Source organism: Carlito syrichta, unplaced genomic scaffold (assembly GCF_000164805.1).
Source record: "Carlito syrichta isolate Samal-C Ts95f unplaced genomic scaffold, Tarsius_syrichta-2.0.1 Scaffold315561, whole genome shotgun sequence".
NCBI lineage: Eukaryota > Metazoa > Chordata > Mammalia > Primates > Tarsiidae > Carlito > Carlito syrichta.
In genome coordinates, this window is record NW_007259657.1 from 1,676,543 (window position 1) to 1,748,631 (window position 72,089).

Here is a 72,089-nt window from a genome sequence, read left to right on the forward strand (position 1 = left end):
AGTAACTTCTGTTTATAGTCAGTAAAAAGTTTCTGATAAATTGATACTTAGGGCCTGGATAGTGCATGAGTTAATCACACAAGCCTATCTTTCATGTCTTCTGGGTGATTTGGTAATTTCTCCTGCCTTCATTTCCATCTTAGTTTGTGTTCCTCTGATAGCAGAACTTGAGGTAAGGATCTGGATGCATATTTAGGAGGTGATCTCTGGAAACTGTGACTCTCTAGGGACATTCACTTCACTCCTAGGTGCATTTACTGGCCCCCACTCCTCAACTGTCTAGTAAGTTAGAGGGAGCATGTGGGTTCAAGATCATGTGGGTTCTTGAGGTAGAAAATCAGAGATGCTCTTATTATTTTGAATAAAAAGAAAGAACAGTGATGAAGGGAAAAAGATAGCCACTGAGAAGCACTATGCTGGTATTTTCTTCCATGTTACTTGCCAGATCAAAATGCATGAAGTTGAGACAGTATGACTTTGCAACATTTGCTCTTTTCTCTTGTTTACATTTCTGCCTCTTTATCAACTGCTTGGGATGGATGCTGAGTAACTCAACAGAATCTTCTCTGCATTCTCTAACTCACTCCAAACTCCTGTCAACTCATAGTAAATCAATAAGTTGGCAGTCGCATGTGGAAATCAGCCCCTAGTGAGTCTGGCTGATGTGCACTTATTTGGCAGAACCTGTTCACTCCTGATCACATTTCTACTCACCATTTCTGGACTGGTCTCTCCTCCTAGGTGTTGCCATCCCAGGAGGCCCTGTGGAAGCACCCAGCCTACACCTATCACATTCTTTTTACATCCTAGAATTGTTAGGTGCTATGGGGACTAAAAAAGAGGTCCACATGACAATGATTGTCTTCCAGGAGTTTAGATGCATGCTTGGGAATTACCCTATGCATGGGGCAGGTTCAAATCAGCAACTCAAACTCTGGGAGCAATTGAGAGAGGAGAGCATGTGTGAACTGGAATGTTTTGGAGAAGCCCCATGAGAAGGCTAGGTCTGAACAGTGCCTGAAGAATGGGTAGAGTTTGAATTGGGAGAGTTGATAAGTGCCCCCGAGGACACATTCTTTTTGGGCCCTGAGACTTTCAAGCAAATGCCATTTTAAAATGTGATGTTACTCCTTTTGAGTAACTAAACTGTCTAGTAAGTTAGAGGGAGCCTGTGGGTCCCAGTGTTGTGTTTGCCTAGTAAGAGGGTGACTGTCATTTAGCAGTGTCCTTGGAGAGGCTTGGTGGGATACTGGGGTGTGGGGACCTCAATTTCAAAATGTTTAGCAGCTCTGGATAAGAGTCCTGGACACAGGGTGATTTGCAAAGGAGAAAACCAGGCGGCTAACTCCTGGGGAAGCTGATGTACCACAGTTCGTGCACTCTGGGCCAAGCCATCATGTCACATGTGCTGGGACTTGCTTAGAGAATTGCTATGCTTGCCCTGTTTGATGAGGCTGACCAGCTCTTGGGTGGACCTATGCCCAGTAGAGCCATATCCCCCTCTTCATCACCAGGAGAGAGCTGTAACCATTTGTTTTTCCTTGGGCTGTGGTGAATGGAGGTGGGAGTCCAAAGGTGACTGGGAGGGCTGTTAAACCTTTATTTTGTTTACTCATCCCTTGTGAGTCTATGTTGTCTGTAATCTCCCACTTGTCAGAGAGAAAACGGTTTGCTTTCATGCCATTTAAAAATGTGATCCTATTCCTCTTTGGTAGCCAAACCATCCAGTAAGTTAGTCAAAGCCTGTAGGTCTCAATGCTATGTTTGCCTAGTAAGAGGATGGCAGACATTCAGCGGTGTCTTTGGAGATGCTTGGTGGGTTACATGGGCATGGGCAGCTGATTCAGAGGCTTTGAATGACTTCTGGTCACTTTTGGAAGGTACTATGCCTGGGTCTAAGACCTGGGTTCAAATTCTAGTGCCGCCACTGGGTGAAACCACAGGTGATTCTTTTAGACTCTTTGATTCTCAGTTTTCTTCTTTATAACTGGTGGTTAATTATATCCATCTCAAGTTGTTGGGAGAGTAAATAAAATCATGATGTAAGCAGCTGGCAGGCAGTTTCAAAAATGTCAATATTTTTCTAATATAACTTAGTATGTCAGTTGTAATACCTGATGCTAAAGTCTTAAAAATTCAATTTAAATTTAACAGAAAAATAAGTTATTTATGCACTCTTTTAATAAAGAGGCACTATGAGAAAACAAATTGTTAGATTTAGCTGAGGAATTTTGAAAGTGGAATTATAGTCTTATTTCCTAAGTGCAGTTGTTTTCAGTGACTATTTTATTCACTTTATATAGAAAAAAGTATGTCATAGAAATAGCCTTGGTATAAAAGCATCTGATGAAATGCAGCTAATTAAACACATAATTTGGTACAGACCGTGTACCCAACATATTTTGGCACATAAAATATTTACTCCGATAGACTGAAGCTGTTACTGTGAACTGGGTCTGAGTTGTTATTGAGACTGAGTGTTTTTAATCTAGCAAACGATAATGACTTCATCACTTCTGACTTTTTGTTTCTGGCTCAGCCCAGAATGAGATTTTATTGCTGTGCTTTCAGTTTTTGGTAAGAGTGCTTGATGGACTATTGCTGCTAAGATCCTGTTTTTGAAAAGAACGTTAAATACTTGTTAATTTATATTTAAAACTCTAAATTCATGCTAACCATAAGTGAGTCTCCTAATTATGAATTTTTCTCACATTTTAAAGTTTTATGTGAAAGCCACAAACTTGAACAGCACAGAAAGTAGATCAGCTCAAAGTTTCTTTTAACAATGTGTTAATGTTTTTGTCTGTCTCTCTCTGCTTCTTGATGCATTTGTTTAGAACAAAGGTATAGTTTTAGTTGTGTTTTAAGCAGGTATAATTTAAAGGAAAAAATAAAAACAACCCTGTGCTTTCCAATCATCAGGTTTGCTTCCATTCCATTTCCTTAGTGTATATAAGTCAATTTCTTGGTCCGAGATCAGTTGATATTTTCAGACATGAGCTCTACTTTAGTTTAGTTTTCTTCACTAAGTCTCTATGTGGCTTTTAGAGGTTCTGGGCTTTAGATTTGTGACCTCTCAAACAGGGGCATGGAATGGGAGTTTGCTAATGTTCTCTATAGCTCTAGATTATAAGTCGAATTTCCAACTGTAAAAGTCTCAGGTGATGTAGCATAGTGATTCAGCAGGGATTCTGCTTCAATTAGTCTGGGGTGGGTATGGTGCTGAGATCTCCATTTCTTAGCAGGGTCCCAAGTGATGCTGAGCTTGTTGGTTTGAGGACCGCACTTTGAATACGAGTCTACACATTTTAAAACGTGACTGCCTGTGTTTGATTTCTGTGCTACCATTTATTAACTGTGTGCCCTTGAGTAAGACATTTAACAGTTCTGTGCCTTCATATTGGCAGCTGTCACAAAGGGAGTGATCAAAATGGCTTTTAGCTCTTAGGAATCATTTAAAGAATAATTGATATAATTTGTGTAACATGTTTAACACATGATAGCAAAGTAACAGCTACGAATAAATGTTAGTATATATTTTATCTGATGAAAATAGATTCTAGAAAATTGGAAGGAGAGGAGTCTTGGTATTTATTTATTTTTGTTGGAAAAACATTTCACTGCAACTTGGTGACCAACCATCTCAGTTTCCCCAGGACTGTCTTAGTGTAGCACTGAAAGTCTTCCATCTTGGGAAACCTTTCACTTCTGAGCGAATAGGGGTAATTGACCAACCATATGTTTTATGTACTTTTAAAATTTTTGAGTCAGAGTCTTACTCTATTGCTCAGGCTAGAGTGCAGTGGCATAATCCCAGCTCACTGCAGCCTCGACCTCCTGGGTTCAGGCTATCCTTCCACTTCAGCCTCCCAAGTAGCTGAAACTACAGGTGTGTGCCACCACACCTGGTTAAATTTTAGATTTTTTTTTTTGTAGAGACAAGGCCTCACTATGTTGTCCAGGCTGGTCTCTAACTCCTGGGCTCAAGTGATCCTCCCACTTTGGCCTCCCAAAATGCTGGAATTATAGGCATGAGCCACCATGCTTAGCTACATACTTCTTTTATAATCTTTATAATAGTTTTTAGGCATAGGTTCCATTACCTGAATTTCAGAGATGGGTTGACAGGTCATGGCTAGTAAGTGGTTAAGCCTGTATTCAAACCTGTCTTTGAGTGACTTCAATGTGCTTGTATGCTCAATTCCATCTGTTGTATATTCAAAGGTTGTTTCTGTATTCTTATTTAGTCTTTCAAAATTTATATCAGAAACATATTTAGAATAAGATAAAGGAATAAAAGATCTTTAACCTTCATAAAATTATTTTTATTAAAAATAAATATGCAAATAGGAAATTTACATATCATGAGAGTGCACTGATCCAACGTCTGAGGAAAGGCGACTCATCTCAAAGACTTGCTCTCTATAGACCGGATGAAATGAACAGTTGGGTGGAAACAAGGCTTCGAAGACGACTAGATAATCCTGGGGGTGGGGGTGGAGGTATGGGGAGGTGATGAGGGACAATCAGATGATACTACTTTTTTCTTCTTGATTCTTTTCTTTCTAATCCTCTGCTGAAACAACTAGAATCTTGTTCCCCATCTTTTCTTTATTTCTCTGTCTTTGTAAAAGAATCGTTGGAGCAGACACAACGGATCCTTGTCAAGTGGCACCATCAGGAGAAACCTGCGCATAAGGAAGTTCTCAGATTCTCTCATGTCCCTGTCTGGATGACAGCCAGAGAATCACATCAGCTGGAATCTTCCCTTACTCTTTGTGAAACAAACGCTGTTAACTCCAGAAATACTTCTGTAAATATTTCTAGCAGAATTTGCCTAGCTTTGCTATTAAGAAAGCTACTGCTCACTGCCAGAGAAGACTTTAAAATGAATTTCGAATCAAAGTTTTCTCAGCTGGATATAGTCATAGTGAACCCAGGTCTGGGCAGAAGTCATACTATGTTCCCAAAATGAATTCTGATATGACATTTAACATAAAAAATTAAAAAAAAATTTTTTTTTTTTTGAGTTGGAGTCTCACTCAGTCACCCAGACTGGAGTGCAGTGGCCGCTCCCAGCCACCGCAGCCTCGCCTGCCGGGCTCCGGTGATCCTTTCGCCTCAGCCTTCCAAGTAGCTGGAATTACAGGCATGCGCTACCACACCCAGCTGATTTTTTGATTTATTGTAGAGATGAGGTTTTGCTGCCCAGGCAGGTCTCGAACCCGCGGGCTCAGGCAATTCACTCACCTCAGTCTCCCAAAGGCGCGGGATTACAGGCTGAGCCACCGAGCCCGGCCAAAAATTAAAACATTTTAAGACTCAATAAATTAATGCATAAAACACAAAATATAAATAATAAATAATGCCAATCATCTTAAAAATCTGTAGGAATAAAAACTTTCAAAGCAGAGATCCTTTATGATAATTCATTGTTTATGTATATTTCTAAATTATTTTAATGTGCAATATATATGAAGATCTAAATTTGGGTTCAAAGACCTGGTTTTGTCCCGCCGCTTCCGCCTTCCGGGCACACCACTTCCGCCTTCTCGGCCTGACTACGTGTGGCACGCCCCTTGTGGCAGAAGTAGGGGTAGGGCGGTTGAGCTGGAGACCTGGGGCGCGGTGCAGTGTGGGAGGCAGGGCGCTGGAGTTAGAGGCCAGAGCGGAACCTTTGGGCACCGGTAGCCGGCGTATGAGGGGGACTGGCTTCTCCCGCTCTCTGCTTGCTCCCCACAACCCTCTGCTGCTTGCTCACTGCCTGGCTACCACCGCTAGGGACATCACGGCCTCACCAGTGCACCCCGTGGATGCCACTACCGGAGGTGGTTGCGGCAGCCTCGGAGTGCCTGAGGGGTGCGGAGGTTCCAGTCTGGGACCTGGGGCTCCATTTCCTTGCCCTCTTCTACCGTCCCTGGTGTGGCTGCAGCTGACTGTAGAGACTCTGTAGCCGCCACCCTGAACGCAGTGTCGGTGGAAGATGAAGTGCATAATCTTCCCATACCTGAGAGCCAGCCTTGTGAAGAAGGAGCAGACAAAGTCCTGGGCCCTACGTCATTGTACTTGGAGCATGACCTGCACGCCAGAACAGCTGCAGCCTAAGCATTTCCCATAACTCCTGGCAGACCAGCTGATTGCCATCATCAAAACAGTTAAATTATGCATGGCACCTGAAGCCTTCCTGCATAAAACCTTCTTGGTGCAGCCTTTCCTAAAACCTCTCCTGAAGCTAGCTGGCCTGAAGCACCTTCGCCTGAAGCCACCTCACCTGAAGTCACCTCACCTGAAGCCACCTTGCCTGAAACCACCTCACCTGAAGCTATGTCTGCAGAATTCACCTCGCCTGTAATCCTCTCTGTTATAACTCACTGAGTTCTTCTCCAATAGGGAAGTGATATTTTCTCCAAAAGTTGATAGTTTTCAAAAAGCAACTGTACAAGAGAAACCTATAACACAAAAGGACAAAAATGGGGTGTTCTTTTTACAGTTGGCATGGTTATAAATCATATTTCATATGAGTCTTGGAACTAAAAGAAGTATGACATTCATGATTCTGAGAAAAATTCAGAGTTGCTATGTAAATATACAAATAATTTTTGTAAGAAACAACCACAATACTTTCAAGAGTATTTGTAACATCAATATTAAAATACTTATTAGATTAAAGTTATAATTTGTAGCCCAGTTTAATAACTACAGTTTTTTTTAATATCAATGGCTACATCTTTTAAAATGGTATAGTTTTCACATAACCCACATAGGATGATTGAGATTAATACATGTATCCTCTAATTAAAATGTATAAAGCATCCAATAGGCAAAAACGTGTGAAATTCACTTCTTAAGTGAAGTATTTTTAAATTTAGGAAGTAGAGAATCTCTGTGGATCTTGTGAAGAAAAGGTAGCTGCAAAGAAAATGTCTGCTGCTTTAACCTCAGTAAAGCCCTATGCCTTACGGAGAGCCTGGACTCAGGAAGGCTCTCCGGATGAGTTTGGGAAAATGCTGTGATTGTCCTAGGGATACTATAGCTCCGGTAGACTATTGTGGAGTCTTTTACTAGACTTACTTAAGTAGTAGAGATGAATAGTGGCAAGCATTTCTTGGAATGCCAATTTTGCCTACAATTGACAGAGAAAGGCAATCTGTGTGGTGTATGGGTCTTCATATGATCCCAACCACCTGGGAAGTGTCAGTTATGACCAAGGAGATGGACATGATTACCACTGCCACTGTTAAGCTGAGGAAACTGTGGCTTGGAATCTTTGTCCACCGTTACACATCCCTCAATGAGGAGATTGAAAGTTGAATTTGGTTTCTACAGCTCCAAAGTCCAGATTCTTTTCTAATATGGTTTAGACAATCTAGTATGTTAAGTCCTAAATGGGAAAGAAGAGACTCACTGCTCCCAATTTCCAGCTTAACAACCTTCCTTCCCATTACCAACCGCCACTTCCAGAATAGAATAAATGTCTCTGACACTCCAGAGAAGGGCAATTGATGTGTGCTCCTTAAAAAATGGTTTCTCGGGGTTAACATTCTGATTTTCATGTTGAAAGTGGGGATTCTGCTCCCCAGGGCATAAAAAAATTAGAGATCTCATCACCTGTTTTGTGAGTTCATTTTCTATTTCAGAGCTGCAGGAGGTAAGTGGTCCAAGAATGCTTGGGGCAAAACAAACTGCCAAGTTGTAAGGCATCATCAGATTGTATAAGGAATTCTGTTCAATGGTGTATAATACTCCAAACAGGTATCTCAATAGAACAGCATTTGTTTTTGGAATCTGGTCTAAAAGGCTATACAGTAAAATGCACTTTTAAAGCAAGTAATTTTTCTTAGCAAGTTGCAAATAGAATGGAAACAACAAAGTACTTTTTATGTATATCATTTATACAACACAATAAATATACAAAGCAATGGAGAAATGTCTTAAAATATTTCCCTGAAACCACTGCAATGTGTTTTAACCCAGGAAAATATTATTAATATCAAATAGAATATTAAAAATCCATGTAGCTTTTTAGAATGTGTTCAATATGAAAGCTTATTGCTGAAATTAAACAATTACTTTTAAAGGGCTCACTTCATTTTTAATGTAGCAACACATGAATGCTGTCCCTTGACAGAGTGGAAATCATACCAATAGATTGGTCCTCCATTATTTTTCTCGTACCAATGGGTTTCATCTCCTATTAATGTCATATATTCAGAATGTGTACAATGGTCAAGGATTCCATATTAATAAAGTGAAGAGAAAAAATATAACTCAATGACAGTAAAAAATTTTTAAAAAAGACCTGGTTTTGTTTCTTATCAACATTTTTGTAGAAGATAGGAATTGAGGTAAGTTTGTCTATAATTCAAATTGACAATAAAACCTGAGTAAATTATTTTTTGCCAGTTAACAGCACAGTTCAATAAAGATCATGAAAACTTTGAAAAAATAAATATTTACTGAAGAAATAGGAGGAAAAGTTGGAATTCTTCTGCATTAGTGGTTCTCAAAGTTTCTGGACCAGAAACATCAGCATTACCTGAGAACTTGTTACAAATGGAGATTTTTGTGCCCCGCCTTTGACTTACTCTATCAGAAACTTTGGGGGTAGGGCCTAACAATCTGTGCCTTAATAAGCCACCTGGACAATTTCAATGAACAATCAAGTGTGATAATCCCTGCTCTAGACCATTCGGAAGAATGTCTGATGGGCCATTATGATGATGTATCTTTAGCTTGGCTTGAGAATTAGAATTTAAATCTATGGCTCATAAATTAGATAATTTCTCTCTCTGCCTTCTAGAGAAGTAACAACCGTTGGACAGTGTGGTGTAATGGAAATAATTCAAATTTTGGGAAGATCTAGTTTTCAATTTTGTGTATGCAACTTTGTATATGCCAGTCACTATATCACAACAAATAGGAGACATAGTTCCTAGTATATAAAATGGAGATAACAATAATTTCTTCCCAACTCAGTCTCATAGACTTGTTACCAGATGCAGACATGCATGTGAAGGCAATTTTTAAATTATCCAGTGCTATGCAAATGTTACTTTTCATACGCTCATTACTGCCAGTGTGATTGCAATTTTGAAAACTTGCCCTTCTCACCTCCCCCCTTGCCTCGTTAACATTTAATTTTCTCTTCAAACTTAAGTTTTGCAAAGCAATTTTTTTAAAGGAAACTGGAGACTTTTTAAATAAGGAAAAAACCCCAGAGTTCTTGCAAATTATTTTATATATGAAATAGCACATATGGATTTTTTCTTTGTTTCATGAATAGTCTTTTAAGCTTTTAATCCACAAGGTAAAATGAATCAATAGCACACTTCAGTGATACCATGGCAATAATAATGCATTTGGAATGTTAAGTGTCAAATTTCCCTCACATATTTCAAAAATTGTTTTACATTTTTCTGGTTTAACCTCTCTTGACATGAGTGAACTTCAGGCTTATAATTGAAGGATAAATGAGCAAAAAAAGCAGTTCAAGTGATAATATATCCATTTCAATTCCTATTTTCTGGACGAAGACCTTTTATGCTAAGTTCAAGTGAGAGTAAATTTTTATGACAAAATTATAACTCTCAGATAGATATTACTCAGGCAGGCTGAGATCTGTCCTGGTATAATGGATTTTGTGACAATGAAATGCAAGAGAGTCTCCCAAAAGCTTTGACTAAGAAAATTCTGACAGTAGCCTATATACTGCCGAAATTTTCAAGATGCTATTATGACTCATTATAGAAAAATGGCTTGATATTTTAATCATGAAATACAGTTGTGTAAAAGAGGAGAAAGAAGTATAAAGGCATCATCTTTGAAATATTGCCTTGTATTCATACTAGCCTATTTAGAAAATATAGCTCTAAATGTGATTTTACGCAATAAAGCCTTCTAGTTTCAATAAAACCTTCTCATGCATTTGTTTCCCCTAATTTGAGTTCTCATAATTTTCTGTATATCACCTACTAAACGAAAAGGAGGCATCTTCTGCAACCAGAGGCAATCCGAACTTCCTATCAGTCCCTGTAAGTTTGTTCTTCTCTAAGAGGTAGAAAAGAATATATTTCTTTTTTTCCATTTCAATGGGATAATTTTTTTTTGAAGGAAATACATAAAGGTGCCTCAAAATAGTGTAGCATGCACAGTTAAAAATATCATGTCAGTTACAAAAACCACTATATTGCAACAAATATGTTGGCAGAATTTAATCATTTTAGAAAATTTTCAAGTGCTTAATTTTCCTGTTTTTGATCACTGGAACTGTTTTATATTTTCCAGTCATCTAATGGACATTTTATTTTTTTGAAGATCATTAAAAAACAAAGAGGAAATAAGTAGAAACAATGACAAAAAAGGAAGTAAATTACTATATAGACAAAATTTCAACTCTCCAGAGTTGAAATTAAGTTTTACTTCCATGTGTGAAAATATTATTTCAAATTATGTTCGGTTTTGTATTCAGTTGTAATTAAATTTTTGGGGGCCAATAAGTCCCATATTGTAAGACTCTGGTGAAAATTCTGCACACAGGAAATTGTATACATACACACGCACACATCACTTTGCACACCATCATGGCAGAGGCCAGTGAAGAACTACACTTGAGAGTAGCAATTTCACCGATTGTTTTGGTATCACCCAACATTCTCAAGTAGGAAACACCTGAGCCAACTCCCTTCTTGACAAGTATACCTTGTCCCAAATAAAGACAAAATGGAAATTAGTGAATTAATTTGATGAGCATCTATTATCTCAATTTTAAACAAAAATCTCAGAGATAAGCAGGGAAGCAAAGGGTGATAGTGCCTTGCTAGATATCATTCAGTGGTAAATTCCAGATTTCTCCCCACATCTCCTGATTTCTAGTTCCACGATTTTTCATAACACCTCATCATCCTCCAAGGACTTCCATCCAGGACACATCTGGAGATGGCCCGTTGCATCAGTCAGAATTAAATTTGATTGGAAAGAAGAATGTCAAATCAAAAGCTGCTTGACTCAGTAGGACTCCCATTTCTTTTTCACGTTTAAGTCCTACGGTGAGTGGTCCACACCTTGATTAGCTTCTCTGCTTGGCAAAGTTCGATAGGGTCCAGGCTCCTGCTTTTGATTCTCAAGCTCATCTGTAGTCCAAGATGACCGCTCAGCATCAGGCATCACAACTGTATGCAGCCAAAAGGAAAGAGGAGATGAAGAAGAACCAAAGTATTCCTGAGTTTTTGAAATTAGCTTCCTAGACTTTGCTGCATGATGCTTCCTCTTACAACTCTTAGGCCAGACAGTCCAGTTGTTGAATGTCATTCTGTGTCCATACATTTAGTTTACACATCTTTTTACTTAGGCTATGCAATTCATTGTTTCTTTTCTTAATCAGAAAAGAAAATTATTCTAGTGACTAAAAATAAAAAATCTTAACAAGACCATGCCTTATCCTAATCGAGTAGCTTTTGAAAATGGCATCCCAGGGTGTTTTGCTTCTTTGATTTCACATGAGTTATGACAATAAATATGTGAAGACAGAGATCTACGTTAAAGTTAAAAAAACTAAGACTTCAGCCGGGCGCAGTGGCTCAACCTGTGATCCCAGCACTTTGGGAGGCTGAGGTGAGAGGACTGCCTGAGCCCGGGGGTTCAAGACCAGTCTGGGCAACTTGGTGAGACCTCGTCTCTATAATAGATCATAAAAACTAGCCAAGCGTGGTGGTGTGCACCTGTTGTTCTGGCTTCTTGAAAGGCTAAGGTGGAAGGACTGCCTGAGCCCTGCTGGTTGAGGCTGCGGTGGCTGTGACCGTGCCACTGCACTATAGCCTGGGCACAAACCTGTAGTCTCAGCTACATTGGAGGCTGAGACGAGAGGATTACTTGAGACCAGGAGGTCGAGGCTGCAGGGAGCCATGATCATGTCACTGCACTCCAGCATGGGCAACAGAGTGCGACTCTAACTCATAAACAAATAAATACATAAATATTACATATTTCATTGTAGATTTTGGGGACCGATGCATGTTCTCTTTTAGAAAACTCCCATTTCCATTATCTATATTAAAGGGAAAATGTTAGATTGTAGTGCTGGGAACCACGTGGTGGGATCAAGAATTCTCTGTCCTTGACCTTTTTCCATGTCTAGGAAAGTCCAGCATCTGAACATTTGGAATGGTCAAAATAACTTAAATATGTGTGTGTGTGTGTGTGTGTGTGTGTGTGTGTGTGTGTATGTGTGTGTGTGTGTATAAGGAAGCTAGCAGAGAACATGAGAACTTGTGTGTTTGCAGTGACATGTTCCAAGTTTCTCTGGGGATTACTTCTTTATTCGTATATCTAAAAAAAATCAGGCATAGATCTTTGTGTTAAATGAGAAACAGAAACTTTCATCAATAAGCCTAATGAACACTTCTGTGGTCAAATGTACCCAATGTGTCAGATGTGGGGAGGGTATCTCTGACAGTTTGGAGTCACAATGTTTACTGAAAAATTATTTCTTTGCATTAGTAAATATAATTCATAAGGTGTTTCTTTTTATGTAATAGAGATGTATATCTGAGATACTGAAACACTGCTATAAAATAACACATTTTCAAAATATGAAAAAATGCCTCTTGAGTAAATTTGATAGTAAGGAAATTGGAAAAGAAACGGTAATTTAGAAGGCTTTTTTGGGTAGGACATACTGACAAGAATATTGTTAAGTAATAGCATAACTTGCAACTTGAATACAAAACCCTTTTATTGGTAAATGAGAAATGGGAAGAACTGCAGCACTGACTACTCAAACTTTCTCATAAATAAAATGAAACTTTAGTTGTTGTTGTTGTTTTTGAGTCAGAATCCCACTCTCTTACCCAGGCTGGAGTGCATTGGCACACTCGTGACCACTGTAGCCTCAGTATGCTGGGCTCAGGTCATCCTTCCATCTCAGCTTTCCAAGTAGCTGGAACCACAGATGCATGCTAATTTTTTTGTTTATTGTAGAGATGAGAACTTGCCAAGTTGTCTGAGCTGGTCTTGAGCCTGTGGGCTCAGTCAATCCTCTTGCCTCCACCTCCAAGACCTGGGATTACAGGCGTGAGCCACTGTGCCCTGCTTTTTAACTTTATTGTAGATATTTGTCTTCACATATTTATTTTCACAATTCATATGAAGTCGAAGAAGAAAAATACCCTGGGATGCTATTCAAAAACTATTAAATTAGGCTGAGGAATGGTTTTGTTAGGATTTTTGACTTGTAGTCACTCAGATAATTTTTTTCTGATTGAGAAAATAAATATTAAAGGAAATAATAACTCAAATGGTGTGTAAAGCTTTGTGTCTTTTATAAGCTGATTAATGGATGAACAATATTCAACAATTGGGATTGTCTCACATCCTCCTAACAACTGGTGGGCATCTGGTCACTGACGATTAAGTGGGTGGCATGTAAGACTAACCTATCCTCCATCTAGAATCTCAATGGGATTAAAGATATTAGAGATGTTTTTATGACTTTTAGGGTTAGAATATATTTCTGTTCTTTCTAAGTTGAGTCAGTGCGAATTCGTGTATACTTCCCATGTGGCATGCATAAGGGAACACATTTATATTCTCACATTCTGAAGCCAGTTTGGAATGCTAAATATTTAGGTATAGACATCACATTTTTAAATGAGACAATAGAATCTCATAGCCACAGTGCTGTCTTTTACTTTCTTGACTGTGTCACCATCCTCCCCTCTGCCCATAAAGCAATTTTGTTAGTTTACATTTGGTTCCCAGAAACAATTTTGCATGAACAACTATCTACCTTATGACCATCAGAAACACCATCATCTTTTAGAATTTTTTTTCTTTTTTTGAGTTGGGGTCTCACCCTGTCACCCAGGTTGGAGTGCAGTGGTGTGATCATGGCTCACAGCAGGCTTGAACTCTTGGGCTCTGGCAATCCTTTTGCCTCAGTCTCTGGAATAGCTGGACTACAGGCGTGCACAAGCATGCTTGGCAAGTTTTTGGATGTTTTTGTAGAGATGAGATCTTGCTATGTTGCCTAGGCTGGTTGTGAACTCCTAGGCTCAAGCAACCCTCTTGCCTCGGCTTTCTAGTGCTGGGATTACAGGCAAGAGCCACTACACCCAGCCTCTTCTTGTGAATTTGATGGCATTCTTTCTTTTATACATTCCTGAATGATTCATGAGGAATGTCCCAGCTTATTTATTGACTTGTTTTCTCAAGACCTTTTAGGATCCTCAAAGATTCTACCCAGAGCGTACAGAGAAGTAAGTTTACTGAAAGTCTAAGAACTTTCCACTTGTACTTCAAATTCTGGCTAGTTGTGTGATGGATATCTGTGTGCTAGATTACTGGAATGTAGACACCACTGCTGCTGTCACTTGATCAAACCCTGAGGTATTGATGCTGGGGCGAAGGGTTTTGTAAAACCATCTTAAACAACAGCATTATAAACACTATATAGGTAAAAGGTTACTCTGATTTGCCTTTAGTCAACATGACTTTCTCTCCTCAACTTATAATACATCGCAAGTTTCTTTTCTATCCATTAGTAAGGCAGGGGTCACAACTGACCAGACTGTCTTATCTGTGTCTATATCTACCAAGAGATGTTTAGTCAGGTAGTTTCCTGAACTGTTTTGAGTTTATTGTACATTATGCTGATGAGAACTGAGTTTGTTGTCTAAGGTACTGAGATTCATATCTATATGAACCATTTTATTTCCTGCTGTCTCAAAGATATAAACAATGTCTACTTCTATCAGGAAAAAACACAGGCAAATTATGTTTTTGAAAATTGAAGATTCTCTTTCTTATTAACAGACCAAATGAGAAGCATTAATTCTGATTATTAATAGTATAGAAAATGCAGAGAATATGACTTATCAAAAACAGAAGATGCATTTTTAAAGCATTGGAATGCATTTTATTTTTATCGTATTAGCACATGGAACAAAGACAAGTAGTTAAAAAGCTTCACTTACAGCTACTTTGTTAGGGTGCTACTGAGAGCGTATAAAAGTAAAAAGTGAGAGTGAGAAGAATCCACTGAGGATATGTTGAAGCCACATCTCCTCCTTTGTTTTAATAGAGATAATTGAAGATGACTTTCTGGTGAAAGGGTAAAAAAAAAAAAAAAATCTCAATTGGCTTAATCCAAACTGAGGACAATTCTTTAGGAAGTATGCCTGAGGATGTACTTGGCAATAAATTTGACAGCTAGCATGGTCTCTTTACAGGTTGACTTTATCCGAGATTCTGGAAGGAGAAAACCAAATTTGCCTTTATCTCGGAGCTCAAAGGCAAATGTGTGTTCGATGCCCAGGTCGTATGCCCAGTCTAGAGAAGAACCTGATGTCGGGTCTGTAAAACATAAGCAGTAAATATTTCATTAGAGACAAATTCTAATGGTTTTCTTAATATGAAAATCACTGGTATAGAATTGGCAATCAAAATAATTATATGTACAGCTAATTGCAGTCATGAATGAGAGTGGTGGTCTAAATAGTGTAGAGTACATAGTAATAGATAGTCACGACTTTGGAATTCACCAAATATGTGCTGTGGTATGTTAAAAAATTATGTTTTTGGTTGGGTCAGCACTAGATTGAGTTTGTTTCCTAGGCACACAGTATTGCAGATGGAGGTGGTCTGAGCAAGTGTAAGCAACTGAGGAAATTATTAATAACTGAGGAGGACTCACTATTCATTGAAAATCCCCAAGCCAAACCATACATACAAGCTCTACAAAACTGGATTTCTTCAAACAGTTTGTCTCTTATTCATGTTGCCATTTTATAGTTAAAAGATCAAGAAAATTCACATCAGTTATTTTAAAGACATGTTTAATTCCTTCATTCACATTTTTCATGTCAATTTTTATGAAATTTTACTAAAGATGTTATTATTTGATAAAAATATTGAAAATATAAACATACATGTGGAGGTTGTGTATGTATAACACATATCTAGATATTACATACACATACAAGTATATATACATATTCTAAATGCATTTATGTATATATATTGCTTTATATAATAGAAAAGTTTTTGTACACAAATCATTTATATTCTGGAACAAGTAATTAATTTAACTGTTAATAACATTTTAAGTTTGAAAGATAAGAATTTAAAGTTGTAATAACTAAAGAGAGAAGGAATATTTTTGTGAAAATAGACAGGGTTAGCTTTTAAGGTAATTCAGAAATATTCATTAAATCTTTAACATTTACAACACACTTTACTTGGCACTGGAGAGTGTGGGTGGTGCAGGGTATAAAAATGAAGGTACTATTGGTGTCTTCAGCAACTTACAACTTAGCTGAGAAGAGTCAAGGTATAATAGAGACAGAGTAGAATATGCTAAGTACCATAGGAAATGAAAGAACATAACCTGGAGTCAATATACCCAATGAGTAGCCATTTTGATGTTGCTTATCTTTGTTATGTTTTTTTAGCAGTTCACTTTAATTTACCCTCTAATCACCAGCCAAGGACAGATCCAGTTTCTCAGAGGTAGCTGTTGATAATTGTTTTACAACTCCCTCCCAGCTTGTTTTATACTAATTAGCTTTTCTATTTCAAGTATTTGCCTCAAGTAAGACCCACGTTAAACTAATCAGTCCTTCATGACCTTCAGGACACAGACAGACCCCATCACCATGGCAGCAATCATGTGACTAACCCACCCATCTGCTGGCTGCCATCACCTGACATCAGTACCTGTGCTTACCTGCCCTCCCTGATGACGTGGAGCAGACCACCACCCAATCACCTTAATGATCTGCCCCCATCAAAGGAAAAGTTTAAAAGGATTCAACCTGAAGCAGTCATTTGTCATTGCTTTGTTAAACTGTACTGTGTCCATGTGGCTCTTTGAGCTATGACTGCCATGTTTTCTTGGACCTGGCCCCCTTCCCTACCTTGGGAAGTGAATATCTCCTCTCTCTTCTCTCTAATTTACTTTCTAGATAAACGATGTTTTCCAATATAACTTTGGTGACCTTGTTTGCATCTTTCATGTGGCACCAGATTGCATACACACCCCTGTCGGGCCTTACCTAACATTTTGGAGGCCCTGGTGGGATTTTAATCTAACAGTAAAGGTACAATATTTTATGAAGACTTAAAGAAAAAAAATTGTTCTTGTTGAGAAGAATAGCATTTTATGCCCAATGCCAGCTCAGATACCACCTTCATGATGGAATTAATATTTTTTTAGGTTGAGATGGAAGAAAATGATTCTGGCCAGTGAACCTCAAGGCTGGAGAAACATGGAGGCGTTTTTAGTGACCAGTGAGATCCAGTTGGACTAGAACAAAGAAAGCCATAAGTTTATGGGTAAATCTTGGAAAACCTTGTAAATTAGAACGGTTTAGATTTTCTTTGAGTGTCACTAAGCCATTTTAATGCCTTAGAATGATTAATCTGGTTTGAAAAGAGTAAAGAACAGTTAGGAGATATTGTGAAATGAAAGCCTGAACTAGGGTAGAGTTACTGCATTAGGAAATAGAATTGAGGGGCTCTATGTAAAAAACATTGGAATTTAATATAACAATTGAAGTTTCAATCCGGGTGACTGGAAAAAATGGCATATTTTTAACAGAAGCAGGAACTCAGAATGAGCTGGGGTGGGGAAAGAAAAGACAAAGGAAGGTAAGAGGTTATGTTGAGAATCAATCAGACATTCAGGAAGGGGCTTGGGAAAATGGATTTTGAAATTATTGGCAGACAAAACAATCCTCAGCAAACAAACAAATTTAAAAAAACTCCAAAACAAAACAAAGCAGGAGGTTTCACACCTCCAGACTTTAAACTTTATTATAAAACTACAGTAATCAAAACAGCCTGGTATTGGTACAAGAACAAGCATATAGACCAATGGAACAGCACAGAGATTCCAGAAGCAAAACCTCAATTTCTCAACCAACACATCTTTGACAAAGCCTTACCAATGACTGGGAAGAGGAGAACCTGTTCAATAAATGGTGCTGGGAAAACTGGCTGATCACATGCAGGAGATTAAAACAAGTCCCCTACTGTCATCATACACAAAAATCAACTCTAAATGGATCAAAGACCTAAATGTAAAACCTCAAGCTGCAAGATTCTTAGAAAATACAGGAGACACCTTTATGGGAATTGGAACTGGCAACTAATTCCTGATCAAAACCCCAAGTGCCCATGCCATAAGAGATAAGATAGACAAGTGGGACCTCATCAAAGTTATAAGCTTCTGCAAAGCCAAAGAAGCAATCAAGAGGACAGACAGTCCACAGAATGGGAAAAAATATTTGCCAACTGTATATCAGACGAAGGCCTAACACCTAAGATCTACAAGGAACTCAAACACGCCAAAAAGAAAAAAACAAACAGCCCCATTACAAAGTGGGCAGAAGATAGGAAAAGACAGTTATCAAAAGAAGACATACAAGCAACCAACAAGTACATGAAAAAATGCTCAGCCTTACTAGTCATCAAAGAAATGCAAATTAAAACTACACTGAAATACCACCTAACTCCAGTCAGGATGGCCATCATCAATAACTCAAAAAACAACAGATGCTGAAGAGGATGTGGCATAAAGGGAACACTTCAACACTGTTGGTATGGGAGTGTAAACTAGTACAGCCTCTGTGGAAAACAATGTGGTGATTCCTAAAAGATCTAAAAATTGACCTTCCATATGACCCTGCAATCCGAACTCAAATCACTCTATGAAAAGGATACCTGCACACACGTTTGTTGTAGCATTGTTCACAATAGCAAGAACATGGAACCAACCATGCTGCCCATCAAAGAGGACTGGATTAAAAAAATGTGGTACATATACAGGATGAAATATTACACAGCCATAAAGAAGAACAAAATCATGAACTTCACAGCAACCTGGATGGACTTAGAGTCTATAATATTGGGTGATCTTTCACAGAAACAAAGAACTGAGTATCACAATTTCTCACTCATAAGCGGACCTTGAACAACTATCGTAATACTATAAGAAAAAGATTGGAAATAGTGGGAAACTGCCGGGGTGGTGTGGAGGCAGGATTGGCAGTAGTGGGAATCTGCTTGTGGAAGGGGAGGCATACCTCATCAACAAGGGTAGCTGCATAATGAACATTTGCCTACATAACCCTGAATTGTACCCCCACATCTTTAAAATAAAAAAATTAAAAGTTAAAAAAAATAAAAAAAGAAATTATTGGCAGAAACATCATAGGTGAAATTGATGTGCATACATTCAGGATCATTGTCTTTTTCACAGATGGATCCTTTTATCATTATTAATGTCTCTCTTTGTCACTAGCAAATTTCTTTGCTTTGTTATCTACTTTATCTGATATTTACCATGGCCACTCCTTTGTTTTAGTTAATGTTTGTATGTTTTTCCATCCCTTTCATATCACTTTATATTGTTATATTTGAAAGAAGTTTCTTATAGACAGCATATTTTTGAATCACAATTTAAAAAATCCATTCTGCCCATCTCTGTCTTTTAATTAGTGTATGTAGGTATGTTATTGATATGACTGAAGCCTGAAATTATATATTATTTCTGTTTGTTCTTTCAGTTTTTCAGTCCACTATTTCTCTTCTCTTACTCTCCTCGGTTATATGACATGTTTTGGATTCTATTCTGATTTATTTATAATATTTATGAGTATGCTAGTTGTATAGTTTTTTAAGTAGTTGCTTCAGGTATTAGAATGTGTGTGTGTGTGTGTGTGTGTGTATACATATATATATAACACAAATATATATATTTATATATATATATAAAACACTTATCACGGTCTATTGGTTTTGGCATTTGCTACATCAAGCAAGGTATAGAAATCTTACTTTCATTTAGATCTTTTTTCTCTTCCCACTTTATTTTTATTTATTTAATTTTTAAATTTAATTTTTTTTCAAGATGAGGTCTCTCTCTATTACCTAGGCTGGTCTCCAACTCCTGGGCTCAAAAATCCTCTTAACTTGGTCTCCCAAAGTATTGGGATGAGCTACCCACCCAGTCCTCCTTTCTACTTTATAAATACAATTTATAAATAGGCATGAGCTACCACACCCAGTCCTCCTTTCTACTTTATAAATACAATTGTTTTAAGTATTTCTCTATATCTATTGCACATCATATCAGATGGCATTGTAATTTTTATTCCAACTCATGATTTTACTCCTCATGATTATTATTTATTTTATTATAATTATTTAATCATCATGAAGAGAAAGACAGTCCATAATTTTATTTATTTATTTATATCAAATCCATTCTTCTTTTTTCCTTTCTGCGATTCCAAACTTCCACTATTATTATTTCCTTGTTCAGAGGGTTTCTTTTAGGCATTGTTTAAGGATAGGTCTGCAGTTGACAAATCTCTTAGTTTTCCTTCGTATGATAATGTCTCTCTCCCTTTCAGTTCTGAAGGATATATTTGTTGGGTATAGAATTTTGAGTTGACAAGTCTTTTTTTTTCTTCAGCAATTGAGAAAATGTCACTCTTTTTGACCTCCATGGTTTTGAATGAGAAATCTGCTGTCATTTGAATTGTTTTCCTACTCTAGATTTTTTTCACTCTGGTGGCTTTTAACATTTTTTCTTTGTCTTTAGTTTTCAGAAGTTCAATTATGATGTGTTTTGATCTGCATTTCTTTGGCTTTATTCTGTTTGGGTTTCACTCAGTTACTTGAGCATGCTGGCTCAGTCTTTGCAAAATGTAGAAAATTTCAGTCTTTATTTCTTCAAACATTTTTCCAGCACTATTCTCTTTATTATCTCTTTAAACCTTGATGAAATGAATGTTGGATATTTTATTTTGTGCCATTGGTCCCTGAGGATTTGTTCATTTAAAAAAAAATTTTTTTTTTCCTCTTCAGAGTGGGTGGTGAATTCTATTCTTTTATTCTTAAGTTTGCTGATTCTTCCCTCAGTTATATTTATTTTGCTATTGAGCACCTCCAGGATGTTTCTTTGTTGCTCATGTTATTTTAATTTTTAGTTGTATAATTTCCATTTGATTTCCTTTTATATCTTATATTTCTTTGGTGATATTTTCCATTTTGTCATTTGTTTCAAGGCTCTATATAATTGCTTGCTGAAACATTTTTTATTTTTACTTTTTATTTTTTGAGTCAGAGTCTCACCCTGTCACCCAGGCTGAAGTGCAGTCTGCAGCCTCCACCTGCTGGGGCCAGGCAATCCTTCCACCTGCCTCCCAAGTAGCCAGAACTATAGGAGTGTGCCACCACACCCAGCTAATTTTTTTAAAACTTATTGGAGAGACGAGGTCTTGCCAAGTTGCCCAGGCTGGTCTTGAACTCCTGGGCTCAGGCAATGCTTTAGCCTCTGCCTTCCAAAGTGCTGAGATTATTACAGGTGTGATCCACTGTACCCAGCTTGAATCACACTGACTGGAAACATTTTTAATAATAGCAAATGTTAAATTCTTCTCAGATAATTCTAACATCTAAAGCATCTCAGTGCTGGCATCTGTTGATTGTCTTTTTGCACTCAAACAGAATTTTCCTTGTTTTTAGTATCACAGGTGAATTTTTTTTTTTTTGAGTTGGAGTCTCACTCTGTCGCCCAGACTGGAATGTAGTGGAATGCTCCCAGCACTGCAGCCTCGACCTGCTGGGCTCCAGCGATCCTTTCACCTGATCCTTCCAAGTAGTAGGAACTATAGGTACGCACTACCACACCCAGCTAATTTTTGATTTATTGTAGAGACAAGGTCTCGCCAAGTTGCCTGGGTGGGTCTCAAACCCATGGCTCAGGCAATTCACTTGCCTTGGCCCCCCAAAGTGCTGGGATTACAGGCTGAGCCACAGAGCCTGACCCAGAGGTGATTTTTTAAAAATTATATTCTGGACATTTTTGGCCATTATGTTAAGTCTTAAATCTTCTATTTTAGTAGGTAGTCAGCTTGTAGGAAATTTCCTTCATTTGTTTTAGATTTAGCTTGCAGGCCCTGGCTTAATTTTGTGGCTGTGGTATGAATGACTATAACTTTCAGAGTTTTTGCATTGCTATTTTGGTCTGGTTGTTTACTTAGTGGATAAAAGGTGATTGTCTAGCTGGACTGCCTGGTGCCTCTAAGTGCAAATAGGGGTGCTCTAGCATGTGGGGTTAGACAGCATTTCCTTGTGAGGAGAGTCATAAAGAAGAGGGAACTGAGGAAAGAATTCGGGAAAGTAGCTATGTATTGTACCCTATTTTTTGGAAACTGTCTACTTTTAAAGGCAGTCAGTACGAACAGAGATAGGAAGAGGAGGAGGAGGGGAAGAGGAGGAAGAGGAGGATCAAGAGAGTTCAAACTCAAGAAAGCCAAGGGAATGGCCAGAAGAAGAGATATCAACAGGGTCAAATTTAACATGGAATTTGTGAAGCATGTGAGCTGAGATATATACAGAAGGCTACCATTTTTAACTACTAGGATTTAATTTTGTGAGAAAGAAAGCACATAAAGTTGGGAGTTTGTTAGCAAAGGAGGTAGGTAAATGGGAATTATATTTTGTATGATAATTTAGAGTATTCTAGTCATTTTAATAAATGTGATCAGTTTCTAGCTGCAGGGCAGATCTTTATTTGCAGTTGAATAAACTGTTATGATTTTGAAGGGTCAAAGAGTATGGCTATTCTGTTTTGAGAGACTTATTTTATGTGACATTTCTCACTAACATTAATAGTGGTATTTGAGAATATACGTAATTTGTGAATTTTTATAACTGTGTGATGTTATAAAGTGTAATATATTTTCTTTTTTTAATAACTTGTATCTTTTAGTCCTTACGTTTGTAAACAGAAACTATATTAGGGCATACAATGAAGACAACCTTGACTCTTTTTAATCAAGAATATACTATTATATAACTTAATTTGTTGAACATGATACTTACCCTTTTATTTATTTCCATGTGTACCCACTAAAATATGTGTATATATTTATAGAATATAATAATAATCACTTGCTAAATAGCAGGCACTCTTCTAAGTGCTTTATGCATGTTAACTCATTTAATACCTGTCTCAAACTTATGATGTAAGTAACAATTACCATTTTATAGAAGAAGAAACTTTGGCTCAGAGAGATTAAGCAACTTTCTGAAAAACACAAAGATAGTAGATGGCAGAATCAGGATTTTAAGTGTACAAATGAATGATTTTTAGTAGTTACTGAGTTGTACAGTGTCACTATAATCCAGTTTTCAAACACTTTCATCATCCCAATAAAATCTCCTGTGCCCATTTATAGTTAATCCCTATCCCCAACCTCTGCTCCCAGGCCACTACAAATCTTCTTTTGTTGACAACATGTTATCAACATTAAAACAAACAAACAAACAAACACCAAAACAATGTTCTACTCATTTCAAGGCACAATAGTGGGTGCAAGAAACTTACTATAATGCAATAAAAACAAATCAAAATGAAACTGTACCAAACTAGGAATCTGATTTTAGCCCAAAGGAATCCACATTGAAGTGATGCTGGAGACTTACTTAGTGCTGTGTTTACTGGCTACTTGATGCTATGTTTTCTAACAAATTATATCTTTAAAAAAAAAAATTATTGGAATATCTTAACTATAATAACCTGCACTTTAATATCAACAGTAAGTGAAAATTCTATTTGAAACAAGAGTTGCAGCCAGAGATATGTGGGCATAAACTGAAATATTTTCTTTGTAATTTTAGTTTGAATGCCTCTTAGGAGGTAGAGATTAGATGTCATAAGTTGCACATCTTGACTTTTTCCTCTTCAGAATGTAGACTATGAAAAGGTAGAATATGAAAAAAGAGCAAGGATTGAGAATCTGGAGTAGGTCTAACACATTTGCTGCAGGAGGAAGGCAACACAAAACACATTTTGAAATTAGTTTTTTAATACATGGTGTGACTTACACATGGACTTTTTTTTTTTTTTAGTTGGAGTCTTACTCTGCTGCCCAGGCTGGAGTGTAGTGGCATGTTCACAGCCACCCCAGCGTCGACCTGCTGGGTTCAGGTGATCCTTCCACCTCAGCCTTCCAAATTGCTGGAACTATGGGAGCGTGCTACCACGCCCAGCTAATTTCTTGATTTATTGTAGAGATGAGGTCTCACCATGTTGCCCTGCAGGCTCAGGCAATCCTCTCACCTTGGCCTCCCAAAGTGCTGGGATTACAGGCTTGAGCCACTGTGCCCGGCCCACATGGATTTTATTAATGATGCAAGTTTCCTGGTTCCTATCAATTCAAATAACTATTCTTTCTCATTAAGTACTATGTTCAGTGACTTCTAAGATGATGAAGGACTAAATATGCTGTTAATATGCAAATGTAAACATTTCAAAATCTTTGAATGTCATTATTTAATTTTTTTGTGCCATCTCAATATTGCTGCTTTGGGGCAAAGTAGTTGTTATACCACTTTGACTCTGGTCTAGAATACTGATTTTTGTTCATGTTCTGTGCTTTCTGTATATTAATTTAAGTCTATAGATGAGAGGTTTAACCTAAATCAATGGTTCACAACCCTAGTTTAATCTTAGAATCACTTTGGAAACTTAACAAAAATTGAATACCTGAACTCCATCCCAGACTGATGAAATCAGAATCTATGGGAATGGGGTCTAGTCATCCATATATTTTAAGAGCTCCCTGATGAGTCTAGTGGGAAGTCAGGCTTGGAGAACCAACGACTGGGTCATTGCCTTGGTCTCCCCTTGGTTACAAAATTTATGATTTAATTTATCTGATATATTTGCTTTTCAGGTTCAAATAGCAAACTTTTATTAATTCATTTTTTTTTGGAAAGTCAGACATCTCTCCATAATTTGGGTTTAAGAAATGCTCCCTCAGTCCTGTTCTTCTGTCTTCAAATCTAAGAGAGAAAAATATTGTCAAACACTATATGTTTTTCCTAAATCCTGGAACTTGTTAAGTAACAATCAGGATATTGGAATGACTAAACTTTAATCAAGATTTTATTTTCTATTCTTACTAAATCAACCACTTTCTTATCCTCTGTTTCTCACAAATGTTTGATTAATATTCAATCAGATGCTATATTAAGGCAGTCACTTCTAGAAATCTTGGAAATTTATCAAGCTGCTACAACCCTGCAAGAAAGAGGCAATTCTTTCTAAATGTCAACTCATTTAATGACATTTTAATATAACAAAAAAATTTTAAATCATGCTACACAGTTATATAGATTAGTAATCTCCCTTGGACCCTGTCTTCTCATTTTGAAAGTGACACATGATAAAATGGTGCTATGGTAGTTTGGACTATCTGCCCCTCTGTTTAGATTGTGACTTCTTTAGAGCAGTTGTTATGTTGAACTCTTCTCACCTGTCTCTGAAAACTTCAAAGTGCTGGGCGGTTAGGGCATGCCATACATTTTTGTGAATTAAGAGTTTGTAGCTGGGCGCAGTGGTTCACGCCTGTAATCTCAGCACTTTGGGAGGCGGAGGCGAGGGGATTGCCTGAGCTCAAGTGTTCAAGACCAGCCTGGGCAGTTGGGGAGACCTCATCTTTACAATAAATCAAAAATTAGCCGGGTATGGTATCATGGACCTGTAGGTTCAGCTACTTGGAAGGCTGAGGCAGAAGGATCTCTTGAGCCCAGCAGGTCAAGGCTGCAGTGGCTGTGAGCATGCTACTGCACTCCAGCCTGGGCAACAGAGTAAGACTCCAATTCAAAGAGAGAGAGAGAGAGAGATAGAGAGAGAGAGAGAGAGATTGATTGAGATTGTGACACAATGCCAGGTGTGGTTCTGGTACTCATAGTTTAAAATGTACACACACACACACTCGCGCACGCGTGTACACATATATAGGGATAATTCTTTGATGCTCTAATTGCCATTCACAAAGTTTGTGTCTGTTTGGAGCACTTTGTTTTTTGCCCCCAAGAATATACTGTGCTTTTCTTGCTCAGAGGAATTGTTTTTACATGATGTCTGGGTGGCTTATTTGGTCCTGCTACTTCTCAATGTCCACTAAGTTAGATTGCCATTTTTGTTTTCTCACCATTGGCATTTATTTTCTGTTGGTTGTTTCATTTCATGCTAATTACTGACATAATATGGTTTTTTTAGGTTGTTATTTTATTTATTTTTATTGTTATTATTATTTTGAGTTGGAGTTTCACTCTGTTGCCCAGGTTGGAGTGCAGCTGCATACTCACGGCCACCCCAGCGTCACCTTACTGGGCTCCGGTGACCTTTTGCCTCAGCTTTCCATGTAGCCGGAACTACAGATATGTGCTACCATGACCGGGTAATTTCTGATTTATTGTAGAGACGAGGTCTCGCCAAGTTGCCCAGGCTGGTAGGTTGCCATTTTAAACGGGTGTTCTGCTCTGTCCTCATGTTCTTTACTTTGCTTGCTTTTTGTCCACTCATGTACCTGGGTATATATGATCCATTGTGAGGTCTTGTTGTCACTTGTGTGTGTGAGTCCTCAGCCCAGCAAGTTTGTAGCAAGATCTATGTGGATACTGGGAATCACCAGTATCACTATGCTTTTTCTTCAGCACTTTAACAATGACTGGTTGATAGATGATTGCTGAGGGATGTTCTCTAGGAATGGAACTTGTCTGTTTTTCAGCTATTTTCCAGTTCCACCAAAGGAGGCTTTAACAAGAGGTCCTAGAACCCGCATGTGATGACTCCAGCATTTTCAAATTACATTTTGAGGATGTAGATTTTTAGTTCCAACTTTATTCTTTTAGCTTAGATTAGGAAAGTGGTTTATAAGCCGTGGTCTACTCAAGTCATTGCAAAGAATCTGTGGATTTTTTGATACACAGACTCTAAAAGTATAATAGAAAAAAAAGCATGTGTTTGGTGGCGGCAGAATTGTCCATGAAATTTTTTAAAGTTAAAAGGCTGTCTTTATGCGAAAAATGGTTGGGTATCATCAGTCTAGAGAGTGATACAGGTGAACTCAAGTTCAATCCTGTTGTGGTTTCAACCCACAGTCTCTGCTTTTGAATAAGCCAGGACACCATTTTCACTGAGCAAGTATGTGGGAGTTAATTCTGCTGTTCCTTGTCCTGTACTGTGCTTTATGCTATAGGATTTGAGAGGAAAGCTGAAACATAATTCTTGCTTTTGAGACACTTCATTGGAAATGCTGTGTACATTTTTTTTTTTTTTGAGTTGGAGTCTCACTCTGTCGCCCAGACTGGAGTGCAGTGGCCGCTCCCGGCCACCGCAGCCTCGACCTGCTGGGCTCCGGTGATCCTTCCGCCTCAGCCTTCCGAGTTGTCAGAATTACAGGCATGCGCTACCATGCCCAGTTAATTTTTTGATTTATTGTAGAGATGAGGTCTCGCTGCCCAGGCGGGTCTCGAACCCGCGGGCTCAGGCAATCCACTCACCTCAGCCTTCCAAAGGCGCGGGATTACAGGCTGAGCCACCGAGCCCAGCTGCTGTGTACATTTTGAAACTAAAAACTGAAGCTTGAACTTGGTTTGGAGAAAAGATGGTCTTTACTAAAGTATTCCCAAACTAAGATGACTGGGAGCTTTCTGTAAGTCAGAAAATAGTCTCACTTCCCAGGGTCTGAATTAATAGTCTTTGACAACAACCAAATACATTTTTTTTTTTTGGGCTCCTGAAAATAGAAGATCCTGGATATTTCAGCTATGAAAACCAAATGCAAAAGTATATGCAAAGTGGGTGAGATCATGGGCTTTGATTTTTGTGAAGTCCCAGCTTCACCAATTACCAGTAACTGGGAAATAACCCTGCCACCTTATAGGGTTGCTATGAGGTTTGAGATTGTGAAAATCAAGGGCTAAGCCCAGTGCCTAACTTGTAAGAAAGATTTGATAAAGAACTGCAGACAATATTTAGTAGTATATAGTATGGATGTTGGTGAATTATGATCAGCCTTCTGTTTTTGTGAATGAGGTTTTTTTGGGAGCCATGCCCATTTGCCAGCTTGTCTATGGTTGTTTTGAACTACAATGTCTCACCTAAGTCGCTGCAACCCCCAGCAAAGCTGAAACTATTTACTATCTGAATCGTTATAGAAAAAAATTTATTGATTCTTTGCAAATCGAATAAGAGATAAGAAAATCAAGGCCAAGAAATCTAAGTCAGTAATTTGAAAATATACAAAGACAGCAAAAGTGAATGGTGAAGAGTAAGAATGGTAAAGAATAAGAAGTGGTGCTGAGAATATAAAACAGAAGTGACAGAACTAGAACCTTAGAATCTTGTGATCTTCTTTTCTAGTGTACCACATACTTTTCAGTTGAACATAATGAAAAGATATGGGTGAGAAGGACAAATAACTGGTTTTATGTGCTCAAAGCACCAAATTGTCCACCTTGTTTCCTACCAGGAGCTAAGGAAGAGATCATACTTGCATGGAGACAAAGCCAAGTAAGAAAGAGTCCAGTGAAGTTTAAATGGTTAAAAAAAAAAAAAAAAAAAGGGTAGACTCTGTTCCAACTAATTTTTGTTAGTTCCTGTGAGGATTAAAATCTTGTTGCTGATAGAAGTGGAAAAACAGGTAGATAAATTAAACTGCATCTTTAGCCTGATTTAATAACTTTTGTTGACTTTGTAACCGTGTACAAGTTTGTATAGTTTCTAGAAAAATCTTGTCCCAAGAAGGGCAGAGTCTATCCTCCTAGATTCACATACAATGTAGAATATCCTATGAAGAAAAGAGTTTAAATGAGCACTTCCTGATATTCTAACCCTAATTTTCAAATTGTACGATTTTCTTTAGTAATAACAAAAATAATTAGAGAAAAAGGACCAGTAAATGAAGAAAAACTTACAAATTGTTGACTGTATTGAGCCATAGATGTAACGGGTTTCATATCGAGTCGATAAAGCTTCTGTTCCAATCTTTGCCATTTTGGCCTGGTGAGAAAGAAAAGTTAGAGTAGGATAATAGGATACTCTGTAAATACCATGAATTTATCGATAACTTTTAAAAAGTCAATTTGGCATTTGAAGATCAAAATAAAATACATGGTTAAAGGAGAAACTTATCTCTGGTTACATATGTTGTAATTGTAGACTTAAATATGCCGTCAATTATATACAATAATGCCATATCTCATCTTGTGTTTCTGCTTTTTCTTTTCTCTCTCTCTCCCCCCATTCCTTTCTTTTAAAATATATATTCTTCTTTCTCTTAGTTTTTTTTTTGGCTTCAGATATTTGTCTCTTTCTTTGTCTTTCTTTAATACAACTCCTATTGTCACAGGACTGTCTCCACTCATCTGACTTCAGCATGCCTGGGGAGGAAATGGGTTGACTCTTCTTTAAAATGGTTCTTAAGCTAGGGTTTTTCTTCCAGAGTGGCAGAGTTCATGTCATGAACTTTAATATGTGTTAGTGTTTTGTGCTATGAGAAGGACTGTTAGAATGAACTTTAATGGAATATAGTCACTAACATATTTGCCCCCCAAATGAAGATTTTTAAAAAACTGTATGTATATAACCAAGAAATACATTTTTCTTAACCAATTAAGTTGTGTGTAAGAACTCTTATTTTACTCAAAGTATTTTCATGTGCATATGTGTATTTTTAAATCCATATGTCATTTTTCTAAGAGTGGGTTGAAATTGTATTGCTGCCCCTTAACATAGATTAATCAGACTCATAGTTCAGATTCTCAGCTAGATTAGATAACAAAAGAGCCTATGGGCACACATTGCTTGTATATTTTCTTTGTTATCTATATATAGATGATTTGAATGACTGTTTCAAATTTCTGCTCCAACTAAAATTAAATGTTCTTGGGCTGAATACAACTGACTGAGGTCAAGGCGAAAATGGTGACCTCTTTTTAAAAATAAATTTAATTGTATGAGGTAGTATTTGAATCATAGTTTTTACTGGTTGTGCTATATTTGCCAATTCAGTGGATCTGGGTCACTGAACTTTATCTACTTTCTTTTCCTCTACAGCAATCTAGAATATTTATCTCTCTATTTACTCATTCACTCTGTTTAGTTCCTGTGATTCAATGATACCCATATGCAGGATTTTTCTTTTTTAAGCTCACACTATCAAATCAATTTTCATAGAAAGGAAAATGGTGCTTAATATCATGGTTTTGGAAGAATGGTGTTTTCTTAGTGAGGAAGCTAGTGAGGAAGCTGCACAAACATTTCGTGAGTTCTTTCTATGGATTGGAAAAGAATTAATATTTCCAAGTTGATCAGAAGGATATAAATACAACGAATCTCTTTAAGTCTGGTGTCTGGGGGACAGGACTTGCAAATGTCTTTGTTGTTCTGTTTAGACTTTTGATTTATGTGTTTTTACAACATGACCTATAGTAAATATTAAACTTCATAGTGAGCTGAGTAGTAATAGATCTACTGGGGATGGCCTAGACATTTCTTCCTGTTGGTTTTTTTTCTTAGAATTACATTGAAAGATTTTATTATCCACATGCTTTTATTAAATGAAAAAGATAATGATTTTAGGGCAACTCCCCTTGGGATCCCTCCCACTCTGAGAGCTTTTCTGTCCTCTCAATAAACACTGCTTCCTCAAAAAGAAAAGAAAAATATCATGATTTTAACTCCAAGGCAAACTCATTCGTTCTTTTCTTTGGTATTAAAATATGAAATCCTTTCAACATAACTCAAGTTAATGAAGAATAGGCAGAAAGTCAATGGTGGTGTCAAAGTGTAAACCATAGACTTTTCTTTTTTTTTACATACCAGGTCCTCATGGTTGGGTGGCAGTTTTGATGTGTATCCATAGGGAAACAATAACATCTGGGAGTAGGAATGGAAGGTGATGTAAACCTTGATTGACTTCAGGTGACTTCGAATGAAGTCCGTGACAGCTTTTGTCTCTTTCTCAGACTCTGGTGCGGGGCCCCTATATGTTTCCCAACACGGGTTATTGGTGTCAGGAAAAGCTGCAGAAGACATGAGTGGATGAGATAACAGTCTGCTCCCAGTCAGTATAGCTCCTGCCTCTTCTGAAATGGATTCACAAACTGTTTTACACATTTTGGCCTCTCATATTTACAGGGCTACTTCAATGTCTCTTATGTCAACATTCTGCAGATTAACTTTGCACACACACATTGGATTGCAACAGATTTTGCCCACTGAAGTATTCTGAGCCTTCTTTATTTCCCCCTTTCTTTCTCAGGGCCACAGGAATAATACATCAGAAACAGCCTTGGGCTTGGAGTCAGATTGACCCCACTGTCAATTCAACCCCAGTGCTGGGGGCTTGTGTAAATTACCCTCTCTGAGTTTCTTCAGCCTGTTTCAGCAAGAAGCTTTCAATCAGGAAAGAGGCTGCTATTATCATATTCATTTTGACAGAGTAGAGTTAAAAGCTGAGGTGATATTAAAAAAAAAAAATTAGGTCTAAGGCTGGGTGAGGTAGCCCACGCTTGTAATAGCAGCACTTTGGAAGGTGTAGATTGGAAGGTTTCTTGAGCTCAGGAGTTCAAGACCAGCCTGGGAAACATAGCAAGATCACATCTCTACAAAAAAGAAATTTAAAAAATTAGCTGGGTGTGGTGGAGGATGCCTGTAGTCCTAGCTACTTGGGAGACTGAGGCGGAAGGATCAAGGTTGCAATGAGCCCAGGAAGTCAAGGTTGCAATGAGCTGTGATCATGCCATTGCACTCCAGTCTAGTGACAGAGTGAGACCTTGACCCCACTTCCCCACAAAAAAAATTAGGTCTAGAAGAAATATATGAATTGGGGGAAGTGGTAATTTCTCCTTGAACGTGTGTAATGATAAAGTCATAGTTGTACAGCAACGAAGGCATCATCTGATATAGCAGGCCTCTCCTTATTATTGTATTTCCATTAAACTTTTTTGCTTTCTTTGCCCTAGATGTATCTGTTCACTAAACATCTAAAGCTCTACCTGTACATTGGTTTTAACCACTGATATTTCTCAGCTTTTATCCGACAAGGAAGAGGAGGACCTGAGATCTCTCTTCAGGTTATCTGAATTTTTGTACATCTGGATTGGGTCTGATTTTTAGCAAGTTAGATTTATTAAGGAAGAGGAGACTTGATAAACAACCACTGACTCCCCACTTCCTTCCACACAGCAAAACATTCATGATCTCTCAATGGTAGTGACAATGATCTTCCATTTTATAGACAAGAAAATTAAAATTCATTCAGGAAATACCTATTTTTGCAGAAATAAGTAGGTGGCTTGGCTAAGTTTGGTGTCTAAGTGTTCTTTATAGCAAGCTGCCTTGAGACCAGGTCTGCTACTCACAGTCCCAGGAAGCATTGAAATTCCTGTTGAGATCAGTGCCAATGCAATTGGAGTTTCGGTTCTTGGAACGATTTTTTCTCCACATGCGGTTCTGTCAGATTGAATGATAGAAGTGTTTACACAGGATCAGTTTGCATTCTTCAATTTAATCAATTCAGATTCTCTTTGCAGGTGTCTACAGCTTTATTTGAAATCTATCTAGTCAACTTGAGGCCCTTTATTTAAAAAGAAAACATATTGCTTTCTTATGGTTTGTAATATTTTCAGAAATATGATTTTTAATATTAATAGTCTTAGGCCTTAGTGGAATCATTCAGTTAGTTTTAAAAACTGTTGATTAGTTTTTAGCACTGGAAAATATTTAATGGTATTCTAAAATTACCCGTACTTTAAATTATAATGTCATTACATCTTTCACCATTTATAGATTCAGATATAATGCAGGTCAAATTGTGATTGTTGGAGCATAATTTTCAGGAAAGAATTTGTTGTGATAGTGCCATCTGAAACTTCAATATTAATCTTATTTTGCAACATCCAGGAAATAAAAGATCCTGTTAAAAGACAAACAAATGTATGTGTCTCTCTTTTATTTATTTTTTGGTACAGTGATTCCACTTCAAATCCTGTTCCAAATTGATGGGAGACAATGACTTTTATTTTGAATTAATGTGTTCAAAATGTTTTAAAATGGCTTTTATTCTTAGCTGGAATATTCCATTATCATATAATATAATGATACATTTCCTTTATAATTACTGCTTTTTTCATTTTTTCACATAACTAGCTTCAGCAGTAAAAATTTCATATTATTTCAGGGACATCTATACAACTAGGAGGTCATACTTGACTTAGTCTGAGATTTTAAAAAATATACTTTTCTGAATTGGAATTAACTGGATACTGAGAACTTAATGTATAACATTCAATGTGCATTAAGCCAGTAAATAATATATTATCTAAATGCAAACAAGAGAGTACAAAGCAGTACCTGTGTCCATGACCAAATATATCCATCAACGTTGAACACAGGAAGAACATAAAAATTCATTCGGTCCAAGAGTTTGGTCATAATTTTGTTTCTTCCATAAGTTTTGGTTGCCTGTAGGAGTAGGATAAAATTGAGATATTGATGTGAAGTTTAGTTATTATGTGGAAAGCTGTGGTTATAATAGTAATAACTTGTCATTTACTCAAGATCACAGAAGTTCAAACATATTTTTCCTAAAATGAACAAAAATAAATGACCTATGTAGATCTCACTTATCCATGCTAATGATATTAATTGAAATGAACATTCTTTAAAGCACGAGTTCCCAACCCCCGGGCCACGGACTGGTACTGGTCCGTGACCTGTTAGGAACTGGGTCACATAGCAGGGGGTGAATGGCAGGCAAGCAAGTGAAGCTTCATCTATATTTACAGCTCCTCTCAATCACTTGCATTACTGCCTGGGCTCCACCTCTTGTTAGATCAGGGGCAGCATTAGATTCTCGTGAGAGTATGATCCCTATTGTGAACTGCATATAAGAGGGATCTAGGTTGCGTGATCCTTATAAGAATCTAATGCCTGACGATCTGAGGTGGAGCTGAGGCAGTGATACTAGCACTGGGAACTGACTGTAAATACAGATTAACACTAGCAGTGAGGTTTGACTGCACAGAGACCACAATAAATCAACTTCTTGCAGACTCATATCAAAACCCTACTAGTGAGTCACAAGTGAGCTGATGTACTTCAATTGTACAGCTGCATCTGGTGGCAGGCTTTATATTAGTCTGTGTGTGGCCCACCCATTATTTCACTTACCACTTTTATCCACATCTTTTTTTAAAATGGTGAGTTGTATAATTATTTCATTGTATATTATAATGTAACAAGAATAGAAATAAAGTGCACAATAAATGTTATGCACTTGAATCATCCTGAAAACATCCCCTGCCCATCCTCTGGTCCATGGAAAAGTTGTCTTCCACAAAACCAGTCTCTGATGCCAGAAAGGTTGGGGACCACTGCTTTAAAGGATCATTTAATTATTAAGACTTGTGGCATTCTAAATGTAGCATGCAAGATATGTTTCACAGGAAGAATGGAGGTCAAGTGAAAAATTAGCAGTACAACCTGTTTAAAATGGATGTTCCCCCACATCCATTACATAAATATGGATTGAGTCTGATGGCAGAGGAATATGAAAATATTGGAGAGGGTCTATAAAGTAGCTATAAACAGGATTAAAGAAGAACATTTGTATTAATAAGATACTCAAGAATATAAAGATTGAACAATCAACTTTTTTTTCATAGAGGACTGAAACTTCTCTAATTATTTGGACTTTCTGTGGCTACCTAAAATCTCTCTCACCACTCTTGGAAAATCCCTTCCAGACACATCTGTATTGGAGCTAAGAAATTTTATGTAGCCCCATAATGTGTGTCCCTTTATGGGTTGAGTAAAGGAAGTTCTTGGCCCTCAGATGAGAAAGCTAAAACAATAAGTCAGTTCTAGTGGCAGATTCTTTTCTAGTGAAAGCATCCATGCCCGGAAAACCATTGCCATGCATATTTCATGAGTATGTTATGTATAAAAACTGGCAGAAAGAGAAAGTCAAAAGCTAGAAGGAGTCAGAATACAATGGCAATGGAGTGAGAGGAATATCAAGTAGATAAACTGGATATACTGTTCAAAAAATGAGTTATTTTTCACTTTGAAAGAAAATTTAAATATGAAAGTTCCAAGTACATGTGTGGCCAATGACATATCTAAACAGGAATGAGGGATCTACATTTTGAGCTCATTGACGAAGGGTCAAATTTATAGCTAGTACATGAAGGTGGTTTTAGATTTTCCATTTTTTTTTTTTTAGTTGGAGTCTCACTCTGTCACCCAGACTGGAGTGCAGTTGCCACTCCCGGCCACCGCAGCCTCGACCTGCTGGGCTCCAGCGATCCTTCCGCCTCAGCCTTCCAAGTAGCCGGAATTACAGGCATGCGCTACCACGCCCGGCTGATTTTTTTGATTTATTGTAGAGATGGGGTCTCGCTGCCCAGGCGGGTCTCGAACCCGCGGGCTCAGGCAATCCACTCACCTTAGTCTCCCAAAGGCGCGGGATTACAGGCTGAGCCACCAAGCCCGGCTTAGATTTTCCATTTTTGACTATAGAAAAAGCTTCCATGTTATAGTCCCCCCCCCAAAAAAAAGCTTCATAAAAGAAACACAGTTGGAGTTCAAGAATTGTTTGAAAAGAAGGTATCAATTTCATAAAAACTGCAGTGATGGGTAAAACTAAAGCATTTCTTCCCTGACAGGACCCAATACGGGTGCTTCTAGTTAAGTGGAACTGCACATATGGAAAGGGTGTTGCCATTCAGTGACATGCTGGAGACTTGGCAGTCAGAGAAGTGTGAGGATTCTGACTCACTTACCTGATAGACAAACCACTGGCAGAACGCAGGGGAGACCCATTCTCGTGCATGAATGCCGCAATCCATAAAAATAGCCTTTCTTCTTTCATTCTCTTTCCCTATCTACTTAGAAATAAACTTGAGATATTATTTTGCACGGATTCACACATTGATCCTTTGCCAACCAATAACTCATTCATATTCTCAAAGAGACTCTTACCCCATCTGTTGCTGAATGAGAACCACGCATGCTCATATTATTCTCAGGGTGGACTGTGAAACATAGTCTTCAATGTTTATACATAATTCATAATCTATTACATCCTATATTTTCCAAATTTTTTCATAGTGTCAGGGCAGCTTTAAGGATTTTGGAAAAAATCGTAATCTATTATTTTTCTTATTTTATTGCTAACATCCTATGTTCTGAGAAATAATAGATTATAAGGTCACTTCTCTTTCTGTCATTTCTTTTTGTTTTTCTGGTTTTATAAACTGGGGATGTTAAGCCTGGAGTGAAGAAGACTTTGTGTTGTGTTGGAGTGAGGAGGACGAATAGTACTGGATATTTGAAGGGCTGTCATTTTGAAGAGAGTTCCGATTTGTTTTGAGTGGTTGGTGACAATGAATGAATGGGTGTTCAGGGTAAGAATGGGCTTCCCAGTTATTATGTGGCTGCTTCAGCGAGCAGTATCTTAGCATGAACAAAAATCTAGCAGCAATTGAATGGCAATTGTTAGCTCTGTTATAGAAAGATAACTTACATCAATATAAGGTTGAAATACCTAACGTTTTGTTCTGGGGTCCTATGAGTCTACGAGATTTAAATTCCCCTTTATGACATTCACTCATCAGTTTCACCAAATTTTGATGGGTTTTATACACCAGGGGCATCACAAACTCTTGTAATAAAACTGTAGGATAAGATATTTGGTGAATTTGTCCACTGTGCAATCTCTGACAAATGTTTATTGAGTACTTTTTTGGTTCCACTGAAAACACCTGTCACTTCTATTCTTGAATGAATGTCTACAGCTTAAATGTCTTACAAAGATAATACTTCTTATTGTCTCAGAATTAGCTTGGTAGGGTTGTAAAGTAACTTTTAAATTCATGATTTTTCAATAAAGATAAGAAGCAGTGGTCTTTGAATTATTTTTTACCTTGAGAACATATAGAGGATTGTCTTCCACAGTGGATCCAATTTGAATACGAGAGACCATCTCGGGATGCTTATTTACCATTTTTTCAGTCCAAGCAACGATCTTAAGAGCAAAACCAATTTTGAGAGATGAGAATAAAAGAAAACAAAATGGCAAAAAATGTTGTGGGTAACTTTTTTTTAAAATACAAGCATTTTGTACCCATACCCTTTCCCAGTTGTTGTATTTTCTGTAGCTGTGCCTGCCTGGGACATCTTCTTTAACATCAAACTGCTTCTCAACCTCTTCTTGTAGATCATGAATCAGGATTCTGTTTGACAGGAGAATGATAAAATGCACATTTTATCACAGGAAAGAAAAACCACAGCTATCTTTCATTAGCAGAACATTTCTCTTCCTCTCCTCTATCTTGAATCAAGCTTGCTCCATTTCTTCATTATTCTGTCCCAGCTATCTCCTTTAGACATGTCATATGTCTGGTCGGCTTCCGATGTCCCCATTTATCTAAAATTGTCCATCATGACAGTCCCTAGTCACAAGTGGCTGTAGAACACTTAAAATGGGGCTTGCCAAAAATAGAGATTGCTGCATGTGTCAGATACTAATGAATTTTATATTGATTGTTGAAATAATATTTCAGATATATTAGGTTAAATAAAACATATCACTAAATTAGTTTTACCTGTTGCTTTTTACTTTGTTAATGTAGCTACTAGAATATTTGAAATTACACATGCAGCTTGTATTGTTCTGCTAAAGTACACCCCATCTTTCTTCAAAACACATATCCACTCAACACAGGCATCAAGGGGTATTTTAATGCACAAATCTACAGACCATTCCTTATAACTCCACATTTTGAGAGCTGGGTGAAACTTGAATAACAATAATGATAGTAATAATAGTAAGTGGGTACTTAGCACTTACTTCGTGCCCAGCATTGCTCTGATTTCCTTATGTACATTATTATTAATAATACATTTGATCTTCACATGAGATTATTATCCATGTCTCACAAATAAGAAAAACCAGGCACAAAGTGTTGAAAAAGCTTATCTATGGTTATGGATCTAGAAAATGGCTAAGATGATTTGGAGGGGATGAAATAAAAATCGGTAGGAGGCTAGTGCTGGGTGCAGAAGCTTTATGCCTCGTCTTCTTCCCATTCTCATCTCTTCCTGAGTCATCTCTTCCTCATTATCTTGTGGGGTCCCATGACTCTAATGGTTACCTATAGGCACTCATACTTGAATCTTCAGGTCTGATCTCTTCCCTGAATTTTGGGCTCACACATCCAACTGCCTACATGACGTGTACACTTGGACTTAGACATCCACTTGTTTAATATGACCAGGCACAGCTTTACATACATTATTTTTGTTAACTTTGTCATATTATTACCATTTTACAGATGAGGGAATTAGTGCTTAGAAAGATACTCAAAATTTGTATGTGGTCAAGTTAAGAACTTGAATGCAAACCGCCTGACTTCAAGATTTATTTTTTTTGAAATGCCATCTTTATCATATATGTAAATATTTTAAAGCACTTTGACTGTTTTGGGATTTTCTCTTTGCTTTATTAATCTGTTTTTGTATGCTTGCATAAATGTCAAGTCATATTTAATTACAGCAAAATTTTAATACTAGAGTATCTCCTTATTCTTGTTTCAAATCTTTTGAATAACTTCACCTGTTTTTAATAAATGTTTTGTCAGAATCATTTTACAAATTATTAGAATCTTTAGAAAAATGGGCTTTTGATAGAAACTGTATGAAATTATGAATAAGTTGAGAATAATTATATTATTAATTTAGGACATACTATAATTGTATATTTTTTATTCTTTAGTAAATTTTATATCTTTTGATTGCTTATTTATAAATTTTTATTAGTCTTGTGAGTGGCTTTTTTTCCCACTACATTTTTGAATTGGTGATTACAATATTCATACATTTAAAAAACGAATTGCTTTGGTTACACTTACCTATCAGCCACCTTAGTAGCTTAAAAAACTATCTTTTTATTTTTAAGAATTTCTAGTTATGCATTTAGGATTTTCTGTGTTGTTATTCTTCTGCAAATAACTACAGTTTCTACTTTTTCTCAATAATGATTTCTTTCTTTGCTTTTTTGCATTGGCTAAGCTCTGTGAACTGTGATAAATAATAGTGAAAAGGGACATTCTTCTTTTTCTTCTGCTTTTAACAGGAAAACCTGTCTCTTGCTATTAAGTATTATACTGAATATCACTTTGAGATTAATATGGTAGCATCCATTTATGTGATCAAATGTTGTTTTCCATTGCTGTATGGTTGCATGGAAGTCTATGATTAGATTCCTTAATATGTTAAGCATTATTTTACAGCTGTAGGAGATGTACAAACACCCTCACAAAGAGCCTTGTTCCTTTTATTTTAGATATAGTTCTAAAAAGCTTGTTTAATCTAGAAGAAATGCATCGAATATAGGGGAAATGACTTACTGAAAGCTAGCACAGTGTTATCAGTAGGTGATAGTTGACACAAACACACACACAAAAAGGAGAGTAAAGCTACTCAGAAGGACTTAGCAAACAGGGTCTCAGTGGTCCCTTGATGCAGGTCCAAATGGCTCAGCATCCTTTGGCAGCTTCAATAGCCCTTGAGAATACCATTTTCTCATAACACAGTATGAAAATTCATGTTTATAATAATCCTCCACCCAATGGTAAAGTATATTCAATATACTCTATTTTGCAGGGCAGAAAACTGTAGCTTATGGTGGAAATGATTCAATGAAAATATTAAAAAGAAAAGATTTTTTTAAAAGTTGTACTTATCTGAACAATTTTCTTATTTAGATTATTTCACTTTCCGTTGATGCATGTATATTTTCCTGCTGTTACTAGTGAATCCTGTATGCAGGTAGATTACTGTCGATTTTTGACATGCATTCTAGTCATTTAGGACACTATCATGCATTCTCCACCATCATAAATCCTATCAAATAAGTAAGCAGTGACCTGTGGTCAGACATTCTTGGGTTCCAATTCCAGTTTGGCAACTTACTGCTTCATGTGATCTTGGACAGTTTAATTTTCTCTCTGAGCCTCCGTTTTCTAACCTTTACCATGAAACCACATATACCACCCAGGTTTGTGGGGATGACGAAATGACGCAAAATATGAGAAGTGTTTGGCAGGCCTTAGGCACCCAATGAACTGCAGAATCATAGTGAAGTTGAGTCACAAAATTGACAATCACTTTACAGACTTAACACATTTTTAGACCAGGCTTTGATGATATGTTGTTGCTTGACTCTTTGATTTCTTCAATTTCTTATGATAATGAGCTATGACACTGCAGAGCTCCACTCTGCTTGTTGGTTTCTCCTTGCTGATTGACTGACTGATCTGAGTTCTGATGTGGAACACAAACGCCATATACTCCTAATTAGAGTTTATTTAGCACATGGGACCCAGTACTGCTCATGAATATTGATTCCCATTAACAGCACTGACAAGCACATCATTATGCACATTATCTCTAACTCACTGTGTGCTTTCCTTTTGACTTATGATGAATCTGGGATTTCTGAGAAAATAAATCTGTGACAGCAATTTTGGAATCAGATGGTGCATGTTGCACTAAAGCTCACACATAGCCTGGGAAGGTTTGAAATCATATTTTGGGTGGTCATTATAGACATAATTAATTGCCTTAAGCGCTAAACAGGGCTCATGGCTTTTGCTCTACTTGCATTAGTAGAAATAGAGGAACCAGGCAAAAAAAGAAATTTTATGGTCCCAGAGGTTGATTTGCAACATAAGACAGTATTAATTAGTCACAGGAAGCTTGTATCTAAGAATATTTTTAGACTTACACGTATCAATTTAGCTCTTGTGATACCAGCAGTGAAAAAAAGAAAAATCGTGTCAGCTGAAATACTATCTTTCCACAAATGCAGCTGCACGAGGACATCAGAATGGTGCCAGATTGCTGCTGATAGGGACTAGAAATTAAGCCTAAGGCTGGAAATAAGAACTAAGGCCAGATGTTATTTTCATGAGCCCTTCCGCTAACCAGCAGCCAGGCATAAGCCGATGAAACCAAATTACTTTCTTTTTAGTGCCCCAAGATTTGCTTAATTTGTTTTAAAAATTTCTAAATGAAGGTTAAAGGATAAATAATTGTCACTAGGGATTTAATAATACAAATGGTTAATGTTTAGTGAGTCTCTCTTATGTCCCAGGCACTTTGCTGAGCACTGTATTTACATTTTATCACACCAACGTGATTAATTGGGTATAAATTAATCACCGTCCATTTTTAGAAAGGCAGGTAGATGCCCTAAATGGACACAACCAATAAAATACAGGAGTTGGGATTTGAACCTGGAGGGGTCTGACTTTAGCACCCTAGCTGTGAACCACTGTATACCAACGAACTCCCTGGGTATTACCATCAGAACTGTACTCTCTTTAGTCTTCAGAGGCCTCTGTAAGGTTGACCCAATCGACCAACTCTCATGGAAGCTTGTCCCCCAAGGTCAGGTTCAGAGAAGAGGTGAGATGAATTCTACTTCGACAATTTCAAAGCTCCCTCCCAATGCTGCTTTTAGAAAGTAACAAAGAAGGATAGAGAACTGTGGGCCAGTGTATATGACTGCCAAAGGCTCTGGCGTGTGTGCGTGTGTGCACGTGTATGTGCGTTTGTTTACATGCAGTAGGGAAATATGTTTTAGGAAGGCAGAGCCACTGCCAGGATGTGCTATAAACTAATCTGGATTCTCCTGATGCCCACCTTGCACCGGGATAGGGGCTCTTCAAAAAGTATAGTTTCAGGTTCCACAAGATGCAGTTTGTCCCTGGTAACTCCCTAATTGCCTTACTATACAAGCAACTTGCTGACATAGATTTGCCAACATACTACTGTGTTGAATGATAAACTTCAGGGCACTGATTTGTTTACTAGGAAGAAAATGAAACACATGGTGGTAGTCTCTAGTTACCCCTGTTGCACGTGTGTGTGTGTGTGTGTGTGTGTGTGTGTGTGTGTGTGTATGTATGTGTGTGAGTACGTGCGTGCATTTATGTTAGCACAGGTATGAGTGGCCTTTCCTCTACCGGCATTAATAGAAATAAGATAAAGGACCAGACAAAGAGTAACTTTATGGTCTCAGTTGATCTTCATGAAACCCCTATGAAATTGGTTCCATTACTGTACCCATTTTACAGATGAGGTACAAGGTGAGGAGAAGCTAAAGACATTGTCAATGTTAGATGCCTAGTGCATGGTTTGAAAGGTACTGGATCCAGACAGCCTTGCTCCAGAACCCACCTCCCTGCCTTCCACACTCCTGTATTTTTCACCATGACCCATGGTGCACTTCAACATGTGTAGCAGGCCTAATATATATGTCATACTCTCCGGCAAGTAGTATGCAAAAATGTGGAGAGGAAAGCAAGATGAATGGATTGACACATTGGAATGATTTATTTGATGGAAACACTTATTCGATTGGACTGTGTATATCCTTGGAATATGAATTGGTGTCTGACTGAACATTCTTATTAAGCAATTAGACACGAATATGAAGTGTTAGTTATCACTGTGTCAGCATGGCATATATCTCTTGTGCATTGCCCTCAAAATCTTATGTGGATCTTAATAAGATTTTCCTTAATCATACCATGTGAGTTTGATTATTTTTATATTAATAGTTGTTTTTTGAATTACCTTTCATTAATGACTGTTTTCTAATTTGAACTTTTGATCAAAGAAAGATAATGTTAAAGACTGACTATCTAAAATGTGAAAATGCTAAAAAACACTAGAGTTTTTTTTTTTTTTTGAAAGCGGGATTTATTGAGAGGACAGAAAAGCTCCCACAGTGGGAGGGGTCCTAAGGGGGTTGCCCAACACTAGAGCTTTTAACTGCTGAATCCAAATATGGTGTCTCCCCTTGGGGCTCAGTCTAATGGATGTCCTTTCCTTAGACATTTGTTCACCAATCTGTTTGGGTTTGTTAATATGTCTGTATTATTTGTTTTTTGGACTTGGCCTTTTATGGTTTTGTGTGAATACAAAGGGAGCAAGTATGTTACTTTAAAATAAAATCTGGCTTAGTAATTTAATTTTCTGAAAAATTAAGAAAAATATCACACACAGATACGTTTTTAAAAAATAGTGGCTTATATATACTGTCTAGTGCATGGTTTGAAAGGGACTGGATCCAGACAGTAAATCATTGTGTCAAACCGACCTCTTAACATGGTTTAATTCAGCCTGGTGCCTGGGTCCAACCAGATGTTTCTGTTCTTAGAACCCTCTTCTGTTACTGACTGACACCAAGTAACACATGCAATTACTATGCAAATAAAATTATCTATATAATTAGTATTTGGAGATAAGATTTTAAATAGTTCTTGTCTGCACAGATCACTTTACATATTTATATTTCTGAGGAAGGTAACTATCTAATTATGTGGCTTTCCCACAACTTTGGCTGATTTGAGCCAATTTCTAGAAATCATGTCTTAATTAGATAAAACTAATTTTTGTAGGTAGTTTAACACTTTGGTTCTTGATGTAGACAGCAAGAAACTATCTCGGCATATGGCAAAGTGAAAAACACACTAATAGTGGGGGTCTGGAAAATTAGACCTGAAGTTGAGTCAGAATCCTTTCGGGTTGGGAGAGGTCTGGAGGACTAAAGAGGATAAAGGACTGATGGGAGATATTTGATAAACTGAAAGGATGTCAGACGCCTGCCTAGATGCCTTATAATGATTTATTCCACTATCCATACTCACGCCAAGAAACTAACTTGTTTCTACATTATATTTTCAACGTTGTAACCACATTACAAGGTTATTAAGGAAAACATAATACCTAATTTTTCACCCTGCTGTTCAAGCCAAATTATATAAAATTTGGCCAGAGCACTGTTTTATTTTCGCTTGGGCTGGATACTTGGCAAGAGTTAGTTGATCATAAGAATGCGGATCAGGTCTATATGAAGAAGTAGAGTGAAGAAGGGTGTGAAATTCCCTAGGCCCACATTTGAGAAGGCTCACTATGAAGTGAATCAAGAGACACACTAGCCAAAGTTATTTAGGATAGAGGGTCAGTTTCTTTTATACGAAAGAATCAAGACATCATCTGAACCATAAGCAGATAGTCTACAAATGTACTACAAATGTCTGCAATCTCATAGCTACATTTATGAAGTGTCCATTTCTAATTTTAATGGTATAATTTATAAAAACAGAAAAAGGCATATGAATATATTCATTTAAAAGGGCTAAATGCTGGTATAAGTTAATTTTGAATTATGTTCTTTCAATTTACTAACTTTTACAATTTATTAACTTCTTCACAACTGTCTTGAAACAGTAGCAAAAACAAAAACAGTGATCAAAAAACCATCACAAGAGCCAGGCACGCGGGCTCATGCCTGTAATCCCAGCACTTTGGGAGGTGAGGTGAGAGGATCGCTTCAGGCTAGGAGTTCGAGACCAGCCTAGGTAAAACAGAGAGCCCTCATCTAAAATGAAATGAAATGAAATAAATAAAGTAAAATAAAATGATATAAAACCCTCACAACAAACCTGCTACTTTTAAAATCATAAACAAGAATGTTTTTGCTTACTTGTCTTATGTATGTGACTTCTTAGTTTCACTCAAATATTTATTTGAGATATTGTAGCAATATCACAAATACAAACAAGACATGACGAACAGCAGTAAACTGTGCTCTGCAGTATGGCTTTACTGACATCAATAAGATCTACCTTTATCTCAGTCAAAAGAAAATCTTTGAGCTAAAACACTAAGTCAGGTAACACAGGCACGAAACAGTAAGCTTACGAAAAAAAAGAACACGTGCTTTGACAGTGAGGGTCTTAATACAGGGGGAGTTAAAATTGGACCCCTCAGTGCCTCAAATGGCTAAATGCTTGAAAGTATGAAAACACATTTCATTTTCTAAATTATGCATTGATTTGTGATATTATTTTGGGGGTCCTTTCTTGTTCCCTGCCCCAAGGCCTAGACTGTGTATGACCTATGGTTGGTGCTTAGCACATTCTACTTTTTTTCTTATTTCTCTATGAGACCAGAATGACCCATTTACACATTTTTGGCAATTTAAGATTCTCTTCTTTCTGATTTAAGCCTTATTCTACTGCTTTGCTTTTGTTTTATCTGAGGAAGAATTTATTTCATAAAGAATCATTTATGTATTATCTACTTTTCATTACCACATCTCTGACTTACAGATGAGCACCGTTTTTGTTTGTTTTTTTGGTCTTTTGGGTTTCTTTTTGTGTGTCAGCAGAATTCAAATACAAGAACATGAAACTGATCATCACCAGCAGCCTGTGAACTCTGGATGATTATGGGTGGATAAACCATTCATCCATACCTTCTCGAGAGGGCTTTGTGCTTACGAGGGGGCTGGTTTTGGATGGTAGGTGTAACTGTCATTCTCTCAGATCAGAACAAATGTAAGATGGAAGTTGAGTTGCCAAGTTTGCTCTTATCACCTCTGTAAGCAGACTTCAATAGACTGGAAATAACTGTGAATTTTATCTTCCAGATAGATCTTGAGTTTTGGGGGGTCCCAATTAAAAGTATTTCTATTGTAATACTTTTCTCTTAGTTCCCAGCCTCCTCAAAGTTTGAGTATGAAACACATTTGGATATTTGCATAGGACTTACTCATAGTGCATTTCATTTTGATCCAAGGCAGACTGGATGGACTGGGTTTCCTTCTCACTAACTCGGAAATCCACTGTCATGTTCGCAGTTATGTGGTGGGGGTCATCTGGATACCAGAAGTCAAGCTGCGAGATGAAGTCAATGTTAGTCACAATTGTTTATTTGCTCACCCAATACACATTTATTAAGAAATGACCATGTGTTGTACACCATGAAAGGAATTTGGGGCTTGATGTCACTAAAGTATGAACCCTTCTTTTAGTAGACTTATGAGGTTTTTGCAAATATATTTAAGAACTATTGAATGTTAGAGAGTGAGAAAGAAACCATTTGTACTGATCACTTTTCTTAGGACATTGAATCCATCAATGGAAAAAGAATGGGCAGCTCTTTTGGTTAGTATTTTTGCTTCCACGGCTTTGGAGTTGAATGGGATCACAAATGATTTAGCCACACCATCTGGCTCTAATTGGGGGTTTATATTATATTTCTACCTCCCTCCGTCCCCAGTTAGGCCTTAAAACCCAGTGCTCCCATAAACTCTGGAATTTCTGAAAGGTTTGTATCAAACAGAAGAAACAGTCTGCCAGCCTTGTCATGTTTCTAGTAATATGTTCTTGGGCAAGTTACTACGACTCTTTGGTTTTTTTTTTTGAGTTGGAGTTTCACTCTGTCGCCCAGACTGGAGTGCAGTGACCACTCCCGGCCACCGCAGCCTTGACCTGCTGGGCTCTGGCGATCCTTCCGCCTCAGCCTTCCGAGTAGCTGGAACTACAGGTGCGCGCTACCACGCCTGACTAATTTTTGATTTATTGTAGAGATGTCTCGCCAAGTTGCCCAGGCGGGTCTCGAACCCGCGGGCTCAGGCAATTCACTCACCTCGGCCACCCAAAGTGCGGGATTACAGGCTGAGCCACCGAGCCCGGCCGGACTCTTTGAATGTCAGTCTTCTCTCTTGAGAAATGGGGCTACTGGGAATTCACTGGGAAGTGTAAAGATTGTGAAATCAATCTCAGGTCTGAGACATGCAGACTTTTAACAAACGCTGATTTCCTTCCTTTTCTGTTTCCCTAGCTGAGAATTTCAAAAACTTGGAAGACTGAGGCGGAAAGATCACCTGAGCTCAGAAGGTCGAGGCTGCGGTAGCTGTGAGCATGCCACTGCACTCCAGCCTGGGCGACAGATTGAGACTCCAACTCAAAAAAAAAAAAAAAAAAGTCATACTCAATTATGAAATGACATGAAACACAAGTCCCCAACCTGAGAAACATGAAAAAAATGTTCAATTCCTACCCATTACACCAAGCTGATGGGTGTGTTTCAGTCTGCTGGCTGTTTTCTTAGCTGCATCCACCTCTACCTCTAAGTCAATCAATTATGTGATAATATGAGGCTACTACAAACCAACCAACATGTTTATTTATTTTGATCAAAAGGCTAAAGCACAAGTTGGATATATGAGAGCTGTTGGCAAGACCTCTTATCACAGCAGAAGAATTGAGGGTACAGTGAACTTACTTTTATGAAGCACCAGGTGCAGAACTGGGTGCCACAGTTGTAGAGGCTGATAAAGGGTTTACAGGAAGCAAGAGGTTTGATGTGGGAGACAGAGCCATGCATACGTTTCCAACCAGTTAACCAATGCCAGGGGAAGAAACAGGGTGCTCCGGGAGCAGAAGGAACAGCTCAAACTGGGTCATGAGAGTCAATGGACAGAGGAGATTTCCCCCAGGAGACACTGCCTGAACCAAATCTTGAATAATAAATGGGACTTAGCCAGATAGAGAAGCAGAGAAACACATTCTCCATGAAAGAAGGTGGACAGGGCCAAGGTGGGTGAATTTTTGGTGTTTTTGGAACTTGAAGCGGGTGAAGAGAGTGGAGGAACAGGAGTTTAAAGAGGCTCTCAGGTTGGAAGATCACAAAGGACTCTGAATGTCTTGCCAATACCAATAGAAAATTTTTCTAAGGTGCTTACCATGGCCAGGTCTGCTTCTAAGTGCTAGCTACAGCTTACTTAATCTTTATAGAAATCTTAGGAAGTAGTACGTGTATTATTTCTATTTTACAGAGGAGGAAATTGAGATCCAGATTAACTTGCCCAAGGCCATAGAGCTAGCTAGTGTAGAGCTAGAATTTGAGCCTGAGCATTTGGCTTCTAAGAAGATGCTCTTTCTATTCTAGGCTGCTTGTCAGTAATGACCTTCCAGTGGAGAAACGCTACTGTCAGGTTTTAGAGAGAGCAGTCAGGTTGCAATGTGGACTTGGCTTTGCAGGAAGCAGGACTAGAACCCTGAAGGCTAGTTAAGGAACTCTCAAAATTATTCCAGCAAGAGGTAGAGTGGGCATGAACTTGGTAGTAGTGGTAGAATAGAGGGTAAAGTATGAATTTGAGAAACATTTGGGAATGAGAATAAGCAGAACTTTTGACTGATTTGATGTGGAGTTAAGAATGTGTGTGACAGCTGGGCTTGTTGCCTCAGCCTGTAATCTTGCGCCTTTGGGAGGCTGAGGTGAGTGGATTGCCTGAGCCCGTGGGTTCGAGACCCGCCTGGGCATCTTGGCGAGACCTCATCTCTACAATAAATCAAAAATTAGCTGGGCGTGGTAGCGTGCACCTGTAGTTCTAGCTACTTGGAAGGCTGAGACAAAAGGATCGCCGGAGCCCAGCAGGTGGAGGCTGCGGGACCGGGAGCGGCCACTGCACTCCAGTCTGGGCGATGGAGTGAGACTCCAACTCAAAAAAATAAAAATAAAAAAGCAGACAAACAAACAAAAAGAATGTGTGTGACGAGGATAAATCCCAGATTCAGTTCTGAGTTTAAATCTGATTTGTAGTCTTGGTCATTTAATTTATAGCCTTTGCAATTCAGTTCTTCCATTTTAAAGGGGTTATATTATGACCCTGACATCGAAAATCTTTTGGAGAATATGTAAGGTAGCTGGCACAATGTGCCTTATTGGAGCTGCTGAATTAATGATAAAATGATTATTTTCACCTATTGGATTTTAAATGGTGGATCTAACTTGAAGAGTCTTCTTTGTAAATGTACCTGTTCTTGGAAAGGTTCACATCCTGATGTCAGCCAGTACCCTTGATGTTATCAGTTAGTATTTTAACAGAAATTATACCACCAGAGAAGATGGGGGTGGAGATGGGGAGAAAGGCAAGAGAAAGGCACCAGGAGGGAGGAAAAAGATGCCCTGATAAAGGAGTAAAGAATATCTCCTGATTTCAGTTATATCTAGAAAAAGCTGTTGTTTGCAAAACTTTGGGGAGGAAAAACCGAAGAGAGAGTTTGCGAAAACAAAAACAAAACAAAACAAGTGAAGTATTGGCCATTGACTGAATTACTCTGGTAGTTCCTGCCATTTCCCCTTGTGTTTGATTGTTTTTAGTAGCCCTGTGGACGTTTGAAATAAAATTAAAAAGAAGGATCTGTGGCTCAGCCTGTAATCTCAGCATTTTGGGAGGCCAAGGCAAGAGGATTGCCAGAGCCCATGGGTTCGAGACCAACCCCAAGCAACTTGGCGAGACCTTGTCTTTACGATAAATAAGAAATTAGCCGTGCATGGTAGCATGTGCCTATAGTTCCAGCTACTTGGAAGGCTGAGGTGGAAGGATAGCCGGAGCCCAGCTGGTTGATGCTAGGGTGACTGTGAGTGTGCCACCGCACTCCAGCCTAGGCAATGGAGTAAGACTCCAACTCAAAAAAAAAAAAAGAAAAAAAGAAAAGAAAAGAATCTTTTAGAGAAGAGAAAGGAAAGAGAAAATATCCCTTTAAATGCTTTACCTCATTGGTTTTGGCCAAGTCCTTTATGATGTTTGCTTGTTTTTCATCTTGCAGTTTCACACGAAACACCTTTTCCCTTTAAGGAGGCAAGAGATTAAAAAATATGAACTGTGAAGACACACTCTTAAGTCTCTTCCCACTTAGAGATGGGAACATGGGATGTGAGCTTTACCTGTCAAAACGGGCAGGAGTGATCGCAAGGGTGGTGGTGATCAAACCCACGGGAAGGATGAGCCACATGATTCTTCTTTACTTGCTTGGAGACCCTCTGCCCGTTTTATGCCTCCACCCTTATCTTGAAGAGCAGATGATTTCCTCCTAGGCTTCTGTTGGGCAAGCTGTTCCCTCCCTGCCACCACCAGATTTTTTTAGCTGGGGAGGGAGAGAATACTCCTAACCCACTGAGTCCATGTTACTCTGCCTTTTACAGTCACAAATACCCATTTTACAGATCCAGGATGGGAGGGAAATGACTTTAAGCACATAACTTACCCAAGGTCACAGAGGCAATATGCTCAGAAAGCTGGGATTTAAACCCAGTTCTGTCTGTTCTAAAATACTACTTTATTACTCTGCTTGAGTTGAATGATAGAAAAATTCCATTTTAAAATTTGCACTTGGAGACCAGTTGTAGTGGCACAAACCTGTAATCCCAGCACTTTAGGAGGCAGAGGCAAGAGGATTGCCTGAGACAGGGGTTTGAGACCAGCCTGAACAACATGGTGAGATGTTGTCTCTACAATAAATAAAAAAAATTAGCTGGGTATTTTTTTGGCATGCACCTGTGGTTCCAGCTACTTGGAAGGCTAAGGCTGAAGGATCACTTGAGCCCAGCAGGTGGAGGCTGTGGTGGCCATGAGTGTGTCTCTACACTCCAGTCTGGGCAACAGAGTGAGATTCCAACTCAAAATAAATAAATAAATAAAATAAAACAAAATTTGCACTTGGAGACTGAAATGAGTTTGGTTATCTCAGCAAAGAACCTTGGTGAATGGTCCTTAATAATGATTTTGAAGCTAGATTGTAAGTTTTAAATGGAAAATATTTAAATTACAAAATATTGCAAATATACTAAAATATTATAAGAGCAATGGAAAATATTGACGTATTTACCATCTAGATTTGATGATGATAATACTTCTGCTATAGTTGCTCAGTATCTCTCTTTGGAAAGAGGTAAACACTAAAAAGCTAAAGTATGCGTTTTCCAACTCCTTTGCCCATCTCTTCCCTCTGTCCTTGGAGGTAACCCCCATTGCTAAAGTCACTCAAGGACTCCTTGAAGGCAAGAGAATACTGATGTTGTAATATTTATTCATTGGATACTGTCTTCAAAGTCTGGATACTGTGGGTGCCAAATCATGCTTTTTGCAAGTCGAATTAATGAGTGCTATCTATAGACCATTTAATACAGACTATTGGAGACATCTTTAGTCTTGAACACAATCAGATAATTATGGATTATTTGGAAGAATAACACCTTTACCCAGAATCATAGGTAACGTAGTAAAGCGAGTGAACTAATCGAATCAGATAACTTATTACAATTTTTTTAAAAACTGCCTCTTCACATTGACAAATGAATAGACAAACTTCTCAGGGTCAATATTGTATATTTTTATTATCGAAATAATATCGTTGGAGAGATGCCCCTGTTATATGTACAGCAATAATAGTTCCATTCTTCACCATCTGATAGGTGAGTGATAAAACGTCAGACTTTATTTCCCCAAGTGGATTCCCTGACCCCCAAATGGATTCCCTTGCAGATGAGGAAGAGGACAGTTTTACAAATGCCTTCATGATCTTGACATTGAGCAAACTCATTGCTCTGAGAGCTCCCAAATTTTTAATTTGTCCGGGGCACAATTAAAAAGAAAGAACTTGACTTTGAGTTAGACAGACAGCACTTCAGAGTGGCCCCCAAACACACAAGTAGAGCACCTTGAGCAGGGTGCCTACTGATTCTGGGCCTTGACTTCTTCATTTGTAAAATGAGGGTGCTAATGTGACTCTAACTAGTGGCTGTGAGGGTTAATGGGAGGGCATATGACAGGAGCTTGATGTATGGTATATTCTAAAAAACACGCCGATGCCCTCTAGACAGTTGATACAATTGTCAGATTCTGTAAACAGAGACTTACAGTTGGCCACTGCCAGGCAGCAGTACTGATGAGTATCAGCAAATATCATGTGGTAGATTAGCATGGTGGCCATGACCTTTAGGGATGAAGCTTTTCTCTGTAATTGTTTTAATGTGGACTACTTCAAGACTTAAAAAAAAAAATATGACAGCTTTGATTTTTGGAGTCTTGTTTTCTGCTTTTAAAAATTGTAAATACCTGTTGAAAATAATTTTGTAAAGTTGAAAGAAGCTAGAAATCTCTCTAAATTTTAGTATTCTGATATATTTTCTTGAAGTCTTTCTTGTATAACTGGTTTTAAACCTGTGTAGAGAAGGCTTCTATGTCTGTTTTTCGTGTCAAGCAAGAAGGATACTTCTGCTTTATTTGGAGATCTGGTGAGTATTTCCAGAACCCTGGTATCTCATAGAACAAGACTTTAATGATAATTACAATATGTCTTTGTCTTCTTAATTGTAATTACATATTGACAATTCCTTGTTCCTGATATAGGATATCAACATGGGATGCATTTAAAACTACCTCCATCCACAATCTAGCCTCTGGAAAAAGGTATAATAAATAGATTTCAAGAATATTCTGGAGCTTTTTCTCAGAATAGGTACTATTTCTTGGCAGGCATAATTCACTGCAACCTTATATTACCGCATCAGGATTTATAAAAGGTCTTGGCATATGTGTGGAGTAGGACGAATAGTTGTTGGATACCATATCATTTTAAGATTGACTGTGTGATGTTTCACAGGCTAAATTAATCTCTTCAAAAAGTAATTTAAAGTTGAATGCTTCACATAGCAATAATTTTCTTTCTGGGGATTTGTACTCCTAGAATTTTTGCCGTATCTAGCCATGGACGTCTAGCCAAGGTTTAAAATACCACTTTGTATTTTTAACTATGCTTTTCTCTATATATTTTCAAATGTTGTAACTATAAAAGAAATGTTCCAGAAAATGGAATTGATGCCTTGAAGAAGTAAGCAGTAGGAAAAAAAAGTAACAAAACAAAAGGGAAGTAAATTAATAGAATCTTCCAAATAAGTCTCCATCTTCAAATCCAATAAACTTCTGGGATGCATTCAAGATATCTCATAAAAGGTATACTAAAAGTAAAATGTGTTGATTTTAGCCATAGATGGTGGATTCTTAACACTGAAACCAAACAACCCTCAAATGCTGCAGAGAAATTTATCTTCATTCGTTGCAGCAAAAGTGACAGTTCTGGGCAAATATCTGAGTCTGTGATTCAGGCAGTGCCCGGTAGAGGAAGGGTGACTACCTGCTCTTAAAGGTCTTTCTCTTTCTCTCTCTCTTTAATTAATGTATTACTTATATTGAAGATGAGTGCATGACAAATTGCAGCAGCTGCGCTGCTCCAAAGAGATGACCTGAAGAGTCTCATCAAATCCCCACTTGGTCACTAAATTAACTCGCTGACTTGTCATGGTTCTTCCTTTTAGAAATTCTCTCTTTGACCAATTCATACAGGTCAGCTTGCAAAAGCAGATGATCACATGGCTTATGATTCTAGGTATGAAAGAATTTCATAATCCAGATGGGAAAACCAGTCCTGCTATTTTCTAGCCACATTATTTGAGAAAGGAAGGTTCGGGGGGCACTGTGCTGTTGGTTAATTGTTGCTTTGGGGAGATGACTGAAGGAAGGGCCAGGAGCCTAGGATGGGAATAGGTTGAAGGAAGGAGGAGAAGAGAGGCCTTCACAGCCTGGGGCTCTTGGGCAGGCAAGGCTAGCTTGGCGGGGGACTTGCCGCTGTTTCCGGTCAGCTGGGCGGGAAGGCACCAGACACTTATTTATTGCATTGGGAAGAACAAAGGCAGACTTCTCTTTTTGTTTTTCTTGGTTTAGTTTGGGCAAGTGGAGCTTCTAGCCAGCTATCTGTTACCTTTCAGTAGGTGGGAGTTACGGCAATGAGGCCGGGCATGGTAGCTTGGACTGTAATTCCAGCACTTTGGGGGGCCGAGGTGAGAGGACTGCCTGAGCCCGGAGGTTTGAGACCAGCCTAGGCAACTTGGTGAGACCCTGTCTCCTCAATAAATCACAGAAACTAGCCGGGTGTGGTGGCATGTGTCTGTAGTTCCAGCTACTTGGAAGGCTGAGGCGAAAGGATTGCCTGGGTCCAGCAGGTTGAGGCTGCGGTGATCATGAGCGTGCCATTGCACTCCAGCCTGGTCGACAAGAGTGAGACTCCAGCTCAAAACAAACAAACAAAAAACGCCTCCAGTGCAGAACATCTCAGATAGATGAGATTTCAAGAGATAATATGTGTTTATTTTCTTTCTATGTCTTATTCTTCTCTTTAAAAATTCTTTATAATTTTTTAAAAGCCCACACATATTCCTACTTTCTATTTTAAAGCACTCAATTTAGGGAATTTGGAGAGTTTTTTTGTGATTTACTGAAGTGCCTTACATACTTTGGGCCACAGCATCCCTTAGTTAAGGGTTGACGTTACCTACCAGAGGCAGCATAAGAGAGTATGCCGCGGGACAGGAATCGAATGACACACCTCCAGCAAGACTACTTCACTCAGGTAACTATGATTCTTAATTTGCAAACTGGAAATAACTTAGAGTGAGTAAAAGATAATTTAGCTAAATTACATCTAATTTTTTATTACTATCAATACTGCTGAAGAATTAACGGGGATTTCTTTTTTGCACTAAGGGTCTTTCTATCTTTTAATGATGTATTACTTATTTTGAAGACGTGCACTGCTACCATCTAGTGGACAATTAATGCAATTAATCATTCTTTGACAACTTCTAAGCCGTTGTGACTTCAAAGGACTCTTTTTATAACTAGAACACTGTTATGGATATTTTAAAATATTATGATCAATGTGGAATCCCATTTTTCTTTTTTTTTATTTTTATTTTTAATCTGGTGGTTTTTATTTTTATTTTTTTTTAAATCAATATTTTTTATTATGGTTTTGTGGGGTACGGTTAAGGGTTAGGTGTACAATTACGTTTCATTCAGGCACCCTGTTGATAAGAGGTGTTTCCCCTTCCCCAGACAGATATTTCCCATTTTTCTTAAATCCACATAGAGAATAGCAAGTTAATGTTTTGTTCTATGATTTTAAAGTAAAAGATGCCTCCAAATTATAACCTAAATATGTATCATGAGATCTTCGAGTTTGAACTTGGCACAATAATTTCCAACATTCGCATGTTCAGTTCTAATCCCGGAAAACATCAAGTTGTGTGTGATATATTATACAAGTTATGGAGTGACATTTGCCATTTTCATTGGCCCAACTGGTCTAGCCCGGGTTCCTGGCAGCCTCGTCTCACTTCTGACTTGCTGCCTATACTAGTTGGTGCTTGAAAAACACTCTGATCATGTCATTTACAACTTACTATCTTCAATGGCTTCTCACTGTTTTTAGCCCAATGTCCCAAATCCTTGACATGGCCTCTAACTCTGCCTGATGTGGTTCCCACCTCCCTCCCCAGACTCTACACCCATTCCTCTTCCCTCAGCTCTCTGAAGGCCACCCTCATGGCTTTCTTCTTACTCCATCAGAATAGTCACAGGCCTGGAAAAATGCACTCCCTTTGTCCAGCTAACTCATTTCTCAGAGGATAGCACTTCCTGAGGGAGCCCTGTCCTCTCATCAGGCAGGTAGACCTTCTGTACGTTCTTTTTGTGCAGTTCATTCAGCATTTATTTGCCTAATGTAAATTAAACCACGACTTAATAAATTACTAAGTAATAAGTGAATTATTTGTTTAATATTTGTCTTCACGTATGGCCTACACATCCATTGAGGGCACAAATGCTATCTTTCTTTTTCATTGTTCTGTTTTCATTTTTGTTTCTTTGAGTTGAAGTCTCACTCTACTACCTAGCTGGAGGGCAGTAGCATGGTCACAGAGCACTGCAGCTTCAACCTGCTGGGCTCGGGTGATCCTTCCTCCTAAGCTTCCTGAGTAGCTGGGACTACAGGCACGCATCACCACGCCTGGCTAATTTTTAAATTTTCTGTAGAGATGAGGTCTCACTATGTTTCCTAGGCTGGTCTCAAACTCCTTGGCTCAAGCAATCCTCCTGCCTTGGCTTCCCAAAGTGCTGATATTACAGGCATAAGCCACTGCAGCTGGCATTGCTCTGTCTTCAATTGCTTGCAAAGTGCATTACACATACTAGATAACTCATAAAATAACTTCAGTGAAAGCTACACTAAGATGGTGACTTTTCATCTATATCAGGTTTTATGTCCTCAATTTCTCTTTTTCTTCTTACAATCCTCCATTATAACCTGTGTATCACTGCACTCTGCCAGTTTCCACCAACACCCCAAGGACTTTAACACCTGTGTAACTGACCATACTATCGCCTGTGCACTGCCTGCTTAGCCGTTCATACACACCAAAGAAGTAGACCATCCATCAGGTTTTCTAGTTATGATACACTTTTATTACGATCAATATGAAAAAGATTCACTTAGTTTAATAGACCCAGAAGCTTAAAAGAAAGATTGGGATCCATAAGACATCCAGGCAAACAAAAATAAGAATTCAAGATTGACAAGCAGGGAAAAGTGAGCATTTTGATATATGACTCTCAGCTTTCGACTAGTACAGGTGTTCCAGGACATAGTTGGCGATGTACTTGATCGCCAGCATGGTCTCCTCACAAGTGGCCCGGATCTTGGACTCAGGGAGGAGAAAGCCATATCTGCCTTTGTCCCGGAGTTCAAAGGTGAAGGAATATTTGATTCCTTGGTCATAAGCCCAGTCGTCAGAACCTCCAGCAGCAGGATCTGAAATGTGCAAACAGCCGGAGAAAAAAAATCTTCATGTTTAGGAAGGAACTTAAAAACACATTGCTTGAAACAAAACAAAACAAAACAAACTTTGCTTATTTTCTTTTATGATTACAAATGTTTGTGCAAAATATTATGGGGTGGCAAATTTGTTAGTAAACTGGATCATAAATAATGTGGGCGCTGTTTTAAAAAGATAGTTCAATCTTACCACTAAACTAATTTGATATATTTAGGAGTGATGTGCTTAATCCCTCAGAAAGTGTAATTTTTAAGATACAATTCTGTGTATTTAGGCTGGGCGCAGTGACTCATGTCTGCAATCCCAGCATTTTGCAAGACTGAGGTGAGAGGATTGCCTGAACCCAGGAGTTCAGGACCAGCCTGGGCAACATGGCGAGATCTTGTCTCTGCAATAAGTAAAAAAAATTAGCTGGACATGGTGGCGCACACCTGTGGTTCCAGTTACTTGGAAGGCTGAGGCAGAGGGATTGCCTGAGCCCAGCATGTCAAGGTTGCGGTAGTCATGATCATGCCACTGCCCTCCAGCCTGGGTGACAGAGTGAGACTTTGACTCAAAAAAAAAAAAGCAAAGCAAAGAAAAAAAATCGATGTGCTTGCATACTATTGTAAACTATCTTTTACATAGTGTGAAAGAAGGTGTTTCTTCCAGGAGAATAAGAAAAACCACATGATGAACAGGGAGAGGAGAAGACCATAAACCCTGATAAAACTATTTTTAATGATGAAATTGAAGAAGTTTGAGGGCAGAGCTGTGCTTTCATTTTCATGTCTTCGGTGTCTAGCATGGCGCCTGGCATAGATTAGGCAATCATTTCAGATAGTAATTCATTCAATAACAATTATGTTGTCACTAACACATAGACCATGCACTCATTCAATCATTCATTCGTTTACCGATTTATTCAGTCAACAACAATACAGCCCCACTGAACAGCAGGCCAGGGACTCAACTCTGGAGACACCAGACAGAGGAGAGCTGTTGTACCTGCCCTCCAGGACTTATGATATAATGGAAAAAGAACTTGTCTGAATAAAACATACAGGAAGTTCACAATATATAAAGAGATGGGTTATTTCTGCTAGAAACCCCTTAAGAGGACAATATACCCCATCTGATGTAGAGCAGTTTAAAAAAATAATGAGAATACAGAAAGGCGTGTTCTACTTAAGGCTTTAGAGAAACTCAACAACTCAAGAGTTGGAGCATCCCCAACTGCACTGGAGGTCCCTTGATGACAAGACTGGGCCTGTTTTCTTGTGTGTATGCCTATTCCTTTCAGATCTTGGGTGGAAAGAAATCATTTGAAGACAAAGGAAAATATTCATAGACATTGAAAATGGGCCTGTGGAATGTGCCTTCCAGAGAAATCTAAACCGCAGGACCCAAAGCTCAGTGTCTCGCTCTGACTACTCTCCTGCTATGCATCTCTTGCCACTTGCCTGCACACACTGAGTGGCTGGTCCCAGAGACCAATGTCTACCCCTTGAAGGCAGCTAGTGCCTCAAGTAGCCCTGGTACCTGCCATCTGTTTAGACAGGAAAACATGCCCTCTTATGCTAAAGCATGGTCCTTTCAGACAAAGCATCTGTTAAGTCACCTTGGGAAGTTATGCCTGATACTGTGGGGCGGATAAGTTGATCCTCAGATGTGATCTCTTCTTGTGCATCCTGCTGTCACAGTACGTAGCACCTGCCTCACAATCAACTGTTTACTTTTCCTGCTTCTCTACTCTGGGTTCTTTGAAGAATGCTCTGAGTTCTCCTCCTTTCTCCTTTCCTTTTTTCTTCCATCTATCCTCTCTTTCTTTTTCTTTTAGCACCTAGAGAAGGCCTGGTCCACAGTAGGTGTTTAATAGGTGCTTACAGAGAGCAAATGTTTCCATTGGTTGCAAAGAATATTTTCCTTCTGTTTTTTTTTTTTTTAACAGAAAACGAATGACACATTTCAGAAAAATTCACCATGAGGCAAAAGCCACGTGCTTTAAATGACTAGAAAAGAAAGGCTCTGAGAACCACTTTTTGGCTTTTTAGGCACGTGGCTCTTTGCACAGTTCTGAAGCCAAGACTCACAGATTGTTGTAGCTCCTGGGCCATATGTGTACTTGGTACCATGCAGTGAGGCAAGTTCCTTCACAGTTGCTTTAGCCAGGGCATTCTGCAAAAGAACCAGCGATAGGTGAGTAAATACACAAAAGCAAATGGCCAAACAGACACCTGTACATCATTTTCAAGACATTGAAAACATTTAGGTCACAATTTGGGATTTGTAGTTGACATTTATGCAGCATCCATTCTAATTTTTCCACCTAACTTAGTCATATGATATGATCCAAGTAATTCTTCCCTAATGCCCTCACACTCACTCACTCTGAGCTTCAATCTATCTCATCTCTGGAGCCTGTCAGAGAAAAGCAGAAACACAAAGGTCTTTATGGCTGTGCAGAGAAGTTGTCTACTGCTTTGTAGACAAACAACAACAACAACAACAACACACACACACACACACACACACACACACACACACACACACACACACACGCACACCAAGCAAAACAACAAAAACCACTTGGCTAAGTGGCAGGTCAAAAGCCAAGATTAAGTCATGAAAAGATTATGTGAGTTAAGGCAGGAGTGTTAGAAACTACACCTACGAATGAGTGGGTTGTCAAGGCAATGTCCAGGGCCAACATAGAAATGCTTAGGAATTGACAGTGCCGTGTTTGAGTGGAAGTTCCAGCTTGGAAGATTTTTAGACCAAAAAATTAGAGCACATTCATTCTAGTTCACAATGCAGAACATCTGAATTCTAGAATTTAAAGAAAGTGTTGAGCATTTAATGTAGCTGTATTCTTTTTTCTTAGAAGTTGCATTCCTTCTCCTAAAAACCGTTGCCTTCCAGCCCCAGGCACCCAACTCTTAGAGGTGAAGGGCTCGTTGCACCCAGAAACTCTGCCGTCTCAAACTTCACTGACATACTGCCTATTTAAATGAAGCACTTGAAAAGCAAAGTCTGGCTCTGCTGTCTGGGGAATACAGATTTGAAAAACGAATTGTTTACTGCAAGAGAAGGAGCCATAATTCATTCTGGTTATGAAACTTGCTATAATTCATACTTTGGCGTTATAATTACTTCTTCTACATATGCCTGGAAAGCTGTGAGCTTGGTGATGAGGTCAGAATAATTTGATTTTTAAAAAGTAGGACCCTCCCTTCCTTTATTCTAATACTGAACCAGTTTAGTAGAGTTTTATGTCAAATTGACGAGGGCATGGTGCCAAAGACTTCAAAGATTTTAGCTCCCACAGCATTAATGTTTCATCAACCAAGTGGTAAATTAGAAAATTTAAAAAGAACTATAAAATTTAAATCATGATTTTTCTGTTCTGGCCCACTGAAATGATGCAATCAGTTTCTTGGAACTAACTTCTTATTCTCCGAGTTTTGGGTCAGTTAACTTGAAAATTTTCTCTTTTCCTATTTCCAAACTAGTAAACCAAGACATGCTTTCTCTTACTGCTTGGAATTTTCACTGTTGTGATCTAAATATATTGCCCTGCTGTTTAATCTTATGGTAATCAAGACACTAGATTCAGACCTTCTCTTAACCCTTTGTTATAAGTTCTATTGACAACTGAAATCAGAACAATCTACACACACTGCATACTGCTCAAAATAGAGTTAAAACCATATTTTAGAGATGTGAAGCTTGGTGAGGTAATGGTTATTTTTGTAGGTAAACAGTATTTTTTTTTTACCATTCTGCAATTTTCTTAACATGCTGTTCATCAAAAGAAATCTCTAGTTATTTATTTTTCTGTAAGGCAGAACCTCTGATTTTAAAGAATACTTATTCCTTCTTCCCTGGCTGACTTCTTCCAGCATTACTTCTTTTTTTTTTTTTTTTCCTTTAAGGTTTGAATTGTATTTTTAGTTAGTAGAAACATGATTCTTCAGGATTAGTTCCAAACTTGGGAAGATTTAATAGTCATTCTTATCATCTCTTGAACTCATTCAGGTGTGTCCATTGTCCTTCAAGTTCATCGACGTATTTATTGGTGTAATAATTAAGTTTCAGACAAGATCTGTTATCTCTTTTGACTTATCACCTTATCAGTTTGGTCATGACTACCGTTAAGGCCACACAAAAATGTTCAGTTTTCCTCAAACCATACCCTGGGCATGCAAAATGATATCCAATGCTTTCCAAGCCTTCACAGGCATCTTTTGGAAACAGTTGTTCTGTCTTTGATGCTGAGGCAATATCTCAGATTGATGTTAGCTGTTATTTTATTCTTGCACATTGAAGGAACGTTCAGTTTGTGTCTCAGTCATGGCTCTCTTTGTCCTCAGTTGCTCTCTCCTCTTGATGTTTACCTCATTACCCATCTTCCAAAGATTACCTTATCACCACATCTTCAATGGTTGTATCACCAACTGAAGTCAAATTCTTTTGGCAAAAAAAGTTATCAAGAACTAGTCTCAGGCTTCCCTCTCAGGCATTGTGCACTCTCATATTCCTTCTGCGTTTCTTCCTGTGCATTCCCATGCTCCTTCTAAGGCAGATTTTCCTGAATGACTTTCCTGTACACCCTTTCTTTCTTCTCCTTACCTCCATGATTTTGGGTACCTTCTTCCTTCATTGGAATCCTCTTTCTCTCTTTGTTTACAAGAAGATTTGCTATTGTTCTTTAAGACCCAGTTATAGTGTTATTTTCCTTGTGAAGCTGCCCCTAACTGTCTTCGGGAACACTGAACCGCCCTCCTTTTGGAGGGCTCACACCCCTATCGGAGTGTCTATCACTCTGTGCTATAATCAGTTGTTTTTGTATCTATTTCCCTCCCCAGGTGAGCTCCTTGCAGGAAGAAAGTCTTGGCTATTCATTTTGTATCTTCAGCGAATTGCACAGCAACTTAGCACAGGGTTAGCTGACTGAGTCTTATGCTAGGGCTTAGGGGCATTATAAATAGGCAAGATTTGGATGGGGCTGTGGAGTGCTGAGCTTTGCAAAGGCTGAATCCACCTGAGTGGAGATTGGGGATACTTGTGGTTGGGGGCAGTGGTACCATGTAGTGAGAGCTAATGGGTTGCCACATTTAGACATTGACATCTTCTGTGCACTTTACTAATTCCATTAATTTTTTAAAAATCTGTGGATTATTTCTCTCAGTCCCTTGAAGGCCAAAAGACAGTACAGACATTAATCAACTAAAACATCATATTTTAAATTCCAATTATCTGAACCAAAATTTCTGAAATCAGTGTGGGTCTTTTCTTTTGAAGAGTTCAAATAATTTCACAAATGTTACTCATTTATCTTTCCAACATTATCTGTCCACATTTCATCGACACAGAATTTTCTAGCAGAATGGAATGCCACGTGGGGCAGCAAGCTCAGTGGGAATGTTCCAATCAGTCTGAATGACTGGCCCCAGCCTCTTGGCATTGTGCACTCTCATATTCCTTCTGCATTTCTTCCTGTGCATTCCCATGCTCCTTCTAAGGCAGATTTTCCTGAATGACTTTCCTGTACACCCTTTCTTTCTTCTCCTTACCTCCATGATTTTGGGTACCTTCTTCCTTCACTGGAATCCTCTTTCTCTCTTTGTTTACAAGAAGATTTGCTATTGTTCTTTAAGACCCAGTTATAGTGTTATTTTCCTTGTGAAGCTGCCCCTAACTGTCTTCGGGAACACTGAACCCCCCAAGTGATTTTTACATTGGCTACAATGTTAAAGTGGTACCTTTTTTCTCTTGTACCTTTCTGTAAAAAGGGACTAAGACAGCTGACGGAAAGCCCGAGAAGTGACAACACAGTAGAGAGTTTGGCCCACAGTCTTGAAACTCCAATTAATGACCATTTCTATACAACTTGCCATTTGAGGGACATCTTATATCCTTTCTCAATGGATTCCAAATAAGAGCTATATTTACATAAAACCTTAGAATTGACAGAGATCTCTTGATAAGAGCTAGATATTTTTATCCCCATTTTACAGATAAAAGAACTAAAACCCACAGAGGATAAAAGAATTTGCCCAAGGGCACACAACCCCATAAGTGGCTGACTTGAGCTAGGTTCTTCTTTCTTTAAATCCTGTGCTCTTTTTCACTTCTCCTTATGGCCTTCAAACACTTCAAAAGAAGTGTTGCTGGAGCTGGTTTTACCAATTGTAAAGAACAGAAGGAAGCTAAATATAAATCAGCCTCAGAGAAAACTTTGCTTTCAGTCAAGGCCAAACATGGTCAACTTTATGAATGCTTAGATATGAATTTCCACATTTTATGCATGTTCTTTTGTGTCATCTGTTTCCTTAAAAAAAGAGGCCTTGGTCCTACAGCAAAAGACAAAGAGAGTCTAAAATGTGTTACATCTAGCAGGGAGCCCAAGAGACAAAGGACAAACTGGTACAATGTTTCTCCAGGCTCTGAGCTCCAAGGGCCTGGTGAGATGAATGAGGAGGGGGGTGTCCTTTTCCCTTGACCTGGGTTTCCAGGTAACAGGTGATAAGCTCCTCTGGCATGACTGTGCTGAGTTTGCTTTCCAACCTCTCCATACATAGCCAGCGTCATGACAGGTCTATTATTCCAGGGGTTCATTATTACTGTGCATAAAAACAAAAGCTCCAAACTGACTATGCAGTATATGACCATTCGAAGGAAATTGTCTTTAGAACTTTGTTTCTAACTTGAAGTCCTGAGTTTAACCATCCCTTTGGGTGAATACTTGTGATAACGAAAGCATCAGAATGATCTTTAACTGCAGTTTCCTTCCTTTCGTCCTGTGATAATGTGTAACTTACACCAAGGGACTGATGAAAAATTTAACTTTTATAGTTTTGGTGGGAAAGGAGAAGTCCTTGAGGTCTATAAGCAGGCACGGAGGAGAACGCATTCGGCACTTGAAAAAACAAATATGTTTTGAGAAAAAGGAAGTCCTGAGATTAGAGAAGGGCAGGGAGTTGGGAAAATGCTTGGCTTAGGAGAGCCAAACCTGCCTGTTTCCACAGAGCCCACGAGAGTGTGGGAATGCTTTCACTGATGAAGACCAATTTTTTTCCTGTGGCTAATCTGCATACATATTTTTAAGCTCTTTGAAATTCAAGGGCAATGTGAATGTGAGTCAGCTGAAGTTCCAAAGTCCAGAGAATTTTTTTTCCCTTGGGTGGAAGTGGACTTTCTCCCAAATAAATATTAAAGATAAATACTGTGGAATGGGGCTGTACAGGGTCTTTTGCACTTGAGATTTGTAGGACATTGTAAACTATGTGTGAGGAGGATATAGGACCCTGTGAAAGCCAAGAACCTTTGGCCAGGAATGTGACTCCGCTTTTATCTTTATGTCAAGCGAGGTTTCTCAACCTTGGCATTCTTGACATTTTGGGCTGGATAATTCTTTGTTGGTCGGGGGTGTCCTGCGCATTGTACGACATTTATCAGCACTCCCTGGCCTCCTCCCACTAGATGCTGGTAGAACGCCCACAGTTATGGCAACCAAAAATGTCTCTCCCAAACATTACTGAATGTCCTCTGGTGGGGGGAATGGGACTGGGAGGGGGGAAAATTAGTTGAAAGAAAAGTCAGATAAAATATATATTAATTACAGTACATGAGAGTTTATTTTAGGAAAAAATTAAAAAGGAAGACAACCGGTTTTGAAGAGGCTTGGAATGCCCTTTTCTCTGCGGATGGCATTACAGGCATCTTTCAAACACCTCTGATAGATCACTCTTGCCAAAATATCACTTTATCTGCAGGGTTGCCAGATTTAGCAAAAAATACAGGGTACCCAGTTAAACTGAAATTTCAGATAAATAAATACTTTTCCAGTATAAATTTGCCCCATGAACTATTTGGGATTTACTTACAATAAAATTATTTGTTGTTTATCTGAAATCCAAATAAAACTGGGCATCTTGTATTGGCCCTAGCTACTGTATTTACCAGGTCACTGGCTCCAGGGCCTAATGTGATACAGGATTTCTTCTGATATTCAAGTGTCTACATAATCTAGTCTCCTCACTGGGGGAACTGCACCTCTTCCTTAATGAGAATGCTCAAAACAGGCTGATCCTTTCTACTTCATTTTTCAGTTTCACCATTGCACATTTGTTGGCCCTTCTCTCTGCCTAAAATGCCCTATTTCTTCCTCTGCGTCCAAATTCTGCCCAGACTTCAAGGCTCAGAACAGATTGCTTCTCTTTCCTGCCACCTTCGTTGAATAACTACACATAGATATCTACTTCATAGATTGCACACGTGACCATCTCCCTCTCCCGAGATCTTGCTACTGCGCATAGTTGGAAACTCCCAATTCTGCGCCTCTTTTGTATGGTTTCTAGTATCCAAGTTTTATCCTTTCGATGGGATCCTAAGTTCTCAGTAGCAGCAAACACGAATTATTATGAGCACTTAATAGGTGTTCAATGAAATTTCCAATAATTGTGTGATAAGCCATGTATTGACTTTATCAGGTCAAGTCACTTAAAGTAAATAATGGAGCTGGGCTCGGCGGCTCAGGCTGTAATACTGCACTTTGGGAGGCTGAGGTGAGTGGATTGCCTGAGCCCGTGGGTTCGAGACCCGCCTGGGCAACTTGGCGAGACCTCATCTCTACAATGAGTCAAAAAAATTAGCTGGGTGTGGTAGCGTGTGCCTGTAGTTCCAGCTACTTGGAAGGCTGAGGCAGAAGGATCGCCGGAGCCCAGCAGGTCGAGGCTGCAGTGGCCGGGAGCGGCCACTGCACTCCAGTCTGGGTGACAGAGTGAGACTCCAACTCAAAAAAAAAAAGTAAATAATGGTGAATAAACTACTAGTTTCTTTAATCAAAGAAATTCTGTTGTAACTTTTTTTTTGTCTTTTAAGTGAGATTAGAAATTCTGAGAAAATTCTTCAAGCAAGTGTTTTGTGCATGAAGCCCTGTTCACCTTAGCTGCTGATATTAGGCAGGGACATAGTGACAGCTGTGATGGTCGTGTACATAGCCCTGCAATTGTCTGCCTTCTAATCACAGTATTTCTTTCCTCTGAATTTTATGTTTATCTCTAATTATGGTCTTGCTTTATACTAACATGCTTGAGAAGAGCAGTGAACATCTATCTTGGTGGCTCCTTAACTAAAACTTAAATTAAGAGGTAATGAGTGAGACAACACTAAATTGGAAGTTGTTAGGCTTGGGAAGTAGATTTCTATCTTTTGATTACATTTAATAATTTTTCAGAAAGACTTTCCTATTTATTCTGGTTACTGTTATCTTTTTTGCTGATTAATGAATATATAGACACCAAAAGAAGGGGCCAGAATCATAAAGACCAAGTCCCAAGATGTCAGTCTTCTCAGCTAATCAGAGTAAATCCTTAGTAATGTCCAGGGACAGAGATAATTATGATGTACTTGGTGTGGCTAAAGACTTTTTCTGATGAATGTTCTTCTGTAAAACAGAATTACCACCATAGAATGTGGCCACATAAGAGAGAGAGAGAGAGAGAGAGAGAGAGTGTGTGTGTGTGTGTGTGTGTGTGTGTGTGTCTTTGGAAATTAAGGCAACCTAGAATATTCTTCGGGAGCCAGTAGCTCTAGACCTAGGGTTGCCTCCATGACTAGCGTTGGCCTAACCCAAGCCTTCTGTGTCTCAGCTGGAAAATGAGAAACAAGACCAGAGAATTTCTAAGATTTTTCCAGCTATTCAATTTCATGCTTCTAATGCAGAGATGTTGTCCAGTGCATGTGTCCTGAGTTGGCACCTTTGGGCAGTGTGTTCTGCTTTCCATTTGGAAATATGTGGAGAGAGACAAGATACTTGGTTAGCTGGATATTATTCTGGTTTCCTGCTTTTTGCTTTGAAGTGGTATTATTATTATTAACAGTGCTTTGTTAATACTATCTACTTCATAGTAGGGGGGTGAGGTGGGCCAAAGATTGGGAACTTCTTCACGCCCGATAATTGCAGCAATATGGCTAGGTGTGGGAGTCTTTTGTATTATGATTCCCAGTTTTATTTCTTTTGACAATAAAGAGGTCACACAATTCAATATTTCTTATCCTTTAGAATTTTCAAATGTAAATTCACATTTTTTTATGTGCCTTAAAGCTTCCTTTGAAGATAGTAGTGATTTTATATTAAAGAAGTCTATATTGAGGAACTGGAAAGTTTGTGAGGCCATTAGAAACTCACAGTGCTCTTTGTAGTCTTTCTTTAAATAATATAGTGTGGGTAAGAGAAGTTTGTGAATTAGCATTATGTGTGTAAGACACTCTTATTATTTCATGAACTTTTTACTGTTCCACTGAAAATATTACTTTTTCTGTTCTTTTGTTTCATAGGTGTTTGCATTCTTTTCTTTTTTTTTTTTGAGTTGGAGTCTCACTCTGTTGCCCAGGCTGGAGTGCAGTGGCACCCTCATGATCACGCAGCCCTGACCTGCTGGGTTCAGGTGATCCTTCTGCTTCAGCCTTCCAAGTACCTGTAACTACAGATGTGCACCACTATACCCAGATAATTAAAAAAAAAATTTTATTGTAGTGATGATGTCTCACCATGTTGCCCAGGCTGGTCTTGAACCTGTAGGCTTAGGCAATCCTCTCACCTCTACCTCTCAAAGTGCTGGGATAACAGGCATCAACCACCATGACTGGCTGGGGTTTTGCATTCCTATCTCTGTCTTTTTTCTTCTACAGGTGGTCTCATGATATGAGTAATTATCAGGCAGTTGACATGGAAGGTCTTTCAGGAATGATGTCATATAAGTTTTTATCATGACTCAGATATCTACGGATTGCTGTAAACAGTATGTCCTAAATTTTGGTCTGAAAATGCGAAGATAAGCACAAAATAATTTCCTTGAGTCTAGAATCTTATTCTCCTTAAAATATATATTTTTTTGCTACAAATAAAATCTTATATGTTTTATAAATATAAGGTGAAATAGAAAAATATATAGGTTGGGCACGGGCTCAGCCTGTAATCCCAGCATTTTGGGAGCCCGAAGCAAGAGGATTGCCTGAGCCCATGGGTTTGAGACAAGTCTGGGCAACTTAGTGAGACCTCATTTCTACAATAAATTACAAAAACTAGCCGGATGTGGTGGCATGCATCTGTAGTTCCAGCTACTTGGAAGGCTGAAGTGGAAGGATCTCCTAAGTCCAGCAGGTGGAGGCTGCGGTGGCCGTGAGAGTGCCGCTTCATTCCAGCCTGGGCAACAAGAGTAAGACTTCAACTCAAAAAAAGAAAGAAAGAAAAATATATATATACTCATGATTTGGCCAAATTCTGTATAAGACTAAATCCTCATTGTATCCCTTTAAAATAATTCTAAGTTATTTATAATGTACCATGATGCCAAGAATTCATCTTATTTTAAACTAAAAATTTGAACTAAACCTTTTACTCGCCTTTGTTTTCTTCAGCAGGGTTACATTTCTTTAATAATTACTATGGAGGTACAAAATTTGGATAAAAAATTTAATTTTCTAGATCAAGACAATTTTTTTCCCTTGAAATCCTCATTACAAACAAAAACTGAAAATGCCAATATTTTTCTTTTTGAGAGACTCACTTTTTTTTGGCTATATGTATATTTGTAATTGACTATAGTTAATGAGCTTGTTCTAGCAAAATGTGCTTTGGAAGTAAGTAAATTGGAATTATACAAAATAAGAAAAAATGAAAGGATCTCTGGTTACTAAAAAGATTAAAATTATTTGATGTGCCAAACGAAATTCAGATACTAAATGAATTAAATAATCAAATAACATTCACCTTAAGTAACATGACACTTAGAAGTGGCATTTAAATATTTCTTTTAAGACACTGGGCAAAAGTTTAATCATAAACAAAATTATTAGAAATCAAAGAATCTTTTATTGTCAATGAGTGTGATATGTCTAATTAAGCTTTGCATTTTAGTCACTTATGTTATCAAGTTCTGGTAAAGATAAGAAGTGGCATGTACTCTTTCCTGAATTCATTAGTTTTATGAGTATAAAAATAAACTCCAAGATAAGATTATTTTGCGGCTTGTGCTTTTTTTTGAGAATAGATTTTGAATATTTTACTTTGATAGAATTCTGTTTATTATACTTGTTTGTTAATTTAAAGACAAATTTGGAAGAACAGGATTTGGAATAGTATCTCTGTCACTATTACCTCTCTTTTCTTGATTTTAGATGAAGTCATTCTTAGAGAAGCTCACATTCTGCTGCGACGTTTTTACACCACTTAGGACACATGTGAATTGGCCTAGAAAACCTGCTAACTCAGAGTCTTGGGTCTTTCCTGGATAAAATTCGATGAGAAGTATAGGAAATTATTTATGAGATTCCAAAGGCAGAAATTACTTATTTTTATAAACAGTTAATTTGGGATTTTGAAAATCATCCAGATATTAATTTATTATTGCATGCCGCCAGTAGTGACAAAGCTATGTCATGACTAAAAGGGTTTAAACTTATTCCCCAAATAAGAAAATGTATTGAACCTTTGTGCAGCTCAATTCCAAAGAAAACTTTAAGCTTTTCTGTTAGCATTAACCTTTTAGTATTTGTGTCTGAAACTAGTTGATACTGATTAAACTGGAGATATTTGTTATTGTTACACTTAATGTGTTTTGCAGTTGTAATAATTTTGATTATTAATTCATTGGTGTTTAGTTTTTATGATTTTGACTTTTTCTTTTCTGATGTGGCACAATTTAAATATATTCACATGAATAGAGCAAACCACATATCCCTACCACCTCTCTTCTGGTGGCCAGAAATCTAGAACAGAAATGAGGAACTGACCACACCCATCTCTGGGACAGCAGGATTCTGAACACCCACTGGGAACCCATACAGGATGAAGCATAATTGGAAAAACTGAAATATTTAATGTTTCTAATTAGTGATGTTTTCCTTTATTTAATTTACTTTTTTATTTGGCTATGGATTGGGAAAATGGGAAGCTTTTTGAAAAATGTTATTTTTTTTTTTTAAAGAAAAGAACCTGGTCGACTATTAGCTATCAATTTTCTAGGAGACTGGGTTATTTTTCTGATTCACAAAATATTTACAGCATTATGTGTTTTATTTGGTCTCTGGAAGACTGAATCTGAGACTGCAAAACAACAATTTCCAGTTTTAAAAGTTACTGGGTCTTCAAGTTTATGCATTTAGGTAAGCCAAGTATCAATGTCACTGTCTAAGTGAAATACTTTTTATTTTAATTTTTTGATGTAACCCAAATACTTTAAATCTTACACTTGCTCTTTTAGATTGTTGGTCCTAACTTCTGGCAGCCAGATGTTTCATAAATTAAAGCAATATTGTTTGAAGGATTCAAACCTGCTTACTTAAAAAAATGTATTCATTGATGTGTGATATTTGTTATTGTGAATTGTTATAAAACTCATATTTTTTAACTGCTCATGTGATTATACCTTGATTGTTCAATAAAATTACTAGTTTTTTGAAGTCAGGGTTTCTTAAATTTCTCTGCATTATCCTTTATATGTAATAAAGACTCATTCACACCATTTGTTCATCGATTTACTTTTAAGTCTCACCAGATAAAAGAGTGAAATGAGCAATTTTAGGCTCTCATGACTAAATCCAAATCAGCCAAGTGTGGCCAATTCCTAGTGACATTTGCTATGCTCTGCCTGTGTCAAATCCAGCTCAGGGAAGCTAGACAAAACTGACTGACAAAGAATATGGGTGCGATCAAGAACATTGTTGATGATCTCAAATGCATCTGAAACCATTATAAGAGTCAGTCTTGTGATGAAGCAGGAACAAATGAACCTATTGTCACTTGGAAGATTAGTGAATAAATCACACATGGGGAACCATTTTTTCTGCATCAAAATTATACTTCTTTTAGTCAATTTATCCAGTCAACTCCCGATCCCCTATAAATCTGTAATAAGTTTTTCACTTCTACCAAAAATCTATCAAGGGACTTTCAGAAATCGTTCTCATAATGAGTTTTTCCAGGATTTGAATTTTTTAAAAATCGCAACAGTGAAATGCCATACCTGCTGCCAGGTGACTTACCAACTCGACGTTGTTCTCAGCCAGTTTGTAATCATAGGAGTAAGGGTAGAGCATCATCTGAGAGTACGAGTGGATAGTCAGATAGGCCTTGATGGAAGAGAGGTTGTCACGGATGAAATCAGCCAGTGCCTTGGTCTCTGTTTCAGACTCGGCGGCAGGTCCACAGTAAGTGTCATCACAAGGGCTTCTAGAGGCTCCGATTTCTGGAAAAACATATGATGTTGTTAATAGCGAGCATCCCCTGCAAATAACAATCATCCCCTGAAACACCACTGGGATGTTTTGGACTTTCAAATTAAAGAGTTAACAAGTTGTTGGCCAGGTGTAGTAGCTCATGCCTATAATCCCAGCCCTTTGGGAGGCTGAGGTGGGAGGACCACTTGACCCAGGTGTCCAAGACCAGTCTGGGCAACATAGCGAGACCTTCAACTCTACAAAAAATAATAAAGAAATAAAGTTGTTTTCACAGGAGTCCTTATAATCTGCTCAATTATGTACATATTATAAAGTTTGGTATTTAGTTACAAGATTAGAAAAGTATGCTTTTTAGCTAACAAGGGAAAAAGTTGCACGTAAAATCACCAATGTGTCCCTGTGTAGTATTATACAATTAGATCGGTGTAGCTCAAGAAAATTAATAAATAGGGGACAAACTAATATCCATGAAAAAATCTATATCACTGTGATCACTCTTAATTGCATCACAATTTTATTTAAATAATTGTTTATTTAATGGCTGTCTTCCTATCTAGACTGTGAGTAATAAGATTATGCCCAGTTTACTCAGTCTTGTGTGTTCAGCATCAAGCACAGCTGAGAACCCCACAGAGTGCTCAGTACATTTTTGTCAAATGAATTAAATTATTTATTGTCTGTGTTTTTAGAAAGTTAGAACACTAAAACATAAAATTTTACAATTAAAAAAAAATTTATACACCACTGTGTTTTTTTTAATGTGATTTTTTTCTCCTCGTATTTTCAACTGATCTATGCCATATGGTCAGCTAGATACTTACCACACCAGCCAGCATCAAAATTTCTGTTGGGGTCTGTGCCAATACAGCTAGATCCGGCATGGGTGGAGCGGGTCTTTCTCCACATTCGGTTCTGAGAATGAATTGCATGATTAGGACAAATACAGCAGCAAGTGGTTGTTAATTTCACTAGTCTTTCTCAGTATTGGTTCATATACCTTGGTCCAGGTGTAGATGTAGCCGTCAATATTCAGCACAGGCAGGACATAGAAGTCTAACTTGTCAAGAAGCTCCGTCATGTGGATCTCACGTCCATAGGTCCGGACAGACTGCATGTGAATTACAAAGCAGAATTTCATGGAAAAATGGAATGAGTATTACTGTTAAAATCTAAATAGACAGATGAATGTTGACTTTGGTAATGAAAGCAGTGTTCCCTACTGAGGTAGACAATGTAAATATTTAAAAAGCAGTCAACAGATTATGACTGTTATTTTTGCTTAAAATTGTTATTTTTAGTTCATCACGGCTTTCAGGATACTTTGATTTCATCTATATATAACTCACATAATTATTACTTTTTATCTTAAATTTTTACTTTAAAGATGAACACATTTAATAAAATTAAAGGCTTTTAAAGAACATATATACTTCTTTTGTGATAACTGCAATAACTTTTTTCAAAGTTAGTAGAATGTAAATGTAAAACCCAGTCCTAGTAAGTAAGAAGTGTCTGTGGGTAACTAAGCGTGTTCCTAATAATATCATTTAGAAATTTATTTACTTTCTTTTTCTTTTTTTTTTTTTTTGAGTTGGAGTCTCCCTCTGTTGCTCAG

General features: G+C 38.1%; 2 protein-coding genes across 2 annotated transcripts in view; both read right to left on the bottom strand.

Annotated features, from left to right (window-relative positions):
- Positions 1 to 14,933: 14,933 nt before the first annotated feature.
- On the bottom strand, positions 14,934 to 49,585 carry CPA3 (carboxypeptidase A3). Its single transcript, XM_008072975.1, has 11 exons — positions 49,466 to 49,585; positions 49,294 to 49,369; positions 45,500 to 45,624; positions 37,002 to 37,104; positions 36,795 to 36,896; positions 35,653 to 35,754; positions 33,221 to 33,331; positions 32,230 to 32,320; positions 30,686 to 30,888; positions 28,780 to 28,864; positions 14,934 to 15,348 (listed from the first exon to the last, which is right to left on the bottom strand). The coding sequence occupies exons 1-11, from the start codon at positions 49,531 to 49,533 to the stop codon at positions 15,161 to 15,163; spliced, it is 1,254 nt and encodes a 417-aa protein (XP_008071166.1). The 5' UTR covers positions 49,534 to 49,585; the 3' UTR covers positions 14,934 to 15,160.
- Positions 49,586 to 55,854: 6,269 nt separating this feature from the next.
- Positions 55,855 to 72,089, bottom strand: part of CPB1 (carboxypeptidase B1) — a 100,979-nt gene continuing 84,744 nt past the window's right edge. The window contains exons 8-12 of the mRNA XM_008072976.2: positions 71,472 to 71,582; positions 71,296 to 71,386; positions 70,280 to 70,482; positions 58,321 to 58,405; positions 55,855 to 56,223 (exon numbers count right to left, since the gene is read on the bottom strand). Of these exons, the coding sequence (XP_008071167.1) occupies positions 56,036 to 56,223; positions 58,321 to 58,405; positions 70,280 to 70,482; positions 71,296 to 71,386; positions 71,472 to 71,582 (678 nt within the window). The 3' untranslated portion in view covers positions 55,855 to 56,035. The remainder of the gene's footprint in view (positions 56,224 to 58,320; positions 58,406 to 70,279; positions 70,483 to 71,295; positions 71,387 to 71,471; positions 71,583 to 72,089) is intronic.

Coding starts and splice junctions, on each gene's coding strand:
- CPA3 (XM_008072975.1), bottom strand. CDS start 49,533: ATGTGGCTCATCCTTCCCGTGGGTTTGATCACCACCACCCTTGCGATC. Junction 37,105..45,499: donor CAAAATGAAATGCACTATGA/GTAAGTCCTATG, acceptor CCTGTCAAACAG/AATCCTGATTCATGATCTAC. Junction 36,897..37,001: donor AATACAACAACTGGGAAAGG/GTATGGGTACAA, acceptor TTTGCTCTTAAG/ATCGTTGCTTGGACTGAAAA.